General features: G+C 43.8%; 1 protein-coding gene across 1 annotated transcript; it reads right to left on the bottom strand.

Moving 5' to 3' along the window:
- Nucleotides 1–20,834: 20,834 nt before the first annotated feature.
- PTCHD1 (patched domain containing 1) lies at nt 20,835–55,171 on the bottom strand. The gene is made up of 3 exons (XM_039714397.1): nt 54,336–55,171; nt 41,634–42,294; nt 20,835–23,236 (listed from the first exon to the last, which is right to left on the bottom strand). The coding sequence occupies exons 1-3, from the start codon at nt 54,762–54,764 to the stop codon at nt 21,582–21,584; spliced, it is 2,745 nt and encodes a 914-aa protein (XP_039570331.1). The 5' UTR covers nt 54,765–55,171; the 3' UTR covers nt 20,835–21,581.
- Nucleotides 55,172–72,089: the final 16,918 nt, after the last annotated feature.

A 72,089-nucleotide genomic window follows, 5' to 3' on the forward strand; every position in this document is an offset into this window, starting at 1 on the left:
TGAGCCTTTCAGTCCGACTTGTTGAAATGAAATGAGGAATGCTTGGAGTTTCCAATGGAAACTGCATTGCTGTGGAGAAGCGTAGTGCAATAAAATGCCTGGTTCCCTAAGAAAGTCAAACTATAAACTTTTAAAGTGACTTAGCCCTGTTGACATTAATATGTCTGTGCCTCAAGCTTCTATTTGTAAAATGGATCTAAGGAAGTTTCCTCATTTCACAGGACATTTGGGAGAACAAAGTCATTGTTCTTGAGAAAATGCTCATATGCTGAGAAGTGGTAGGGAGGTGGATAATTCTGTTTTACAATGGAATTTGAGTGACTTGTAATAAGGGTGGCATTGGTGGAGAACTGAACAAAGATGGAAACAATACAGGGACTTAACAAGGTACTTTGTCATTCCCCCAGCGGGGAAGATCAGGCGAGCAGTGCTGCCCTGTCTGTTCTGTGTAGAAAGGACAGGAGCATGGTAGGGAGGGTGGTTTATGCAGTTTAAAGATCCCACAGCACAGGTGATGGACCTCAGCCAGGTTTGCAGGAGCACAGCCCTGCCTCAGCAGCTCCATGCTGGGCACTGTCCCTGGGCTCTGGATGTGCTGCACAGCCAGCACAGCACCCACTGAAAGGCACCAAAAGGAAGTGCAAAGAGGGTGACAGCAAAACTTCGTGTAGCAAAGCCAAGTGTCCCCACCCTGGGTGCTCTCTGCACTGAAATGCTCCTGCACAAAGGTGCTCTGCACTCAGAGCCTGTGGCTGTGGGAGATCAGGTACCAGTGCAGACACACACAAGGCAGGGCTGAGGTGCAGAATTAATTTGCAATTCAAATGTAGTTACTGAGGTAGATAAATTTAATTATTTAGAGACATTCAAGCCAGATTTCTGAGTGCCATACTCATGTGTATTTGTCAAAAACGATCATTTGCTTCATTTACTCTGCAATGATTTTCATATTTTGAATTGTCACCTCAGCTCTTAAAGTTGTGATGTATGGCTGGCACTGAAATATCTGAGGAACTCCAGACAAAGAGTAAGTGCTTGGGAACGTGGCCGAGGCTGTTCTTGCTCCGTGTGATGATGAGCAGGCTGCATTGCTGAGTGCTTGCTGTCAGGGCCAATACACACCACCATCTGCCAGGTGTACATGGGGAGAAAGCCACATCACCATCGTGCCTAGGTGCCTAACTGTGTGCAGGAGGCCAGGAACAATAGCCATACGTCACAGAAAATGAAGCCTCAGCAGATGAATTCCCTGTGAGGTAGTGGGAAACTCTTGCTCGCCTTATTTAATTCAGTGATTGCATTGAGGTGAACTTTCATGAGAAAGGCAGGAGGAAGCTCTGTTGGTCTGATGAAAGACGTAGAAGGAGCATGCTTTTGACAGAGATGGAAATTGCAACCCTTTGGTAGGGCAGAAATGGGAAGAAATTGGCAGTAGATGTGCAGCAAGTTTTCTGAGAGCATACATTTAATTTTACTCTTTTCAGATGCGTTGTTGTGAGCAGTACACAGTTTCAGCCCAGGCAGATCTGGCCCTAGCATATTTTAGGGGCTTTTCAAGTGGAGTGGCACACTGCAGCTTCAGGCCCTCTGTTCCTCATGATTAATGCATCCTGCTTTCTGTCTACGAGGAACCTCGAGCTGCACAGGTACATCACAGGCACATAAACGGCAAGAATTCAGAAAGGATTTTTCTCACATCTCTGGTGGCTGAAAAATTCAGAAAATATTCCTTCTTTTCACTTGACCTCATATCTTTGGTGAACTCCATTTGTCCCAAAATAAGAAACATTCTTGTTTTGCATTTTGATGGATGATTCTGCTTTACAACATGACATTTTACAACTAATAGTGAGTATTTCTGGAAAGGGTCTTATTATGCAAATCAAAAATATGCTTTTGCATCATAACCAAAAATATTGTGGGACACGGTCCTTAAAAATAATATTTGTTCCGTATTTTTATTTTATCAAATTTGTTTTCTACCTTCTGTACATAATTTTGACATATTCTCTTGTTAAAAGACCTCTAGAGGGAAGTTTTCTTTCCTTCTGTATTATGTGCTTAGATACCTTGACTTTTAAAAGGGAGACAAATCCTCTCTCGGTTTTTGGCCCTAGATATAGATATTTTTGATTATATAAGGCACTCAGGAATATATCTGAGTTCTGTTGCTTAGGTGTACAAAGCACGCAGTACATGGAACTGTAAGTCACTCCCTCTGGCTGATCAACCTGATTGTGTATTATCTGTCACCCCAGCCCAGATGAGACATACACAGAAACCTGCAAGGCTGACAGCTCCCTCTGGATCGTCATGGCTCTGCATCTACACTGGTCTCCAAATGAAGGATTATTAGGTTTTTGCACAGGCAAAATGGTCTTGGAGACCTGAGCCTGTTGGATTTTAGGATGTGCTTTTCAGCATTGGTGTTTCTGGCTCAGGCTGACGCACGGGGCCATGCGCTCCTCCCCGTGTCCCAGCAGGCAGGCAGGGAGGCTGGCAGCTGCTGGGAGCTGTGCCTGCAGTGTCCCTGCTGTCCCCTGCTCGGTGTGCAGCACCTGAGCTCACAGGGTGGGAATCACCTGTCTGCGGAGAAGGGGGGCTCCCCTGGGCAGCTGCACCCTGGGGTGGGACAGGGCAAGGACAGCCTGGCCACCTCCACCAGAGGGAATGAACTGGGCTCCCCAAGGGACCAGGGCAGGCTCTGGTGCTGTGCTGTGCCCCAGTTCCAGACCAAAGCCCTGTGAAAAATGTGTATTTTAGGATTGGCTTTTCACAAGTATTAAAATGAATATTGTATGTGTATGTTAGAAGGTTATGCTGTATTAATTTTTGTAAATGTAGTTTTAGGTCATAACACAATGTTAAAATAAAAATTATGCTATGCAAGATATTTGTTTAAGAAAAGACTTGCACCAGATAGGAGCCACAGGATGCCTAAATCTTTCAGAGAAAGGAAATTTATTGCTCCCTTATCAGCAGAAAACTAACTTCTTCCTACCTTGCTCAGACTGGAAGATGGCATAAGGATTAAGAGGAAGAAGTTGACAGTGACCAAACAGAATCCTGTGTTTGAATAGAATTTATGCATCATGTATGGGATGTATGAATATGCAACAGGTGATTGTTTTTAAGGGTTAATCCTCTGTTAATGGGTGTCCTTTTGCGGGCTTGTGTTGCCCTGAAAAAGGTACCTGGATGTCTGTATCTCTTTGTTTTTATTGTCTCATATTGTCCTAACCTCAAATGTTCAAATTTTATTATTTTAATTATGCTACTATTTTTATAACCATTTTATTACTATTAAATTTTTAAAATTTCAAAAACAAGTGATTGGTGTTTTTCACAGCCCCATCAGAGATAATATAAATTGGGAGATTTTGCATTGGTGCCTGTGAAATCGATGGAAATGGAGGAAAGAGGCATCCCCACAAATTGCAGAAACCCTCTGGCCATCTGCCACCCCTTCTGGATTGTCATGCCCCCACTGGCTCCCTGCCCCTCCTGGTGACACTGTGCCCCCGTGGGCTCATCCACAGCCCTTCACCACCGTGATCACCTGAGCTTCAGCTCTGAAAGGAGACCTATCACTCATTTCCTCCTGCGCTTACGACATTCAGGATTTGTCTAGACTGCCAAGAAATCTTTGAACTGCTTCCACTAGTGAAGCATTTATCTAACTCTTATGTGACACTATTACTTCCTTGTCTGGCCCCTGTTTGCAGGTGTCTCATCAGACCCATCGGGTGGATGGATGGAAGCAGCACTGGTCCAAGGAACGTGGCCCCCGTGTGATGATTCAAGCATTTGAGTACTCACTTTATGTGATACGTTGCAAGTCTGAGATTTTGAAATGATTGGGGAAGTTTGGGCTGCTCATAAATTTTTCAGTGTCGTTTGCAAAGGGTGGGGGAGAGGCCAGGCAGGCCTGAGCTGCAGTTAAAGGAAACAGGAAATACGACTATTAATAGGTAGTGGAGAGGTGCTGGTTTACTAATTTATTTGGTTTTCCTGTACCTCCAGTTTGCATTAGGTCCAATGAATTCATGAAATTTGAATGAGTTTACAATATTTTTCAGATAAGACCAGTCTTTGTGCAGAGAAAAAAAGAAATGTAAGATGTAGTATTCAATTATGCAAGAATAGGGAGAAAGAGCAGAGCAGCTGACTCAAGGCAAATAGACTGAGTGCTGGACAATGCTGTGGTGCTTCCAATCTATCCTTTAATGATTGTTTATTAAGAACAGACAATACGTGAACTCTCCCTCACTGGCTTCTCTTCAACTGGATGCCATCAATTTAGGAAGGCTAACAACAGTGGCTTTGGAATAGATGTGTTAGGAAGTGTGTTAGAGGCTGCAAAAAGATGGAGAAATGGTGCAGGTATGGAAGGAATATTGTATTTACCTTTTCTACAATAAAAACAGCATGGATTTGAATGCTGCTGTTGCTATTGATTCTTGTTGACTTCATTGAGAGATACATGCAGTCAGGGATGTGGAGTTTGATTTTGTGTGGCTAAACATTTAAGCAAAGCTGTCAGTGGCTTTTCAAGGCAAAAATTCAATTACTGGGATTTTGACATCACTATCTATTTTCTCAAAATTATTATAAGACCTGGTATCATCCCTGCCTTTTCCCAATACTCTTGTTTTTTTTTTTCACTCTTTCTTCCTTTCTACTGACAGCATCTCTATATTTTGCCTTCTTTTCTGCTTTTTTCCCATTCCACTTATTTATTTGACTTTCCCCCCCTCTTCTTTTAATCTCTTTTTTCTCCCTGCATGCTTTCTGTTCTTTCCTTGATCCCCTTTTATCTCCCCCATGCAAGCTCTCTCACTTTTACATTAATAGGCTAGCCACAAGCAGACAGCAGTTTAAACAGGCTTTTTGTGGCAGTAAAGAGAATGAGCCTTTCCATTTGTGAATAAAAGTATTCTTGATAACTTTGAATTACTTCTTCTAGCAGTCTGAGATGGTGAAAGTGGAAGTCTGAGGTGAGCTTCTGAGGAAGACGAATCTTCAAAGGCAAATGCTGCAGTGTAATTGGCATTCTGCATTCTGAAAATGTTAAATGGAATTTGAAGGAACTGGACACACTGAACTTCTAACATAGTGTGTTTCCTTCTCAAGTGCCTCTAGCAACACAAATATTTCATTGTGTTCAGTTACCAAACTCCTTAACTCTCTGCACTGAAGTCATGAGAAAATTTATAGAACTGCCTCTGTATAATGTGATTATCAAAAGATCTGACTGCATCTGGAAAAACAACTGCAGTTCAAGCTTTCCTTCCTATTCAAAATTTGCTTGCTGAAGGATTTGCCAGATCTCGGTCATCATTTGGCATTCTTAGTGTTTTACACATGAGCAACAGTGCCTGTTGTGTTAGCTGCTCTGCCTGGTATCCCTAAGCTTCAGGGCAGAAGTGAATTGAAAGTTCTCCACACAAGCATTTTATTCTCTGCTCCAAGGAGCAGAAGGAGTTCCATGGACTGTACCCAAAATGGTGAAGGCTTCAAGTATGGTGGCAATTTCCTTCATGTAGGAACTATTAAAATGAGATTCAAAACTAAGGTCATAATCCTTTGCCTACCTCTTGTGTGCAAACCAAGCACAAGAACACATCTAATACACAGTTGGACAGAATGACTCTAAAGTATTTTACAACTTAAAATATTCCATGATTCTATGATAATGTTGACTGAGAACAGCCAATGGAAGAGATAGGGAACATGAATGGAGAAATGGGATGTCTGGAGGAGTGCTGCTTCACTTTCCCTGGGTAATCTTGCTTCTCTTCAGCCAGTTAATTTGGAAAGTGGGAGCACAAGAGGGTCCTTAATTTAGCACTGGCAGTAGTTCCCACCAGCCAGCCTAATCCAGATGCCCACATCAGATCCAGGTGCTCAGATTAGGAGGTTAGCCCCCTCCATGGCATCAGTGGATAGAGAGATATCCTGCAGAGCCTGGTGGAAGTGGGACCTTAACTCTTAATCTTGAAGAAATCTTTGCCCTGAGGATGAGAGAAATTCGGTGGGACCCTTGCTACATGTAGGTGGTATGAAAACTGAATTGTGGAGCAAAGCAACTGCAGTGCAAACACACTCACTGAAGGCTGTATTAATATAATTTTGAATAATGAATATGTGAGAGGAATCCAATTTGCTTTTAGGTATCCCACAAACAGAAAAAATATCAGATAAATTATTCATTGTGAATTATTTGCATAGACCGATAGGAACTCATTAAGCACCAAAAGACTGATTTGCAAGAAAGAAATGGAGAAAGTATTTAATCTGGTATTTCTTGTCTCCTAAGCTTCCAATAATTGTCGATTGAGCAAATTAATTTGTCTCTTTCTTCCGCTGTTGTTCAGGATACTTCATGGACCCTTCTAACCGAATGTTTTACAGCAGAGATTTTCTGTGAGCTAAAGAGCTTGAATTTCACAGATACATATTAAAGTGCATCAGGAAACAGTAGAAGACATCACATTTTCTCCAGTTATTGTGGCTGAATTGCTACAAATTTTAAATTGCCGTACTTAAAAGTATTAGTTACAGACACATAAATCTCCCATTTTTTTGAACACATCCCAGCTTCTGCAGGCCAGGAATCCTGCTTTTATGCTAAGTAACATGACAAGCAATTCAAGGTGCCTCTGTTTCTGAATACATAATCTGAGCCAATTTAAAGGGACATAGCTTGGCACAACCTAAATTGCTATACCATACTTGAGTTGGAAGACACTATATTTTTGTTAAAAAAGGGGCTGAATCAGTATCTAGGTTGTTTCAAGCAATTTTTTGTGTAACCTCTTCTTTAAACCCTGCTAAACATGGTCCCTCAGCCAGCCTAGGCATATTCCCAGTGCATGCCTATTCTTGGAATTAGGATATACAAATTGACTTATATTTGCTGCAAATTAAAATGATTGTGTCTTGTCCCACCTTCAGGGGACACAAGAAACATTTGATACCAGTTCTTATATATCCTTTTCATACAGATAATTGTTACTGTGGTTCTCAAATTCATCTCTCACAGAATAAGCAGGCTTTCCTGAAGAAAGTGCATTTTCTGACTCCTCATTCTCATTTAATTCCGTATTCTTTCCAAGGGTCATGCCCACAGTGTTCAGTTGAAGATTCATTTCCTCTAAGGAGAACAGAAAAAAAATGTCTTCCATGTCTTCTGTATGTGATTCTTTTAATAAATTGGATGAGGATTAGATGTGGTGGCTTTGTAGAATTGCCACAGTTTTTATTCACTGTGAAGCAGTGACCAAGTGCAATCTCTGATACTCTTCTGCAAAACTGCTGCTTAATCAGTTTTTCCATGCTTTGTGTTTGCACCACTGATTTCTCTTTCCCTCATGGACTTGGCTTTTCTGAATTTCTTACTGTTGATTTCACATCATTCTTTCTTTCAATGGTCTGAGTGAGTTTTGACTCTGTTCTCAGCCTTTGGAATTCTGCAGTTCTTCCCAGCTTAGGCAGACAATGCTTTATTAATATATTTCTTTGTGCACTATCCATGCTGGTAGTAGTGAAAACATTGAAGGAAGCTGGCCCTGAATAGCCCATGTGGGATCTTCCCCTTGTGTGTCTGATAAGAGTACACTGAGCACACCAAATGTGAGCATGCACACACATGCAAAGATTTGAAATGTGACTTGATAATTCCTATTGTACCACAATTACTCTGGGATTTGAACACAATTAAATTTCAGAAACACTTCTCTCTTTTCAAAATAGTGCCATTTGACATTGTAATTGCTTTGTATTCAAAGCACAGACCAAAACTGCTACCACAAAATGATGATTCTGTAACCAGTTGTAAAAAATGATGATATGCCCTCTCCACTCATTGTGCTTACACTAAACTCACAGTACATGTTTTGTAAAAATTAGCAGCATGCTTCCTTTTGTTCCCTCTGCAGTATTTTGAATATCCATCATTAGATCATCTTTCTCTGTTTCTTGTGGTGTATTGAGGAAAGGAGAAAAATGAACATTTTGCCAAAACTGTGGATTGCTTTCCTTTGCCAATGAAAGTCGCGTTGGCTAAGGCCATAGGGGCATGGACTGAGATCAGTCTTTTGCATAGCAATCTCTTGTGTGTGTGTCTGTGAGATAAATGAGGATGAGAATGAGCAAGGAGAGAGAGGGAGGGTGGCATTGCAGGAGGGCAAGGTGCCAGAGAATCTTCCTCTGAAGAAAGACAGAGATCTTGAAATGTGTGTTGTCACTCCCAGAGGAGAGGGGCACAGTCCTGCTGGAGGTCTGCAAAGCAGAGCCTTTGTGTGTTACAGACTTGGATAAACCGTGGGTCCTTGGGCAAACTGGCAGGACCTGGCTCCCTGGAACTGTGTCACCTCCCTGCTTTGAGGGCATGCCGGGATTTATCAGTTCTCCAGCTGTAAGTGGAAGACCTTTTTCCCCTTTCCTTTTCCCCCCAGACTTTGTCAAAGGAGGAGTCCAGGGATTAGAAACCCTTTGGTGTTTCATTACTGGCACATTGCTGGAAAAATGCAAGTCCTTTAGGCAGTGACCTAGTTAAGGCTCCTACTTCTGCAGAAATTTGGTGTTCCCACCTAGGCATCTCCTAGCAAATGCCTGGTGAGCTGTTCCCTTTCTCTCCCACACTCTCTGGAAGGTTGTCTCCCTCTCTTTGCAGGTATAATTCAATTCAAACAAGAACTGCATATTCCTTGCTAGTCATTGCCCAGTTCCTCAGACACTGAGCAAGTCATTGCCTTCCCATCAGCTCAATGGAAGTGGCATAAGAGACACAATGGAGAAAGGGGTATTTTTTAAATGTGTGCTTTATTTTTATTTAAACCTGTATAAATAAATACAAAATGACAAAGAGGTTCATGTTTACTAAACATTGCATTTGATTGTATGACATTACACAGTGTGTGTCACAATAGTTCACTTTGTGATTGTGTCCTTTTAGCTGTTGGTGCATAATTCTACAATTCATAGGATACAATTAGTCCTGAAGCTGCATCCAGCCACCCCTTTAGTGGAACCCCTGAGTACTTACAATTGCAAGAGTGTATTAGGGGAGCATTTGAGCCAACTGGCCAAAATTGGGGAATTTCATAAGAGAGGTCTGGCATAGCAAAAGGAGAAGGTACTGGGAGGTGTAGGATACATTCTTGAGAAAGGAAATAGCAATAAAGATTTGGAGGATTTTTAGTTCTGTCTTTTGTCCCCTTAGTGGTTAACAGAAACATACTGGAATTAACCAAAGCCAGCAGAAACCACAGGCTCATTTAGGAATATGATTTTTTTCATGCTCACTGAGAGCAGGCAAATGGACAAACCTTGCATGATCAGTTTTTACCTGATGAGCTGGTTCATATTTGAAAAGGGTAAAAATATACTCAACCACTTGACGAAATGCTGATTCTCCAAACCACTTACCATCCTCACCCACTGAAGGTCAACTGCCAAGGTTTTATAGACATTCTCTGGTCATGATTTGCTTGCTTGCTTCTTTAAATTGCACTCCATGTGCTTTTTCACATTCATTCTCTCATTCATTCTCTTCAAAAGGCTTGAACAGAGCTACTTTACCTTCACATTTTGAGCTTTTAAAAGTATTTGCTGCAAACAACTTTTCAATTCAATTAAGCTTGTTTAAAGCAAATTGTTTCCAGGTAGGTTAGAATTTTGTATAGATTTTACCCATTATTCTGTGAAATACATGCACTCGATATGTATTTTAGGAGTGGGAGTAGCTGTAAAGGATGACCTTTGACTACTGAGATCTATGGCCACCTGAGTATGGTTTATATTTGGTCAATGGCTGAATGTATATTAATGATAACTATGTATAAAGAAACTGTTACAGATTTGAATGGAGTGTGAAAGCCACATACCTGGTGACCTAACAAATGAGCCAAAACAAGAAGTTAAAAACCATAGAAAGTTTTTTGACAATCTTTCCCTGACTTTGTTTTTCCTGCATCAGGAGATTTTTGGTAACATTCAGCCAATTAAACAAATCCGTGTTTCCATAGAAGTGCAATGTTTGCTATTGTTTGCATTCGCTACCGCCTTGATATATTTTCTCAGCTCACATCTGGACTCTCCTCTCCTGAACAGAAGGTTTTGTATTTGAATTTATGTGCTTTGAGTTTGTCAGACTTAAAGACTTCTCCTTTCAAAACAAAGGTAAAATTGTGAACTTTCTTTAAAAAAAGAAAACCCAGTCTTTTCTGCTGAAAATTTCAAATCCAGCAGCTCTATTCACCTCTCCTCTCCTTCCCAATGCTTCATTTCCACTGGGCAACATGGTTTCCATAGAGCAGTTATATTCTGCTTGGAGTATTCTGAAAATCCATAGTTCTCCCTGGCTGGGGAGTGGAATAGTGACCACCTTTTAAAAATTTGGTACTGGAAAATCAGGCTCACAAAATTCCTGGTAATTGAGGCTCACAAAACTAGCTGCCACTGAACTGAAATGATGGGACTTTTGCTTGCTTTCCAGTTCTCTCCTTCCCACTGTGGCCACCTCCATTTCCAGATGTACTAGCAAAGAATAGAGATGGCAGGTGTGGGAACCTGGGGCGAATAGAAGAGTTCATATTTTAAAAGATTTGTTTGTTGTGAACAAAGTCATTTCCACAAAAAAGTTATCTCAATGAAACTTGCAATATGAGTGTCAGAGGGACTGTGTGGCATGAAGCCAAAGGCTGAGGGCTGCTAAGATTTGGGAAAGCACAAGCATAAGGATGCCTGGACAGCATCCACAGCACATTTACTGCTTAGGGAAACCACAGTGCTCCACAGAGGCCAATTTTTCTTATAAGCTTTTAAAGTACATTAGAGATTGGAATGCCCTCTTTTGCACAGCTGTCTGATGAAGGAGGAACCATGCTTTGCCTTGCCATGGCTCAGGTATGGGTTTCCTGTGCTGGTCTGTGCTCACCTCTGTGTCTCAGGTCCTTTGTCACTCAGACACTGTCAGAGGCATCATCTGCCTTGAAAGCAGACTGACAAAATGAAACTCAGCCTTTGGCTTCCAGGGGAAGGGGAAAACAGTTGTCTGGAATGTGCTGGGTGGTGCTTTAAACAAATGCTATTAGCTGTAACTCCTGAGAAGTCTGTGGAGAGGTGCTGATGAACATGAGTAAGCACCTAGGTATTTTTCCCATAATTTTTCCATTTATCACCCAAGTTCCACACTTTAAATCTTTGTTGCTTGTAGTTGTCAATAATTTAAAACTCTTACCTTATTTTTGATCTGGTGCTGGAACAGACCACCTGAAGAGCTCTCCAGGGCTGTGAGTACATTTGGGAGGTTTTCTATCCAGGTTTTCATGGAGTGCTCTACAATAAATCTAGGCTTGTCTCATCTGAGTTGATTTTTTTTGTCTCCATTGACTTTACAGTTTCCAATATGTATTTGTCATTTCTACCTCTGAAATGTTCTCCATGAATTTATTATTTGCTTCTCACTTCAAATATTTTGTATTCTGAGATTCTGGCTTTGAAGAATATGTTGGGCAAAAACAAAAAAAAAAAAAAAAGGAACTCACTGATGTTAGCAGTCTTATCCATAATTCTAAACTCACGTATCACTGCTCCACATTTCCCCTTCCTAAGCCAAATTCTTTTAATCTTTTTCTGTAAATTAGATTCTTAAGGTTTGGTATCACCACTGACTGCGAGGCAAGAACTCTCCCTTTGATGGAGAGGTTTGGAAAGTGCTGAATGAGCAATTTAATTGATATTCTCTCTCTCCTCTCCCTATTTCTATAAATTCCGTGTAATAAATCTTCTGTATAAACATCCTCACAGGTGATGATATTAAATATCATATGATGTCCTGACAGTGAGCTTTGGGTGCTTCTCCTTGCTGGATCTAATAATGCCGTGTCACTTGTGTATATCAGAGGTCAGCAAATTGTTGTTGGTTGTCCTGTGACGCCGTTGTAGCCACCCTTCCAGTAAGATCCAAGATATTGACAGAAAGGCTCGCATGAGAGGGGCTAATGAGCAGGAATAATCCTGAAATTATAATATGGCCACTGCCTCTGGAGCCAGCATCAGGAGATGCTTGGCAGAACCCCACCTCTCTTGCAAAGAGGGGTACGATGTACTGATTGGTCTAACTCTCAATAGACGGGTTTGGAACTGCCTGCAATGGTATGCAGAGAGGAGAGAAAAGAGAAAGCCGATTGCAGATGGATGTCCTTGAATCAGGAATCACCTTAAGAGAGGAATTTCCCACTTCTTGCTGTGGGTTACGTGCCTGAGGGCTCACTTTGTCCAGAGAGAAAATTGATCGCGTCTTCAAAAGAAAAGAAAAGAAATCCTTCCAACACACAAGTATTTTGTCAGGAAGGCATGACTGTTTCAGAATATTAAAGTCAGCTGCTCTTCTCTAAATAAAAGCTGCAGTAAAATAGTGAGGGTCAATTTGTCATTTTTAAGTAAGTTATGAGCCAGAATCCATGACCAATCTCTTTTTCTGTATGATACTGTTTATAGATCATGTCAAATTCTTCAGCTCTGGGCCCCAGATTAGATTATGAATTATATCCTCCTTTTATTCCAAAACAATGAGGTACTGAATCTATATTTGAAATAATATAATTAGGCAGCTGTGATTTTTTATTTTCTTTGTATGGACAGATCCTGTCTTTTATTAAACAGCCTTAATATACATTACAGCTGCTAGTCTTACATATGTTCATATGATTTTTCTCAGCCTCATGCTAGCTTAGACCTTCCTTCCCTTTGCAACTCAGAGGATTTTATGTAATTTCTTTCTCATCCTCCTGACACAATAAAACCTGAGTTTTATTGACAGCTCTGCATTTCTGTAGCCAGTTTCTTTGTTCCTAAACTCCCCACCAAACTTCTCTGTTGCTCCTCCCCTGCTGATCCATTACTAATCTCAGTACAGATAAACTATTCTTCCTACCAGCTTTCAACTACTTTTCTAGGTTGGCTTTTCTTCCTCTTTATACAGAGCCAACTTGTGTTGGGCGTATAAGAAATTCATAATTGCTATGGGGGTGGATGCACTATATATACATTAGTGGGGCATCTCATTTTCCTCAATATAGCTGACAAATAAAAAATCAGTTTTTACTTGTAGCATCAGGGAACAGATTGCTTATTATGAAATATAATCAGTATGTGAAGGCATAATTTTTACAAATTGTGTTTTCGGGCATCAGTTTGTTTGTATACATTTAAAGTTTTGTTTCCAGCAAACTTCACCTGTGCAAATTGGTAATTTCTAAGAAGATAAATGTCAGTTTTGCTCAAAAGTATGCCTCCTCACAGAGCAGATCATATTTCAGAGGATTCAATGTGGCCAAAAATAATGGAATACTCTGCATTCATATATAACATATATAGTATATATGTATAGTCTGGATATCCAGCTAAGGCCTTTAACATGATTCTTACATTTCTCATATGTATACATTTTCAAGTGGACTTTTTTCTCTGCTGATGGACTGTTGGATGTCTTATTCCCTGGTCTTTCTAGCTAGTGCTTGGCATATAATTCAGTTATATTCTGCCAGTAAACCGAAGACAGCAAAAAAATCCTGTTTTTTCTCAATGAGTTCTACATAGCCACTAACCTTTAAGAGTTTAAGTGATATTTATAGGATGAATATAAACATAAGCACACTTCACTCTTTTGCGTCCATAATTCTGCCTAGTTTCTGTGTGCAAATTATTTGTATAAATAAGAAAATGTGGTATTTGGGAGTGAAAATGTTCTGACTTGTATGCAACAGTGTAAGAATTGCATGTGGAATCCAGACATGCTGATCATGAACATTTGTTGGGCTGAACTGTATTCTTTGATAAGCTAAAAATCAGATTTAACATGCCTTTATTTTGAAGGTATATGTACAGATGAACTTTCAAAATGAAACCTGCTGATTACATACTTGGAAAGCCTGAATTTTGTAAATTAGATGGGTGGGGATTTGCATGAAGGAACTCTTGCTAACACAACTGAAGAACACCAGCCTGGTATGGGGGTTTTGCTTTTTGAGTTCCTGTGTGATGCTTAGACATAGCCTCTCTTACATTACACTAGCAATTAGAAAAATTGTTACCATTTGTGTTTCAGTTTCAGACAGAATTTTTGGCAACGGTGCTTCTGGATTCTGAATTTAAGGCAATGAGAGAAAGAATGACTGAAAGGGACAAGGCCCAGAGCTGTAACAGGTGACAGGAATCACCTTTAAATTGCAGACCCAAACTTCCCATTAAACTAAAGTGGCTGAAAGCCCTTGGTAGCCAAAAACCCTAAACCCTTGCTATTTGTTGCAGTCACTTGGGATTGGATCTGTCTCACCTGCTTTTTACAATAAAGTGATGCATATCTCATTTCTGCAGTTGTGTGACAGCACTGGTGGCTGTCACCCACATCCCCTGGTGGAGTGGTTTGCTTCTGCTTTGATGCAGTTGGTCCAAATGGACCTTAGGGATGCTATTCCCCTTCTCCAAAACATTAGGAAAGAAGTGTAAATGGGTTATCTGCTTGGGCAGGGGAAGAAGATCATTGAGCACATTCATCAGAAGATCCTGGAGCAGCAGCTGTGGTTCTGCTGGTGAGAGAGGTGGGTCTCTCAGTGATGATGGGGCTCCTGAGTTTGTGAAAGGTAAGGTCTTGGTAAAGAAAATTTTTAATAGTAATAAGTCTGTTCAACTGCAATACTGCTGTTCAACAGTAATACTATCTACCTAGTTCTACCTACCTACTACATTTCAGAAGGTCTGGGTCTTGTTTGAGGGAAAAAAAATGTAGTTTTTGATCAAATCACTTTCAGATTTTTGCCTTAGCTGTTGGTTTGCCAGCTGAGGCTGGAGTTCTGCTGCTGGATTATCTAGAACACCCCCAAAAAGCACTTAGATCCCAATAGCATGGAAATGAATAATGTGGTTTTCCCTGTGCTTGCTGCTGAGCAGTGTGCAGCCTGGAACAAGAGGGGCTCCTGCAGAAGCAGCATGCCCATCATCTTGGGGACATTGCTGGCTCTGTGCTGAGCAGGTGCCCCTGAACTACTCCACCACCCCTCTCTGTGGGGACTTGGAGACCAAGCTCATCCTGATTATTTGGGTTAGACCAGGAAAATCAGTTTGTTGCATTGGCGATGGCATGGGATTTCTGTAGCAGTTTGGGAGCACAGGAAGCAAAGAGAGAGACAGCCATTTTATTTTTAGGCTTATGCTATACATTGAGATTCATTATACAATTTTTCCCCTAAAAAAAAGGCTTTTGCCAGCTGAGGCTGGAGTTCTGCTGCTGGATTATCTAGAACACCCCCAAAAAGCACTTAGATCCCAATAGCATGGAAATGAATAGATGTGGTTTTCCCTGTGCTTGCTGCTGAGCAGTGTGCAGCCTGGAACAAGAGGGGCTCCTGCAGAAGCAGCATGCCCATCATCTTGGGGACATTGCTGGCTCTGTGCTGAGCAGGTGCCCCTGAACTACTCCACCACCCCTCTCTGTGGGGACTTGGAGACCAAGCTCACCCTGATTATTTGGGTTAGACCAGGAAAATCAGTTTGTTGCATTGGCGATGGCATGGGATTTCTGTAGCAGTTTGGGAGCACAGGAAGCAAAGAGAGAGACAGCCATTTTATTTTTAGGCTTATGCTATACATTGAGATTCATTATACAATTTTTCCCCTAAATTAATACAAAAATAGTAAAAATAGGTTAAAAAAAGCCTAAATGAAAACCCCTGACATCTTGCAAGCCATTTATTTGATGCACAGATTAAGACTTCTTGGAGCTTTAATAATCTAGAATTGTTTCTGCCGACCTTTTTTGTTTTGTTTTTCCCAAAAATTAAAAAAAAGGTAATGACTTGCAGAATGCCAACGACATCAGAACGATTTGTGCCTGAGAAGCGGCTGCCCCAGGCAGGCGCACGTGATGCTGAGGTGCCCTCTCTCCAGGCAGGAAGCTGTGCCAGGACAACAGGGCAAGGGGTGGCATGGCAGGGCATGCCATTCTGCTCCAACCCACGCACCATGGAGAGGAATTTGTGTTCAAATGCCCTCCTGGGATACTTTTGCCATCTCTTTCTCAAAAAAAACCCAACCAAACAAGAAGTGCCACTGCGCTTTCCTGGCAGTGAGTGGGTTTCACAAGGGCTTCCTGGGGGCTCATCTCCCCCCACAGCTTGGAGTTAAAGCTTCTCCCTGCTCTCTAATAAGGTTGGGGAGGGGGAATAAGGTTGCCCTCCCCACTGCACTGAGCTGGGGTTACTAGGGGTGCCCTGCAGCTATGGTGTAGTGCCTTGCCATGGGTGGAAGATGCTTCTTACCTTTGGGAAAGGGAGGGGGCTCTGCCCACCTCCTTCTCATCAGACTTGTGTGTACCCCAGAAAGGCTTACTTATTTCACAATGTTTATAAGAAAACGAATTACAGGTACTTTTAGTGATAAATGTAGGGATAAAGCCATGGAAGAAATACACTTTGTCCCTACATAGGTAAATTGTACAATCTGATTTTTATGGATCAGGATTTTAACATGTGCAAAGGCAGGGGAGGAAAAGGCTCTGGGTAATTCTTCCTAAGCAAGAGCTTCCAGAAAGTGGTTTCCTACGGGGCTTGTGCCTCACCATGAAAGCACTGGTTCAGCAAAACCCACCAGCAGTGCTGCCACAGTGTGAGAATCGTGAGGAACTGTTCCTGCACGGCAGCTGATGCTCTCTGCAGGCTGCACACCCTGGGAACCCTGGGCAGGGCTGTGGGATGGGGACAAGGGAAATGGCACCACCACAGTCCCTGGTCTGGCATCCCCAGTGCCCACACAGCAGTGTCAGCCCTGCCCCTCCCAATTCCCATCCTGCTGACAATTCCCAACCATGCCAGAGGAGCGACTGTAACTGGAGTGCACAGCAAACCCACAGCTGACTCCTGCTTACTCAGCTTCCCTTCCCCGTGGCTCCCTGAACACACTATTTGCATTCTGAGTTAACAAAGTAGGAAAAAACACCATTTTGCTAAGTTTTGAAGTCACCAGGTCTTCTCCCACAACCCACTTGCTTTGCTGGCTCTCTCTGGCTTTCAGAGAAGCCAGTCTTCCTTCTGGACTCCCCTGATCTCTGCCCAGTCGTGCCATCACTTAGTTTTGTTTTCCCTTTGAATAAAAATAAAGGTGTTGGCTGATGTGGGATTTCATGGCTCACAGGAGGACAGTCAGCCTAGAAAGAAACATTTAAAAGTACACCTTTCAATTTACAGTACATGTTTTACCTGAATTCAGCGCTGGCTCAGAAGGCTTCTGAGAGCAGATGTGAATCCTCTCGTGACTCAACATAACCTCAGGCCACTTTGGTACTGTATTCCCTCCAGGTTGATGAAGTTGACCATAATAAGTGTATTTGCTTGTCTTTGGAAAAGAAGTTATTTTTCTTTGACAGATAGGTTTTTCTCAACAATTCCAGCTCTAATTTTAATCTAACTAGAACACTTCCACAAGCAGAAAATTCTGTCTTCATCAATTAATGTTTATGGCATAGTTATTCCAGCTATAACAAATTTTATTTTTTTTCTCCAGTTAGAGTAATTGTAAATTGAAAGTGGACTTGTGCTAGCACAATATCAGCAGTTATATTACAAGAAAACTGGATTGATCTTGAGGGCCATATGCCATATGAGGGCCATATGCATAGGTTGGCTCTTTTTCCCCATGCTTACCATGTAATAAAAATATACTGTACACCATACCTTACTGTATGGGAATTTTAATGTTTGTAGAAGATATATGTGCTCAGTGAGCCATAGTCCTACATAGTCTTGTTAGCCTTAGCTAAAATTTTCACTGTTAGATTTTAGTCAGTGCCTGACAGTGTATAATACTCTGTTCTACTCACTGCCTTTATAAAAAATTGGATCATCTATATTGCAAACAAAACCACAGTGATACCTGGGCTAAAAAGCCACATAAAAGTATGACAAAAATCTGCTTAAGCCTAGGTAGTCTTCCAAACTGGAGGTTCACCAGTAAAGGTAAAATCTCACGCACAGTTAGCCACTGGGAGTGCTTTGGACTGAGAACAGAGCGCTGCATCTGCACCTACTAATCAATCAGTGCAGGGAGGTCCATTGACTTTGGTGGAGATAATTGCTCCAGAGGAAAAAGTTGAAGGGGAGGAAGGCCAAAGTGGCTTAGCATAGTCTGAAACCTTGAGAACGTGGTTCATGTTGAGGTATTCAAGCTACCTGCAGAGAAGGAGCATTTGGTGCATCCCTCAGACCCATCAGGCCGAAGTCTCATGGACCTGGGCTGAGTGCACCTTGGACACTTCCATGGCTCTACCTTGCCAGTGCTGGGGAACAGAATGGCAGCTTGATGTGAAACACAGTGAAAAATGTATGTAAGTTGGTTTTGGCTCTATTCTGGGTTTTGTCTCTTTTGGGGATGCTCCAGTCTCCTGCCTGTCCTATTCCTGTGTAGACAGGGGCACAGCTCCTCTTCTCCATCCCAGTCTTGGACGGCTAGCAGGAGTTACTGGTTACTAGAGAGGGTAACATGGCATTGGGGGGGAATTACTGGGAAAGGAATCTGCCCTTAAAAAGACTTTTAGGAATGGGCTGGACAAACATCTTTCAGAAATTATTTAATTGTTGTCGATTCTGCCCTGGGGGCAAGGGTGTGCACTGCATGACTTCTCACCCTGCCTTCTGTGGACACTCAAACCTCTTCTGCAGCACTTTGTCACAGGAATGCCTCCATATCCTCTTTCTGACAGGTTTGGAGATACAGAAGTAATTTTATCTCTGGTTTCATCACCTTTCTTGAAGATCTCTGAAGGCCTCACATGGTGAGATTTAATAAGAGATCTGTGAAACTGCAAGCTCGTCTTTGGACATCTCTTTAAAGATGCTCCTGTCTATGCACTGCAATTAGATGTGAGGAGGTTTATGGTAACTATCTTGGCGCCTGGTGTTTGCAAGTGAATAGCATGAGGGAGAGCAGAGGTGTAAAATCAGTGTTTGCCATGTATTCCTCTCGGCAGTGTACAAACAACCTCTTTGACACATGGCCCATTTCCAAGTGTCGCACAAGTCAGCAGACCACTGCAGAGGAATTGCAGCTCCTCTGTAACTCTCAGCTAGTTTGCTAATGCCCTCAGAAGTTTAAAAGCCACTGCAGCTGCCTGTTGAACAGCCAGGGGACAGGGGGACTGGTATTTAAACAACATACTGACGATTACAGAAAATCTACAATGAAGTATATTTAAGGAATATTTTTTTGGCTGGAAAACATAGCCCCAAGCCTGAGTCTAAAAAAACAGGGGAAACAGATCTTTTTCCTAGCCTTACATTCATTTGGCTGCCTTCAAGGTGTCTGCCTGTGTTCTGCCAAGGCTGAAGTTGTTGTTACAGCTTCCCAGCTGCTACTGAAGCAACTGTTGTTTACTTAAGCAAAGAGCCTGTGCATTCCTGGACACAGCTTCCTTTCTTCTGGTCAGGGAAGGGACTTATCCAGGGGAAAGTAAATGTTGCCAGCTGCTCTGCTGATTTCTTTTGCTAGTGAGAAAGTAATACTTTGCTTCAGGGCAAAATATCTGGTTATCTTATTTTCTGCTAGGAAGGTTGCTTCAGAAATATCTTTTTGCTGGAAAATTAATATTCAGTAGGTGGCATTTGCAGGTTTTGTACAGGGCATTTGAGGGTCGCTGGGATTTGGATGGTATAGAGACATTTCATGTAAAGAAGCACATCCTGGTTTGTGAGCACAGACATCCTAGTGACTGTTCAGTACCACAGGCAGCCTCCCGAGCCACGGTGCTCCCAGTGCTCCAAGCCCCATGGCTCTTGCAATACCCCTTCCCCTCCAGATACTGTCATTGAAGCAAACTTTGTGCCAGATGCTGAAAACTTTTCAAGTACTCTTAGTTTCCAGATGAGCTGCAAAAGGGAGCCTGGTTGGAATACATTCATGTTGCACCACACGGCAACAGTCCGTACGAAACCACCCGACACACACCAGCCAGCTTCCTGCTGCTGGGCTTTCACAGGCAATGTATGGTCAGAATACTCAGCAAAACCTACAGAATTGGCTTACATATCCCCACTGGGGTTCAACCACATGATAAAACCTTACAGTAATGAGCCTGTTGCTCTCAAGGGTGGAGGGGGCGGAGGAGGGAAGAGATGCTGCTTTATCTGTTTTACTCCACATCACAGATGCTGACAGAATTATTGATTTAGAACTCATGGCTCCAAAAAGACTCGGTAGTGTAATCTTTTTAAGTTTTTTTTTTTTTGGTTTTTTTTTTTTTTTTTTGGGGTTGGGTTTTTTTTTCCCTCTCACATGTGATATTTTTAATAGGCCCCTTAGATATGGGCTCTTTGGGGACACTGTTAAACCTGCTGCTGCTAAACCAGTCCCAACCTTCAGTTTGTTCCACACAACTCTTACTGTCTACTGTCTCCTGGAAGAGCCCATAGCTGCAAGGTCTATTGCTTTACAGGTACTCTAGGAAGATTGAGGGATTAAGTTATACATTATGTAAAACTGCCCACTAATCCTCTTAGTGTGCATTACCAGTGAATGGCCTGAAATAGGCTCTCACTAAAAGAGCCCTAACATTCACTTTCTTGATGACATTTTAGTATTTGAGGTTTGTATCATGGATTGTGGTGCTGAAATATTCAGTACACCATCTTCTGTCTGCTGCTAGATCCACTCACATGTCTTAGTAGAGTGCTAACAAAATTACAGTTGGTAAAGCAGATTACATGTTTAACTAGTAGCGAGACATGTATAAAATAGAATTATATATTTTCTAGAGTGACAGAGTCACATGGATTTTTTTGTTCCTTTTTTTGTTCTTTTTTGTTTTTATAAGAAAAAGAAACAGCTATAAAACCATGATTAAAAATGTTACAAGGGATGATTTTCAATTTTAAAATAATGATACTTTTAGAAAAAAAAAAGATTCATAACATAAAGGTGTTTGGAAAGCACTTGGTTGCTGTGTACTGCCTTCTTTCCCAGTACAGTTTGCTATCTTTAATATAGTCTTGCATAAATGTTTAGATTAGGGGAGAAAAGAAATATTAAATGTGATGGCAAAGACTTATAAGAGCTGACTCACTGACTTGAGTTATTGCTGTGCAGAAAGTTTGTAAAGCCTTTACATCCAGCGAACATTTAGTGCTACTTCAGCCTTGACAGTTGACCTTTCAACATGATTTGGTTTAGCCACAATAATTGCAGCATCTGCAGTACAGGCGATGCAGACGACTGCTTAAGAACCCAACTTCTTCCATTAGATCTTACTTCATGCATCTAAAATTTAACCTCTCTTTGCATGGGTGTGCAAATTCTCCCATATTACCTGTTACAGGAACTGAGCAAGGTACAATACCCCAGCTCTTTTTATTTTTTTAAAATTTATTTTTAATTTCTCCCATAATTTTGAATATTCCTGGATTTAGCTTAGAGGAGGGAGGGGAAAACCTCCAATCTTCCTGTCCCCACACATTTAGTCAGTACTGGTTTCTTTTTTTTTTTTTTTTTCTCAGTAAGACCTAGTGTAAAAAAGCAACCAACAAATCAAGTTAGACTGTTGTAATTTGGTCAACCACTCGGGTGCTATCCATATCCACCATTTCAACACACTCTATTTCCTCACGGTTTTCAGGATTCTTCTTCTCTTTCCTCTTCTTCTTGGAGGGTGGCAGGAAAGTCAGTATCACAGGTAAAATGGCAAAGCAGTGAAAGAAGGTGACTAATGCTATTAAAAACAAGCACCTGAACAGTGTACGGGTCAGATTTGAAGGCACAGCTGCAAGAGGAATCAGACCAACAATATAGCAGAGGTAGCTCTGCAAAATAGCTACCCCATGCACTTCCAGGGCATTTTTCACCCATTTAGTTCTTGTGAACTCTTTGCCCAGGACAAAGGTTGATAACAGTGGAGCACAGTTGTCAATTGTATAATTAATTCCATAAATTAAGCACAACACAGAAATACAATCTAGTTCCACTTTCCACAAGGTCATAAAACCTATAACTCCAAATTCAACCGAGGCAACAGTTAGAGTGAGCCAGACATTGATCAGAGAGTCTGCCACCAGGAATGCAGAGAAGAAGAGCAGAAATAAAGCACTAATGCAGGAGTTTTGTAAGGGGGCTCCCACTGAAGAGGCATAACGATCCATGTACACAAATGATGGATTGAAAACGATGAATTTCACCTTGGAGGTGAGAGAGAGCTTCCTCAGGGTCTCCAGGAGGTCATAAAGTTCTTCCCTCTTGGTTTCCATTGTCTTGGCCACCAAGAACATCCTGGAGGCCACAACATCAACTTCATTGTTGTATTTCTTGGAAAAGATGATATCCTCTGAAAAATGGGCAAACTGAGGGGTCTTCAGGAAGGAGTTCCTCAACATATCAGTGAAATTCTTCTTCGGCAATCCAGTAGATATGTTGAGTTTCCTAAGGTAATTTAAGTAGCTTTCGAACCAAGATATCCTCACAAAGCCCTTGGTATACTCCAGCACGTCCTCCTGGACACTGGTGTTCCAGTACTCGATTGACTCGTAGATGTAGAACCCAATGACCGGGCTGTAGTTACTGAAATACTTCTGCTGGGCAGTTGTGTACTCGATGGTCCGAGTCGCAGTCGCTACGATGTTGCTCAGGTCTGACCCCTCACTGACCTGCAGGTAGCCCATTAAGGCAAAGGAAATATAAACAAGGTAAAAGAGAACTACAAAAGGCTTGACGTAAGTGTTTGTTATCCAGTCACAATAATAGCGTTTCAGGAACCACACCAAAAGATGACTCTCGTAAGTGTTCGTTTCCTCTGAATCATCCGTGTCCTCACTGAATCTGGCTGTCAGAAGAAACCTATACCATGCAGGCTTCTCTTGCAATACCTCTGGCTTTGGTACCTTTCTGCAGAAGATACTATGCTGGTAGTTGTTTTCTATGTAGCCAGTAAACACCAGGCTGGAACCATAAAAGGAGAGTACATAGAGGTAGTTGAAGAAAATTGCAATACAGGAATTGCAGCAGAAAATCCTGGCTGCTTCAATGTTAGTGAAGGGACTGGCACCTATTCCAAAAGTGACCAGGTACATGGCAGTGGTGAGAGAAAACGAGAGCATGGAGTCTGCAAATACAGCTGCAGTCCTCTCTTTAACGTGTTGGTCTTCTCTAGTTTTTCTCCAGGAGGACAACATTTCAAAAGTCCCATACAACCCATGACCTACAATAGAGAACAAAGGCAGTGTTTAATGTATTCAAATCCCGAATTACACAGAAGAAAGTAACGTTCACATGCTAAAAGGCTCCAAGGAGACACAGCTGGATGCTACCAGTGCTTGAAGGAAATGTCCTGTAGAAGAGAGAAATGATTATGGAGGTGTAAACCACAGGAGTGCATTTCCTACCTGCCTAGCAAGCCTTACTGCCAGAGCTTGAGGAGAGTTCTGCACTGCTGGCACAGGATTCAAGGGTTAAAGAAACAGGGTTTTTTTACTCTGCTTGGCTGTTTTGTTTCATTATTTCCGAATGCCTGTGATGGAAGATGCTTTCAAATTAGTTTTTCCTGGTGATGATATCTGACCTGTGGTGAAAAACAAAGAAATACGACCTTGAAGTGCCTATGCTGGAAGCACAGCATTAGTTGGCTGCATTGTAGAAAATCTGTAAAAAATGAAAATTCCACATAAACTGAAAATGATCAATTAAACCCGTTCCTGATTTCTCCACTTCCTGTACAAATTTTCCATCAGGAAAAAGAAATCCTAGAAATGAAACAAACCAATAAAAGAACAAATAAATTTTAGAGAAGGAGAATAGTAAAACTGATATGGAGCTGCTTAAGGCATTAGTCTTCTTTATATATCTGAGAGCTTATAAAACCAAATACAGCCCTATATTTCTTGGCAATGCCTACATTTTGTAATGTATTTAACTGACTCTTAAAATGGATATACCATTCACAAAAGGAATGGTATAAAATCCTGTCTTTAACCCCCAAGTGCAGGTGAATCAGGAAAAGTGCATGCTTTTATTTTAATCCCTGGTTGGTCATCTTCCTCTTACAGTTGTTATGTTGTGAAGATGCATTTGGAGGACACAGACCTCTGCTCTCTGGTAGTGATCTTGAGCTGGGAATGCAGCCATTCACCATCTACCAGGTGAGAGGAGCTAAAGTAAATGTAGTTTGATGATTTACACAGAGATAAACAGAATATAGTCTTTGTATCACACTTAAATATGAGATGGTAATATTTTCTCATAATAATTTATTATAACGTTCATCTTTACTTAAGATATCTTTTCCATATAATCCCAGCCTCTTTGCTGCATTTTAATTCCTCCTCCTCCTTATTCTTTTGCTGATTTTGCTGTCACTTGTCTGCTTCTCTGGTCTGCTCTTGGATTATCTCCAGAAATTCCCAAAAGTCAGTCCACTGTGTTTTGCTCTTACCCATCTTTTCTGATAGTAGTAGATAAAATGATCAGTGCTAAATTAGTTGCTGATAACACTGAAGTGCAATCACTGAACTTTTGAAGCTGATGCTCCAGTCAGGAAGGTCAAGGTAATTCACAGGTCTCTCTTAGAATTTCAGGCTGTCTGCAGAGTACCAAACTTGCTGTATCAGCTCTGTTCTCTTCCCCTGTAGACAATTATCACTTTTGCTACCAGGGATATAAATACCAGTCCATAAACGCCAAGCAAATGAGGTATTTTAAAGAACTGGAACACCACAAGATATATTAGGGATGTTGGAACTAGATGATCATGAAGGTCCCTTCCAGCCCAAACCATTCGGTGATGCTGTGAGTCTATAACCATGTTTATTCTTAAATGCCTCATACAGGCTAAATATTTGATTAACTTCACAAAATAACCCTTTTGTGGTCAGCACCTTTTACTGTAGGGGCAGTTGTTGCTGATTCACTCCACCCTTCTTGAAATCTGTATTTTGACAGATGGCAGACTGGTCACTCTGTTATTCTGAAAAGAATAGGTATGGAGTATTTTATAAAGAAGTCACAATACAGAGCTCATAAGATGAGACAATAGGACAGCTGGTGTACCTCCTTATCACCTGGTGTTTAGTGTAATGAAGTCCATCCATACTCTCATGTATATCAGATATTTTGCCTATTTTGTTATTTAGAGTAGTGGCATGGACCTCAAATGTCCAATTTGTAGCAGTATTACAGACCTGGCTTTGGCATTCATCTTAATTTTCCCCAACAGTGTTTTACAGCTGCTTTCAGAGGCCAGGTCAAGACTGTCAATTTGATAACTAGCACTGTGCCCCCTCTTAAAGCTAATGGGGAATACTGGAACTCCCCAGACATAAAATCAAGCAAAAAGCACAATCAGTGACTGGCACCCCATTGCTAATTATGCTTCAAATAGTTATGTTCTAGGCCCAGTAGGGAAAGCTATTAAGCTTGCTTTCAGTGTGTTCTTTGTAAAGACAGACTGACCTTTATTTAAATGTAACTGATCACTTGCCAAAGTAGGGAGTGAGAGGTTTAATCCATTTATGGCTCCCATGAGTCCTGCAGACAGGCTTGTCTGCGAATTTCACATGGCATCATACGCATTAGCATTGAGTGAGCAAAACAGAATAAAATGAGGTCATTGAATATTACAAATTACTTCCATCATGAGCTTTAGTTATAGCATGTTTTTGTAAAAAAACCCTCCAGCATTAATAGGTTCTTCCCTAAAAATACTCAAATGGCCATATTAATTTGGGGAACCTCTGACTGTGCAATGAGAGAAGATAATTAGAGCTAGTTAAATATGATGCTGAACATGACGTTTTAACAGGTATAAGGCTTTGGATAATGCCTGATAACATGACTCCTGATACCACATTCCTTCTTTAAGCAGGAAAGATAAAACCACAATTTGCTCTTACATAATCCTCAAGACTACCCTAAAATGGAATCTGATTTAGAGAACTGCTCAAGTAAATGCATGAAGAGGCGTCACCACATGTGCTCCACAATGTCAAGAGAAAAAAATATTTGGATACTTTCCTATTTTAGGATAGGTTCCTTTTGTTGTTTGCTACACAATCTGTGTACTAGGAGCTGGTATTTCCCTTCAATTGTACAGTTTGTGATTTCTCTGTCCATTTATACGATAGCTACAGAATTATCATTTACATTGAGAAGGACATGCCTAAAGCTGCAGACTTTTGCACCAGTGGCACTCCTTACCTGATCCAGTTTCCTCAGAAAAAAATTAGGCCCAAACTCAAGCACATATTAGGCTTGACAGTCAAAAGATCAGCTGTATTTAGCTAGGATGGGATTCACCTAACCTAATTTACCTCTAAATACTGACTGTAAACACAACTTGGGTAAAAATCTCCAACACTGTAAGTCGCTGATGTTCATATAAGTCTAACCCACAAAGACTAGGGCAGATATCTCCATGGAAGCATTTGGAAAGAATTTCTTTCACTTCTCTGTAATTTCAGAGTTTTCATTTTTTGCATCCCTAATCAATTTGCACCAATTACCTCTATTTCTCTCACTGTTGCAACATCTATTCCATGTAATATTAATGAGACAAAGGGAATTTTTTCCTTGTAAATAAATTCTGTAATTGCTTCAACTGATTTTCCCTTTTTAATAGAGATTCAGCCACAAATCTGTAATCATTTAGAGCAACTTGTTCATTATTCACGGTCATTCAGTAAATAATAAAGATGAACTCAAACAGCTAATGGGCTGCTGGAGATCTTTCGCTGCTGACATTTGCTGTTATGATTCACCGGTCGTGCCCTACAGTCAGGCTACAACCACGAGCTAACAAGAAGTACACGGAAAGATGGGAGTTTTTTTAAGAAAAAGAGGTTCAGGGTCAAAGGAAAATGTTAAAGGGATAGGAGAAAGGTATTGGACAAAATGGGAATCAAGCTTTTTTTTCTTATTCTCTTTTTCTGCTGCTTTGCATTTAGGAGATACTCCTACCTTATGTTGGAGGACTGAGAACAGACATTCTGAGTTCTGTAGTCAAAGAAAATTAAGAAGAAAATTACTGTTAAAGCTGAGGATCTCCACAGGTTTTTCAGCCTGAGATGGGATACCTTTAATTTTAGAACCTTATAACAATAGCAATACTACCAATAAACCCAATAAATTAGGCCTAGCTTAAATACAGTACTTTTATGAGTAGCTTGAAAATGCTATAAAAAGTTTCATTTTCCTCCTTCAGAAACAAGTCTTGCAATTACACATCCTCTGCAAAATCAATGCAGAGCATACATCAGAAAAAAAGCATTTGTAGGAAGTTGTGAAAACGAAAGAAAAATTTTATCTTCCTTAAAATTATAGAATAATTTACCTCATTTTAAAATACTACTTATGTGCAGGCACTGAAACAGTTCCTTTTAGTACGATTTTCAAACCTCAAAAAAGAAATGCATCCTTTCCCTGGTTAAGTGGTTGCTCGAGCAAGGGGCCCTGATGAATTGGCACGGGCAGCCCGGGCTCAGTGTTGGCTGTGCTCCTGACTGCAAAGGGTGACACCAAAGCGGAGGGAGGAGAAGGGATTTAAGCAGCCCTAGAGCCTGGGAGAGGGCAGCAAAGTGACCTGCTGGTCACTGGAGTGAAACCAGTTCTCTATTTGCTCGGCTTAATTGCTCACCTGAAACAAGGCATGCTGCTTGCTTTTGTAAAACAAGTGAGGGGTATGTTCAATTTTGCACTGAAATCACGTGAAGTTTTGATCTTATTGTGGTAATATGAGGCTTGGATATCCAAACAGACTTCTTCCATCAGAGAAATTGAGGGGAATGACTGAGAGAGAGGTTTTTGGTTCTTCTTTTTGCACTTTTACCCATCTATGAAAGTAGAGAACAATAGCACACTGTGGGTCTCATCTTTTTTGTCCTTATTGTTTTGAAGCTTGTATGTCTCTGTGTGTGTTTGATACTTGAGTAAAATTTCTCTGAGTAAAATGCCACTTACAGGTTGTGAAGTTCCAGACTTCTGTGTGGAAGGCGGCATTTCAGGGCTAATAGATTTTATTAATGCAAAGGCACACAAAAGACCAATAACAACAGATCTGCCCCTCAGGGAGGCTGAGAACTGCACCAGGATATATGGTGCCCTTAATTCCCACAATTAACACTAATAAAGCATTAAACTGGCTTCCAGAGGAAGCAGACTTCCTTAGTGGCAAAGCTGGGCTATGGGGTGTTTCTCCCTTCTTAGGCATTACTTCCCCTCTCCTGAAGTTTTCTGAGTTTTCTGCTCCCACTGATGGCTACTGATTCACCTGTTTTAGTCTACATTGGACTAAAGGAATGGTGGGGATCAGAAAGTAGCTACTTTTGAAACAAATATTTTTCCTGATGCTGATGGCACAAAAGACTGTCTGAAATGGGTAATGACTCATGGTAGGATACATGGGAGCCTTGTAAACTGGGTGGCTGAAAATTTGAAGTGGAAGCATGCTCTGATGGAATTTCTGAGGTTAAGTGTGGATTTTGATTTATGGTTTCTGCTTGCACTGTAATGGCTGCATCCCTGTAACACTATCAGTTCAGTGTTGTCCCACTCAGGCTGATTTAAGCCTGAAATCACCCCACTGCATTGGAGCACTTGTCTGCAAGAGGAATTTAGTGTCCTGTGAAAAAGGGTGTGAATGTACAGAGGGCAAACTACGTTGCACCAGCTTTCTTTGTGGCTATCTGTGAAGCACAGCTTGATTTACATTCAAAGTGGAGTGAAATATCATCCGCAGAGACAAACACCAGATGAATTAACATGAAATAACTAGGATGCTGTAAATTCATATCCCAGCTTGCTGCCAATGCAGGCAAGGTCTCAGGAACTTCTCTTGTGCAAAAATAGTACACAGGAGATCAGAATCATATCACAGGAATTGCCCTTTCCACAGTGGTACCTGCAATAACATATGATATAATGAAGGTGCAATGAATTTTCCTAGCTGACAGTATTAAAAATAACAATGTACACTGCTCAACTCTAGAACTGCTTTCTACAGTAATGTCAACAAAGAGGCTGAGATAATTTCCCCCTGCTGACTTATTTTTTTCCAGCTAGATCAGTGATCTCATCAGCTCCCATCTTCTGACAAGCCAAGTGAAACCACTAATCCAGACTCCCTTTGTCACAGGAGTTGCAATCAACCAGTTGTTGACTAAAGACTTGGCCTGCTTCATGTGGCCTCTCCCAGCAGGCACGATTTCAGCCCAGAACATATAACAGGCTCAAACTGCTACTGAAGGTGACAGGCAGAGCAAGAATATTTGCATCCAGCTGAAGCAAACATCTGGCTCCATAGCCTGTTCTCACGAAAATAATACAATACTACAGATAAACAAGATCCTTCAGCATGCAGACAGAATCAGCACCAAGCCTAATTTATACAACACTTTTCACTGAGTGGATAACAATTTACTGGCAAGGGTGGAACTGACCAGCTATACCACCATTAGCATGCTGTTATAACAAACCCTAAGCAATGTCCAGCTTTGTGGTCCATAAATGGTGCAATACTCCAGTTTTGCTGCATGAATGCCAGTCGTGAAGGAGGGTGTGTATTGCTGAACATCCCACAGTGCAGACTTGTCTGTCCCAAACATTTGTGCTGAGCTGAGAAATGCACTGTGAATCCTGCTTGCTTTTCCTACACTTGCCTGTTTGTGGGAGCCCAGTTCACAGTGTAGAGTAAAATCCTGGAGGATACTAACATCCTGTAAGGTACTCATCTAAACAACTGTGTTTCCAGGCAGCAGTGTTTGTCTCGGGGAAATTGTGACTAGGGGATTGCAGACTGTGGACAGCTGAGTAGCTTTAAATGCATCCTTTTTGGCAAAGTGATTGAAGTCCCAGCCACACAAGCTCAGCCTGACCTCGTTTCATACCTCCAAGCACAGGTTCAAAGGCCAAGTAAGCCTGAATGCTGTGTGCAGGCATGGTACAGGGATTCAGGACACATGAAGAGCAACATGGGATGGGATGTACTGGTATAAGCATAGGCTGTACTTATTGCAGTGCTTTATTCACCTCCTGTCACACAGACTCTACCTGTCAGTACTGTAACTGCATTACAGGTATGACAACACACCTCAGAAGCATGGTAACAGTGCTGTTGGGCAGATTCAGTGTTTGCAATTGTTGTTTTAAAGACTACTACATTTTACACACACTATCACCTAAGATGCACTATGACTGGTACTAACATCTGACTTGGGATCTTCCCAAGAGAGAAACATACTGAAATTAGGTAGGTGAGCCTGTTAGGTATCTAGGCATGAAACCATTTGATCAATCTCTGGTTTTGCTTTGCATTTGATTATTAGCCATTCACCCTCAAGTGTCAGGCTGATCTCTCCAATTGTGTTTACAACAGCACTGGCCATCCCAGCCAGAAAGCCCCATGCATGCCCAAGTATTCCTTAGCTTACTCCTAGCATCAAAACCACAGCATCTTGGTGCATGCACACCAGATAAAAATCTGCCTCAGTCTCTGGAGAGAGAGCTGTGTTTTGTGCTGTATCTACTTGGCAACAAAGTAAGAGAAACCAAAATGTTTAATAATATGCTCTCAGAATCTGCTGTGTTTCACAGCTGTGGGTGGCTGTGCCCACAGAAATGCACTGTGAAGAGAAAGTGTCCCCGTGCAGCACACGCTGGCTTGGTTGGAGCGTGCAGAGATGTCTTCAGCTGGTGCTCAGTGCTTCACACTGGGAGACCACAATGACATTTTCAGTCGTAGATCCTGCTGAAAGACTCTCCGGGCCATTAAGCCTGCACTGAAATTGCTTAATGCACAGTCAGGAAAATGGAGTGTGTCTGGAAATCCAGCACAAGGTTGAGGCCTCATTTAGGTCTTGTGCAGCACTCCCAATCACAAAAGGGGAGTAGGTTCCTCCTAAGACTCATATGGATCTGCTGCACCAGAGGAATTTAGATCCCAACCTTCTGGCAATGGACGTATCCTACATTTTTAAACTGAGCTTTTGGAAACGGAGCGTCCAGTCAGCTCTCTGCTGTCCTGTGAAACAGTCTGTTTTGGTCAGGTGTAGCCCTTTCTGACCTGTACTAAAAAGTACACATTTGCACAGAGCAGGCACGGACAGAATGAAATCACCCCCTTGGTGTCACCCTGAACTGTGGGGACACAGTCAGCAATGCTTGGGGTACACTATAAACTCCCCAGTACTATTCTTTATCATGGCAAACAAACTAAAATGAGCCAATATTTAAGAAAATGGTACAAGTCACAAGCTAATTTTAAAACTGTGATCACATATTACGATATATATAAGTCATGATGACATATAACTATTGAAATGAAAGTCATTCTACGTATAAATCTCTATCTTTGAAGAAATACAGTATGAATCTGCTGCACCACAGCAATTTAGATCCCAACCTTCTGGCAATGGATGTCTGCCATAATATCCTACATTTTTAAACTGAGCTTTTGGAAACGGAGCGCCCAGTCAGCTCTCTGCTGTCCTGTGAAACAGTCTGTTTTGGTCAGGTGTAGCCCTTTCTGACCTGTACTAAAAAGTACACATTTGCACAGAGCAGGCACGGACAGAATGAAATCACCCCCTTGGTGTCACCCTGAACTGTGGGGACACAGTCAGCAATGCTTGGGGTACACTATAAACTCCCCAGTACTATTCTTTATCATGGCAAACAAACTAAAATGAGCCAATATTTAAGAAAATGGTACAAGTCACAAGCTAATTTTAAAACTGTGATCACATATTACGATATATATAAGTCATGATGACATATAACTATTGAAATGAAAGTCATTCTACGTATAAATCTCTATCTTTGAAGAAATACATGCACATACACAAGACACACATAGACATTCTGTAATTCTTCTATCTATTTAAGGGGAAAAGAAACAAAGAGAATGAGAAGTATTTTAATTAAGTAGAATTGAACCGTGCCTTGATATTCATAGTCCTAGACTTCACCACAATCCCTAATCAGCAATGGTGGCAACATGGTTCACTGCTTTTTATTTTTGGAATTTAATTTTTGACATTTAATTTGAGCCATTTACTAACAAAAAAATCTTACTATTTAATAATGCATTTTAAAATTATTTTTTTAAAGTATACCAAATTCTGTTTAAATTAACAGTGTCCTACTATAATGATTATACATGCAATTCAGCACTTACATGGTAAATCCTGAACAGACCCTATGATTTCAATTAAGTAAAACTATTGATTTAGGTTTTGGGAGAATGAGGGATGTTTTTCTTGTATTTTTTACTTTTGAAACAATGTAATATTGGAGGTCTTTTTGTTACAGCGATAGCAAGAATGTCATATGAACACATTTTAAAAAAGAGATACATTTGAGAGAAACCTTGAGTGGCTCTTGTATTTTGATAAGCAAACTAAGAGTTCAAAATCTACTTTTATATATAGGGAGAACATTTATTCCACTTGAAAATCAGTAAAGGGTTGTTTTGGCATTTAAATAGCAGGCTGTCAGCTGTGTTTAAAAGTGTCACTTGCTTTCTCCTGTTTTCACAAAAGACCTGGCAAAAGTTAAAAGTCATATTTCTTTCAGTGCAACAGAAGGAGATGTGTGTTAGCAAAATTTGGTTTTATCTGCTGGAACATTTGTGTCTGCATGGCTTGCTCATCTACTGACCCCCCAGACCTGCTGCAGGTCTGAACTGAAAGCATTTGAGCCAAACCTGTGCTGTACGTGCAAGTCTGTGCTTCTGGAGCAAACCCCAGGGGAGCACCTGACTCTGTCTGGCCTCCAAAGGGTCTCCCTGCTCCAAAGTCCTCCCAGGAACGCCTCTTCATCCTCTTTAGCTCAGAAACACCAGAAAATCTCCCAGGAAGCAGAGTGCCCTGGGTAGGCTGTGTTTTAAAGTGAGGGATAAAGCTGCAGGGAGGATGACAAGAGGAGGAGGGCAGGGGTCTGCTGGCCACTGCTGCTGGCATGGAGCACAGACCCCAGCCTGTGTGGGGAGCCAGGAGCACCCTGTGCACCAGGGGAGCTGTACAGGATGGGAGGGTGCCATGCCAGGACAGCAAAGGAATGACAGGAATAGCTGGTAAGATGAATTTCCCCCAGTGCACATAGCCCAAGCCTCCCCAGCTGAGGAGTGGTCACGTGTGGAGTTAGTCTGTTAAGAAACCCGGGCTCATCTCACTTATGGCATGCTATGACTCACATCAGCAGACAAAATTGAAAACTGATTGTCATCACTAAGTGATTTTTGGATAGATTTTATGCATGCTGTGGAAAAGAAGCACTTAAAAGCGAGAGCCTCCAGCAATCACCCGTGCTAGGTTAATGTTTACCATGCTACAGAACAGCCAAGTGACACACAGAAACCTCCTGAAGATGGAGTAAGGCATAGTGGGTGCATTTGGGGCAAACATGTTTTAAATCTGCTTTAAATTTCTAAGGCTACAAGATAAAATATCATTTGCTTCTAGGAGTGCTGTCCCAATGGAACATGGGCCAGTGGAATATGGATTTGTTTACCACTCTTCAAGTTTCTCCTTTTCTGGCGAGAAAGCTACAACTGCAACATCTCAGGCATTTAAATTCTCCTGTTTTAGTGATGTTTGTCACTACTCTTACTCATAATATATAGATCAACCATATGTGAAACACAATGTTCAGAAAGTTGCAAAAATTCAGTTAAAGCACATCCAACCTACTATTTTTACTGATTAAAAAAAGAAGTTTGGAACTCAGCTTGGGCTTTTCACAAAGCATCCAGACTCCAATTTATTTAATCCACCTCTGGATTCTATGCCAGAGGTTTCATGACCTGAAAATAACTGGTCCCCTCTCTGCACACCTCTAGACTATTGCCTATTTGGGGGGATATCATTTATATGAAGCTCACAACATGCACCATCTCTCTCACAGCCAGACCTAAAATGAAGTCACATCAGTTCCTGGTGATGTTTCCCATGTCTTCAGTGACCACTCAGGCCCAGCAGATAAAGTGTACCACAAACATACATATATATATATATATACACACACACACACATTCTACATGTAGATATAGAGATAGAAACAAGTTTTTCTTGAGGGATTTCACTACTTGAAGAAAATCAGGATGTCAGTGCCAAACTCCTGGTACCATTTGGGATACCTCTGACAAAGCCCTCCACTGAGCCCTTGCATGCACCGAGTTCCTCACAGTTAAAAGAATGCAGACAGCAAAAGTGTAACAGCTTTCTGTTACTCTTTGCATTTGCATAAATTAATGTTCACTGAACACGCTGCATCACCTGTAACATACTTTTCACAAGTGCATATTGGAGCACCAAAAATGAAGAGGAAATGGCTGTACAGCATTTGATTTCAATATTAAGATGTTCTCTGGACTGACTTCCTATGGATACAGGTAGTCTCTTCCAAAAAACATTGTAAATTATCTGAGTCATCAGCACTCTTCTGAAGCCAAGAAGCATGTACGTGTGCAGGGATTTCAGTGGGCTCTGTGGTGGTGAAGGGGGAGCTTGGACACCATGTTGTGTGTGATGTGTGTGATGTGTGCCAGCTGCAAGCTCTACCTGCTGCTTTTGAACTGCTCAGGCAAGGGCTGGTCTCTAAAACAGTCTGCCACCACTTGTTTTTCAAGTCTATTTCTTTTCCATACAATAGTGGCTTCTGTGTTTGGGTTCCTTACAGGGCTTGAAACATCATCCTTCAGGAGGACAGCTGGAGTGAGGAAGACCAGCAGGTGAAGGAGCTGAATAATAAGCTCCATTTTGGGTGGAAACTGCTGACTACTGAGAGATGAGAGGACTAATTGGTATACTAAATGAGGAGGGGTGGCCTGGGAACCTACTTCTGTTCTTAATCCCTCTTCCACATGAGGAACAGAAATGCCAGGTGATTCTTGAAGGACTGCAGAAGATGCATGGCTGCTTAGAGATATCATAAAAGACTGAGGGACTGAGAAGAGAAAAGGGAGAAGAAAAAAGCATGATGAGGAAAGTGACACGCCTGGGATTCCGTCTGTTCAGGGTAGATAAAACCAGATAATTTTATTCATTTCTTAGAAGAGGGATGAAAGGAACAAACCACAAAATGCTTTAGGACTGTAACTGAGCTGTGCAGGGTTGAACTGGGAAAGATGAGCAGATGGAGTGACAAAAAACCAAGTGTACTTCCAGGGCACTCTTGGAGTGCTTTGGCAGCATGAAAAAAGGAGAGGATGAATGGTGGAAACCACAAGCAGCTGAGATACAACTGCAGAGCATAGTGGGGACCTATCTGAGTGCCAAGGAAGTTGTGAGGAATATAGGGAAAATGGTGGGAGCAATGGGCCCAGCTGTGGGTGAGGAGAAGGGAGGATGACAGAGCAGAAATTTAAAGAAAACCCAACCAAAATGGCACAGGGGACATACTGACAGGAATGTGAAAAAGAGCAGAAAATATGAAGGAAGCTTGAGGAGACCAAAAGATGCTGAGAGTTGTGCAAGCATTAGGAAGGAGATGCCACGGCCTGGAGCAGGAAGATGGGTGACACCTGCAAGAGGAGGCTGCCAGATATTGCAAAAGAGATGGATGAGATGGGAGAAAGGGATGTGGGGGCAGCCAGCTGAGCCAGCTGAAGGAGAACATGCTTCTTCTCAGCATAAAAAGCCAGTAGAGGGACAGTTGGACAGATAGAGTGAGAAAGCTTAGCTGGGGAATAAAAAAACAGACTCAGTAATCTTCACACTTTTATTAACTGACAGCTAGAAATTTGGTGGGAAAATACTATACAAAATCAAATATTTGGGGGTGTGTGTTACTTCTGTGTGTGAACTGAAGGGCACTGGGGAGATCTGTGGAGGGGCTGCTTCAATGTCTTTGAAAATCTCTGTATGTAACCAATGTTGACTCTTCAGCTTTATTGAACATAGCAAACGCTTGATAGGGAGGATAATGGATGCTTTTTTGGGTATATAAATTTGGCATATGTTGCAACTCCCTACCAGCAAGTTCTTCCAGAGGACTAAGCAGCAGCCAGGCCAGGTGCCTTACTGGCAGCGAGGCACACACCAGTGAGCCCCACGTACTGCTGTGTGCTGGCCTGAACACCCTTGGGGTTTTGTGCTGGTTGCCAGCTGCCCTGCTTGGTTTAGTTGCCTGCTGCCTTCATGATCTCAAACCTTCAGTAGTCCTCTCTCACTTGCCCTCCTGTGCTTTTCACTCCTATCGCCAAACACATTGACCTCCCCTCTCCTTCTGTTGCCTTTTTCCTTTCAGCCTTCTTTCCCAACTGTTCCTGATCTCAGATCCCATCTATGGTGCTCCAACTTTTCGCATTTGTAAAGGCCCTGTTTAGGTATCTCAGCTCACTTTTCCACTAGCACATCCCTCCCCCAGGCAAGCCACATGGAAGGTGTGTGTCCAACAAATTTGTGTTTCTAAGAAGTGACTGGAACTTCTCTGCATCTGTAAGGTGCCACTATGAGCCCTGGTTCCTCCAGGTACCTCCCAAAATGCTCCATAGCTCACCTGCTCCTGTGCTTCCTCCGCAGCCCTGTAAGGGCATCCTTCTCCCCCTGACTTTCCTCCACTTGAGGCTGAGCCTCAGGAGAACCCTGCCTGGGTCCTGCCTGACATTTCCAGCTGCTCCTTCCCACTCATCCCTCCCTGGATCTCTCTGTTGACTGCTTTTCCTTTCTCTCATCCCAGAAGGGGCATGCTGCAGGGTGGCATGCGATGGGCGTTGTAAGAAGGGATTTTCATTTGCCTCTTTTTTTGCTGAGTTTCACACATGGCTGGCTATCATTTCCTTTTACAGTGTGCTACAAGTTCAAGCCACTCTCATAACTTCTACCTGCTTTTCCCCTGCCAGCACTGGAGGCTAAATATAAGCTCTGGGAGCTGGCCCCGCGTCCCTGCCCATATCTGGCAGCGCCCGGCGTTCCAGCGCGGTTCCACACAGCCGATGCTTTTCACGAACTTGGCAGCTGGAGACAGCCACTTCTCCCCGAGTAAGCTGCATTCATTTCTGAAGGAACAGCAAACACATTGCTAGTTTGCAGTGCAGAGGGCTATGTTGCAATTTTCTTTTGAGTGCCTAGGTTCCACTCTGCCTCTGGGAAGGAGAAAAAGTCACGCCAAAAACTTGTTCAGACAGCGTGCTGGTTGTTGTCCAATGATTTGTTTGGTAACACTGTGATATTTTGAGGAAAACATTATTTTTAAAGGTTTGGCAGTTTTTAAACAGCATTTAATATGTAAGGGAAACTTATGATGGATATATTAGCATCTGTGCCAGACCAAACATCTGCAGTTTTTAATGAAGAAGGCAATAGGAAGTCAGATTTTTAATTCTGTTTTTCAGCTGACACTATAAATCAGCTATTTTAAACCCAACCTAGTTGTAGAATTAATTTTTTTTTTGTTCCTATGGTCAAAAATGAACATCCCTAATTCAGCAAAGTATTCACAAGATCTAGACATGCCAGCAAACTTGTCCCTAAATTAATTGTTTGCACACTGTGGATGTGGATGGCAGTTTGAAAAAAACACAGGGACATAAGCTAATTCATACTATGTCCAGATGAATGGTGGGAGCCTCCTAATTTCCCCAGGTTTTAGGCTTGACTTTCAAGTCAGAAGTACCTGTCTTAATCTATAACTGGAGAGGAGCAGTTCCCAGTTTGATTTGACAAGATATCCCAGAGAAAAGAGTGGCTGCAGCCAGCCTGGACTCTGCTGCCTCAGTGGGGTTCAGGCCAGCCCCAGCCCCAGCTCACAGCTGGACCTCCAGGCACCAAAGGGAATCTTCAATCTTTTAGTATCTGCTGGAGAACTGGCAACATTCCTCCTGGCTTCAGTTTTTGCCATTGAGTTAGAAATCAAGGACAGCAAAAAAGAAAACCTGCCTCACCATAAAAATCATCACAGTAGTGACATACTCAGACTATGTAGAGTCATCTTTTGTAAGATGGGTTACAGTAATCTGGCTTAATTAAAAGTAAAATAAATTAAAATAAACTACCATGATTAAAACCGAAGTATGAAGTGTTTAAACTGGCATGTCATATTTAACAGGTGGAGTAGGAGTAAAAGATATTCCTGCCTACAGTTACACAGCCTGAGCTTAAGACTGTAATTTGGTAAGTCATGGTAATTTAGTAACTTTTAAAATTCCCTGTTGATGCAAAAGCTGAGGATTCAACATCCACAGAGGCTGGTACCCTTGTATGTTTTTGGAAATGGCTGATGAATAAGGGATGTCAAAGAAAACAGGATGAATGGAAGAAGTATTACAAAGCACTTTGATCAGACTATTTTCCAGACATAGTGCCTATATTTTTACAATGGGCTTGTGACTGGACAACCTATTCAGAAAGTAATTCTTGAAAATATGAAAAGGCTGATAATTGCAAGACATTGCTGACCAGCTAATACATCTTGGAGACAGTGATGGTCTCCAGACAAACTTATTGAGGAGAAATGGTGTGAGACAAACAAGCTATAATTCAGCAAGGACAGGGGCAAACTTCTACATGTAGTTTGGAATAAATGACTGTGAAAACAGGGTAGAAAATGACATGGAGGATCTGTGAATTACCATGTACCACCAACCAAATGCCAGCCATTTCATACTGCTGAGGAAAAAATGAATGACATATGGCGATGTATGAACAGCAGTGCCATATGCAAGATGTGAAAAATCATCCTCCTACTCTACGTGCTGCTGAAAGCCTCAGTCTGAATCCTGTGCCTGGATTTAGGCACCACACATGGAAGATGTGGAATGGTCAAAAGTAAGAAGATTGCTGGAAGTCTGATAAACACAGTCTGAGGAAAGCTGGGAAGAAAAGAAAGAAGACCAGTCTTCTGTGAGAGTGAGAGTGGTACCAAATATGCAAAGAAAAAGAAAATAATTTATTTTCCAGATGCAATGGATAAATAAGGAGGACAGCTAAGTTGCAAAAGGGGAACTCAGGTTAGACATGATGCAAATGCTGCAGTGGTTGTGCGGTGAAACACAGGAGGAAGTGGTCCAAGGAGGAGACAAAGTGCATGATGAAAACTATTTGTTATGAAAGATGTAATCTCATCCTGTGTCAAATGATGTCTGGAGAGTGTCCCCCCGCCTCCGCAACGCTGATGAAAAGTTAAAAATCCTCAGCTGCTACAAACCAGGGAAACTTCATTAATGATGTATACCAGGAAAGGGGCTGTGCCTGAAATGTGTCCGGTGTAATCATTTTTTCTATCTCATTTCTGCTTTTAGCCATGAGATTATGAGTAATAGATACAGGGCTACATCGTTAGCCAGAAATCCTTTAGCTTTCTAAAGGTCAGTTAATCTATGATCTAATCTGATGGTCACTGAAATTAAGTGGAAGCAGTTCAGTGGGCTGTAATGGAGGGTTCTTGCTGTCTGTAGCCTTCAGTTGCCTTGACTTAAAACATCCTTTATGAGTAAAACAACATCTAGGTATGAAATATATTTCAAAATGCATGAATCTTTACTTTGTACTTCAGGAAGAAAAAAAAGGGCCAACCTGCCTTTCTAGCTATCTGCCAGTTTAAAACAGTAAAACGGTTCTGCCAGTTTAAAACAGTAAAACAGTTCTCATTTAAAACTCCAAAATGCTGTCAGTGCCTTCTGTTCACCTGTTGATATTCCCATCCCTTGGGAGGTTTTATGCAGCTGGGGAAGCGGGCAAGATTTACAGGAACTTGGCTGCTCTATCTTCACTTGCTCACAGTGGGAGCTCAGCTGCCCTTTTAAGAGTGGAATACTTCAACCAAGAAATCGCAAAAAAAAAAAATCAGGAAAAAGAAAAAAAAATGAAAGAAAAGCAGAGTTGACTATACAGCTTGGCACTTAAAGGAGCACTAAAATAGACATGTGAAACTTTTCATAGTTATCTGTAAATCTTTGAGGATTTCAAGTGTCAGCATTGTCACTACTAGTAAATTAAAGATCTGAAAGGTTGTCCCAGCGAGCAGATATTTGATTCCTGAACAAAGCTAGTATTTCATATTTTTGAATCACCTTTCCCACGTACTTTCACTTCATAAGTCTGGACTTTAGACTGCTTTTCTGCTACTCCTGTAACACGTCTGAAAATCCCCTCCTATCTAAAGTTACACTTAATATACACTACTTAGTTTGAAGAATTGAATTTTATAATACATGAACAGGCATAAAAACCCACCAAAGAAACCAGAGACTCAGGTCAGAAAGATACCCTGCTTTTGACTCTGACTTTTTTGTGCTGCATTTCCTCTAGATTACAATGTAGTTTAATTTTCATGGATGTCATCTGAAAATGACAGCCGATGTAATGTAGCTGGATTCTGTTTGTCACAGAATATATTCTGTATGTTAACTGGTAGTGTGATGCACTGAACCATAGTCTTTAATTAAAGTGCAACAATACCACAGTGCAGCAGCACTACAGTACCAGCACAGCCCAGGAACCTGGTGCTGGATATAAAAATAGCTGTGCTCAAAACGTGTCATATCACTACATGATGTGACTAAGTCAGTGGAGACACTCTTACACTTGAAACCTGAAGTATTACTGAACACTGATTTTCAGCTGGGGAAGCTGTGATAAAATCAATGCATGTATTATTCTCCACAAATGAATGATGGCGTGAACAAGGACATATTAAACACCTACAGTGCACAAAGCTTTTCACACTGGTTATGAACCAAAAACAAACAAAGAGGCTGTGAACTCTCCAGAGCTCTTGTTTTGTCTCCCGTGAAGTCCTCCTGCCTCTTTGGGTATAATATGCAGAATTCCCACAAATGCCCTGGTGCCAGCAGGAGAGGGCTCTGACTTTGGTTTGGGAGCAAGATGACCAGACTTCTGTCCTCCCTTTTCCTACCCTCGACGAAAACAAAACAAAACTGAAACCACTCCACACTCCACAGTGAGTGAAGGTGGTACAAAACCCAGGGAGATAAAGATGTCTCTGCTGGCACAGGAGCCAGGGAGCAGCCAGTGCTGCTTCCCTTCACAACCCTCTGCCATGGGATGTGCTGGTGCTGAGCCTGCTGGTCCATCCCTGACCAGGGGTACCAAAGTTCTCTCCCCCAGGGCTGTGAAACTCTCCCTGTGCTTCCTCAGCCAACATAGGGACTTCTGGAGAAGTGCAACCCAGAACAACCACCGCTCTTATCCCACAGGATAAGCCAGGACAGCATCGCTCTGGTCTCCAGAGGAGCCAGCACTCCCTAAATGCCCAACATGGGCAGCCCTTTGATTTGCCAGCACAGCTGATGCTGTCAGTGTTGTATAGGGACCACTGCAAAGGTCTCCCTCCAAAGCCAGAATCAAACATCCACAGAGAAGCAGCAGCTGGGCTCCCTCTCTGCAAAACGCACAGCATTTGCACATCTTTGTTCCTTGCTGCTGCACAGGCCCCACATCCCACAGCATTGTGCTATGCCATACTGGAGCCCCACGCATGATTTTAACATCCAGGCACCGTAAAAACAGTTTAGGAAAAGAGGCAGTGTGCATTTGGCATGGGGCAGTGCTGCAGGAATGAGAAAACAGGAACCATGCAGTGATGCTTGTCTGCTTGCTGGGAAATGCGTCAGGAAGGCACAAACACACAAAAGAGAGAGAGGAGATAGTTACCTAACATGACGAAGGGGATTCCCAGGAAGGTGGAATTGTATTTCCCACCAGTGAGATTGATGATCCCAGCAGCAGTCAGGGTGGCAAGGGTCACTGTCAGCAATCCCAGCAGGCCAAGCCAGGGTTTGCTGCGGACACAATCCTGCATGGAGCAGCAGAGAATGGCCAAGGTGACCACAAGGACCAAGCTTGTGATCAGGTAGCGTTCTGACACCCTGCTCGTCTTCTGGAAATCCTCCTTCAGCGAAGAGGAAGTGAAAGGATACATTTTGACTTTCCTGTTGGATTTCTGGAAAAGTTCAACAGTGTCACAAAAAATGGACTCCCACTTCTCTGCCACCATGTCATTCAAGGAGTTGATTGCCTGCAAGTAGTAGGTGAGCTGAATGGCTTCTGCAGACTTCACCCGGTCCTTGCTGTGCACAGTAACCCCACCGAGCTGATGCCCATTGTACACTTCCCTGCCATCCTTTAAGTGAGTAATCGGATAAGTGATTGCAAAATTAGTTCGATTAGAAGAACGAGCAGCCTTTAATTCCTCCAGTACATGCACTATGTCGTCCACTATGCATGTCTTGTCATTGTTCAGGATACATATATGGGCAAACGTGTAATTGAAACCAGGTCTTTGAACTTGGATCCTGGTCACTGCAGAGTGCAACTACAAGGGAAAGAGAAATCACACACGTTATTCATCAGTTCATCTCGCACAGCAGCAGCCAGAACGACAGCAGCTCCTCACCGCCGTCCCTTTTCTATTTCACCTAAGCAACACCAACAAAAGTTCTGGTGACTGCAGTATTAACAGCACACTCATTGCAAAAAAAAGAAAAAAATAGGAAACATGCATTAAATCAGCAGTATTATTCCCCTGTGTCCTTTGCTGGTAACTCTGGCATAACGTGACGTGTGTATGTGCCACGTGCAGCTGCTGTTTGGCCTCTCTAAATAAGTAAACTCAACAGGTCCAGCTAAAGCCCAGCCACGTCCAGGGACACTGTTGTGCTCAGGATTGCCCAATTACCCTCTCAAGAGATCAGCTCGAAGTGCAGAAGGCAGAAGAGCACCGTGACCAGGTGTGCCAGCTGTGCAGGATGCGCTGGCAGTGCAGGGACCAGCACAGGCCACAGCTGCATGTCCTACGAATAGAGACCATTGGCACAGCAGGGAAAAGAGGTCTGGCAATAAGTAATTTGTCCTCTTTTCTCCTCCCTTTTACCCCCATCAAATCCTCAGCAGTCTGAGAGCAGGAAGCAATGGCACAGACAGACACTGGTTTTCATTTGCTCTCTCTGAGAGGTTCTGTTAATTAGTGAGGTCCCCTAACTTTAGGGTTTGTAGGTTATTTTTGGGTCCAGCAGCTCTTAGTGGACCTTCCCTTTTGTTTCTCATCCTTCTGAAATTTGCCATGCCTGAGCTCTGATCCCAAAACGATTCAGTTATTTTTGAGCATCAGAAAGGCAGAAAAAAATAACATCTCTTCTTGAAAAGTATAGAAAACTCTTGCAACGTTTTCTGAATCTATTTTAGTCAACATAGAAGAAACCAGAAATTCAAAATATGGCAAAAGAATGGCCCAAATATGCTACGGTTACAATGTTTTCAAAAATAAAATATTGAATTTGCTTCTGTGTATCACTCTGTCTGAAGATAAACCCTTTAAAAAATAGAAGATAGTGTACAGGAGAGCAGTAGAGCTTATACACTCTTCTGGGGGCAATGGAAAAATGTCTAATAATCCTGGCTAACCTCCTGTATCTGTTGCAACTAAACAGTTATAGAGACTTTTGTGTGGTATTTGAGACTTATTTGCGGCACCCCACCCAGCCACCCTTCCCCCTCCTAATTTATATGGTACCTAATTTATATGGTACTATCAATCTGATTGTTTTGTGATTACATTGCACACTCTGTGATGTGTATAAATTTAGTTATGTTGTCTCCATTCCTCAGGACAATGTGACATCATATAGACAAAGGTTACAACATTCCTATATTCTCATCTTGTTTCTCTAGCAGCTTGGGGGTGTGTTTTTCCACCTTTGAGTAGTTTTAATTTTTTCAGAAACAACAGTTCAATACTTATGTTAGGAAGATAAGTTTGAGAAATGAACTGAACTAACAAATCTTGTCACAGTACTGTGAGAACATGATACCTGGCCATGGTGAGAAGCAAAATTTTCCATTGTGGTGGGAGAAAAAAATGTAACTGTCTGTGCAACAGATTAGGGTCTTTTGCACAACTTTCTTATAAAACAAAATGAAATAAAGTATTTGCAGGGACATGGCAAAGAAATTAACCTCTACGGGGAATACTTCCTATGTTTTTCAGATTGGACTTGCAAAGTTCTGCTGTTTTGGGGTACAAATTCTATTGTACGTGACCACAGTTTGGGGAAAATGCCCTGATTTACCAGATCAAAGACAGATATCTGATTTTAATTTTTTTGCAATGGGAGCTACTGAATGGTTTTCATTGACAACAGCTATAAAATAAGACGTCACATAAAGAAGCCCAGCTGAGGGAAACCAGGAGGAATAGAAAGAATTTCCTGCCTTTATTAGATTCACAATACAACTGCTTCAGAGAGGATCTATGGAGTGACACAATGCAGAAGAAACTAAACTGACATGCAACTTTTATCAAACAGTGTGTGTTGCTATTTACCCACCCTGCCTCACTGCAGCATTTGCTTCCTTCCACATCTGAAGCACTTTGTTTTAATATTTAGGTTATAAAATAACCTTATCTATTACAGCTACTACTTCATCTTTAGTGAAGGGCTAGAAGCTAAATGTCATACCTACAATACTCCTTTCCTCTTGGAAATGATAATTTCAGGCTGAGGAGCTTGTTCTGCAGCAGTGGCCTGGTGCTGGGCTGGACCAAGCGCTGCGTGGAGAGGACCTGCCCATCCCACCTCGCAGCAATGGGGCTTTGGGGAAGAGAGGGAAGCAGGCAGACAGCTCTGTGTCCTGGCACATCCTGGCAGCTGAGCAGCCCCAGAGCTGGCTGCAAGCTTGTGCAGTTTAGAGCAGCTATGAGCTTTGCCAGTGGCCACAATGTTTGGTCTCAAATTGGAGGCAAACAGCCAAAGAAGAGGAAAGATTGCCATTCCCTCCATCCCAACAAAGTATGCTGAGAACTGCACCAGCATGCTCAAGGGTTCAGCACCAGGAATTCTGACCCAGACTTTCCTTCTCAAGACAAACACAACACTTTATCTGCAGTTTTTTCAGCCCTCTGCTGCCTCAGTGCAGGGCAGGGGTGTGCTGCAGCATGGCTGCAGGCTCTCTCTCCTTTCTCCCTTTGCTTGCCTGTGGCAACCTGTGAGCCACAGGATGCTGCCTCCTCCCTGGTGAGAGCTGCAGTCCCAGGGCACTCTCCTTTCTGCTGCCATGCTGGGAATTCAGCTGTGGCCACACAGATTTTTCCACCCATCCAGAGCCCACAGTCATAACCATGAGTGACTGACTTCCACAGAAAACAGAAGCTCCAAGAGCTTACAAGGGCACATCCTGTGAGTTCAAAGGATTGCACAGTCTGCAATTTGGCTTGCCTATGGTACACCAGGAGGTTCCCCAGGAAACTTTAGTCTGATGGTAAAGGCTGTTGTGTGATGGGGACAACATTAGCAATATGCTAATGAATAATGCATATTGCACTCCTCAGTGCAGAGGATTCTAATAGCAAGTAACCATTGAATAAACCTGGCACCTAGTCCTGGGACAAATGACTGACTACCAGATCCTCATTTATCCAGCTGTTCTTATCCTTACTCATCCTATTAGAAGAAAGGGAAATTTAAAGGAATAACAAAATCTGAATAAATGCTTCTTCTTGAAGGGAGACACGCATTGCTTGCTCATCACTCCCAGCTTTTTTAGCTAGCTAACAGTGCAAGGAACCAAAAAGCAGCTCACTGCTGAGATGCCAGAGCACTGCAGCATGAGAACTGCACAGCACCACCTAAGCTCCCTCACCACAGTGGCACATGGTCCCTGAAAGTGTTCAGACATGAAATAATAACATCCACTTCTTCCTTCTGCCATTATTTAAACAGTGATCATTTCTTGGACTTCCCCTCTCCCTTCCGAAAATGGTATTTATGTGTCCTGCACCACCTTAGAGATTTCTAGAACAGTGTTTTCCTTAAGTCTTTAGTAATTTCCATTTGCTAACATCTTGGTCTTGGTCTTTGCTTACTTTAAGTCCCATGCTCACTTGGTTATTTATTTTAGACAGAGAGGAATGATGGCTTCAACACGGAGACAAATCCCTTTCAGCAAATATCTCCAGGTGAGGGCTGTACTGGTCTCACACCTCCCCACCAAGCCATGTTTAAACCTGTGGCACAGCTGACAGATGAGAAGTGGTGAAATTGCACTTCCCTGCCAGCTGGTTCTGTCCATGGGCCCAGGAGGGGATGCCAGGAAGCAAAAATCCTTCCACTTATCCTGGGCTATGGCATTTGCACCAGGGCCTCACAGAGCCATGGCTGGAAGTTCTTCAAACTGTTTTATTTTTGCTGGTTCTCCTATCTCTGCCACCAGCACAGGAAGACAGGTGCTGGGAACCAGAGCCCCTCAGTTTGGGTGCCCTGGGATGGCCAAGCCCCACGCTGGGCTCTATGAGCCAGCTCTCCACTGTACACAACTTTCAGCAGTGCCATCAAAGCTGAGCCTGAAGGCAAAAGGGTTGTACTTGGAGATGTATGGTCAGGACAGAAAGGAAAGCTTGTTTTTATTCTTAAGTCCCTGCAAAAGATGCAGGAAGCTACAAGAAGGAGTGAGAAAAAAGTGCTTTGTCGAAAAATCCTTTAATTCGAAAGTGAGAAGGTATTGCCAGAATTTTGTTAATTTAATCAGGTAACAAAGAAGTCTGCAGCCTCCCTGTGAGGGAAACAGATCCCTTCCCAGCAGGGATGGGTTAGAATCTGCTGATTCATCTGCAAAATGGTCCAATCCCAGAAATCCTTTAAGCTCACATTACATAATTTCCTACCCCAATCAAATCTATGGGCAAAGGGGATGAGGACCTAACCACCAGTGTCCCACTTGGATCTCACCTTGCTGGTGGCACAGCTTTGCTCCCAGGGAAACTCCACAGTGACAGCCACAGCAAAATGCAATGGGACCATTCAGTCTTTAACAAGCTCCCATGCCCAGCTCATGAAAACACATCCTGACTCTCTTGGAAGCTGGGTCAGTCACAGACACCATTTTAAATCATAAGGATGTGTAAACTACCTCCTGCTTATCATATATACCTCAAAAATATGTTTGGTTTTGCTGCTGAGCAGTGATATGTGGTATTTATAGAGGACATAACTCACTGTAAGGACTCGACTATACTTTGTACTTGACATACAGTCAATGAATGGCCAATGAGACAAAACTAGCTAGATATATGGATGTCCTCCTGCACTGCCAATGATCTGGCAGGCAGATGTGTTTTACTCTCAGGAGCATCATCTTTGCAAAGCCGTATTACTTTGTTGTTGCTGCTATTATTTGACTTATTTAGTCTTGCAGTCTCCATCTGATGGTTCAAATCCGATATTAGCTTTGCTCTTCAGTGTTACCACTCTTAGAATATTTATGCTGTCATTTTCACCAAGTCTGTTTTTTCTGAGTCCTGGAGCCTGAAGTATTGCATTTTTTTTTTAAATCACAGCTTTCATTAAAAAAAAATCAAAAAAGAAAAAAAAATCCTAAACTCATGGTTATGGAGGAAAGACTGAGAAGTCTCTGAACTCATTACCTATTACTATTTAAAATTTTATCACTGTTTTGGGTTCAAGACTGAAAAACTAGAAAGCAGGATGAAGACAATAATTTTAAATATACACATCATTTTTATGAGAAGCTGGTTTACTCTTTTAGTAATTTTTACAGGTAACTTGTGCCAAGGAAAATGAAGAGGAGAAAATGCCTTTAATGGATAGCTATAAATTTCTCCACTTTTTCTATGATCTCAGTAATCTCTGGCATTTCATACCTTTGCAGTGTACTTTTTTATTCACGTCAAGAGGTGGCCTCAGTCAAAACGTAAAAAGGTTATGAAAGGGAAAAACTTGCACAGCTTCCAGCTTAATTTACAAAAAATCCCCACTGTGGGTTCTGCAGATACAGGCAGAATTAAACTTTGAAGAGTGCATTTTCATCAGAAGGTGCAGAGAGGGAGGGCAAGGGAGCCCCTGGCCAGGGCTGTGCCCTGTCAGTGCGAGACCAGGGTCCAGGGTAGGGGTTCAAGGAGGGTGGTGGGCAGTGGCCTCCTGACCATGCCAGCCTAGCAAGGGATGAAGAGTGTGCACACAGCACAGAGGAAGGCAAGAGATCCTAATAGCTGGGGGTAAACATTAGAAGTCACAGCTGGAGAGCAAGCAGCAAGGATCGCTATGAGTAGTTTGGCTCTTTTTCTCAGTCCTACAATCAGGTTTCCTGAAGAGACGCTAAGATACTAATTATGCACGGGATTTATTTTTGCAACTAATTTTTTCAGCTGTCCAAAACACAAGGATTTATCTTTTCTCCAAACATTTTTCAGAAAAATAAAATCTAAAAATTGCTCAAACTACAAGCCATCAACTGAGGGACAACTATTAGTGCTGGAAGCGGCAGATGTGCGTACATTTACATTTCCATCTGTCTTCTTGGTAGCTACAGAAAATCGCTAGATATGATTTCTCTTTTCTAATCTGAAGTGGAGAAGCTTTTCTAATCAATACCATCTTAATTCTGACACCTTGTAAATCTGCCTGAATTTGTTCCACCGAGAGAAGCCCACTCTGTTTTTTGGGCTGACTGCTGCTGGATGACAGGACACCTGGGCAGCAGAAACCTGTCCGCGCAGCCCGGTGTGCAGCAACAAGATCAATTCTTCATGACGGAAAAAAAAAGAATAAAACTTCGCTCCTGTGTCTGATCTTGCATCAGTTCCACCACGGGTGGCTTTCTCCATGCACTTCAGATGTCTCCATGAACACCCTTCCATCTTTATTCTGCTTCCCAGGGGGCTCTTGCCAAGCAGAAGCCTGAGGAACAGCCCCTTCTGCGCCGCAGGGAAACCTCAATAGCTGCAGGTTCACAACCCACGGTCTCAGTCAACAACTCGGCTCCTCCTTCTGTCTCTCAACAAGAAAGAGGGGGTTCTCTGGCTGTAACCCCCAATTTAAAGGCAGGGCCTTGTCACAGATTTTAGGAAGTACAAATGTGGTCAACGGGGAGGCCTGGCAGCTCTCCCTCAGCCTTGTGACACTGCCTGGGGGTGGCCTGAGGGTGGCACAGATGTCCCTGGCCTCTGATGCCTGCCCTGCCCACCCGTGTGCTCTCCCTGAGGGGCGATGCCCCCAGCACACACAACACATCCAGCCACCTTCTGAAAACACCTGTCCTCCATGTGTTCTGTTTGCCAGAGGGGAAGCAAAGTTTGACCTTCCAAGGCAGGAAAGGCAAGGCACACGGGATGCTGGGCATTCTGAGCACGGGCTGCTGGGCCGGCAGCAGCGCGGGGTGGTGGGGAGCATCACACCATGGAGTGAAGCAGGAGGGAGAGCGGAGGGGCTCCATCCTGAATGGTGCTGCTGGAGCATGGCCGGGGGCTGGTGGGCACCAGGGGGATGTGATCGTCCTCCCAGGCACAGGCAACTTTAGGACTTCTGCTCCAGGCGCTGACCAGTGCCTGCGGGAGAGACCAAACCCTCTTGCCTGCTGGAATGACTGTGAGGAGCTGCTGCTGCTGACACCGGGAGCTCAGGGGGGTTTCTGCACACACTTCCACACTGTCCTTGCAACGTGCTATTTACCTTCCCTCTTCCTTGGCTGTGCCTGGATCTTACCTGCGTATCTTAATTCTCATCTGTTTTCGCATAAGATACATTTTAGCCCTGCAGCATTGTGCTGCTATGACAACAGGCTTGCACTTCTGCTGCTTTCACACCCTTGTTTTTCTTGTATTAGGACTCTTCCCCTCATCTTACAGCCTTGCTCTAAAGACATGACTTCATCCTTTATTTTGTTTTCAGCAGAATGCACTGTATGTTCTATTGACTGTTTCCCAAGAAGTGTTTTTAGTGCTCAAGCTACCCTGAGAAGGTGGAGACCTACTACATCCATTGCTAGATCCACAGCTGACTTCCTGTGTCCAGGCATTCAGGAGTAGCCAAAAGTTTCTAAAAAAAGGGTACCTTGCGTTACTCAGGATTGCAACAGACCCAGCTTTCAACCACTTCCACTGACTTTGGAAATAATGGTTTAAGCGTGCCATGTTTGTACAGCAAAGCAATTGGGAATACCACAGACAAGGGAACGTGGTTATTTCTAAACATGGTTGTTTCCTCCACGAATTTCCTCACATGTACAAAGTAAGTGAGGAAATCCGTGAGGACCGCAGACAGAGCGTGCCAACACACACGTTAACAGGAACAGCATCATTAGAGAGCAGAGAGAGGAAACAAAACCCCAACAACTATGAGGTCTGCAAGATTTTTAAGTTTTCGTTCTGCAGCAATCAGAAGTTATGAAGTTCTTAAATAAATGTGTCCTTAAACAGAAATACCTGACTTTACTTTATTTGTGTGTACAAATACTTAGTCAGTTACCTAGATCAAATAATGGCCAGTTTATAAGAGAAGCAATCTATAAGCACTACAAATCTGTAGTTAGTAAAGGTTTCTTTAAGAAAAAAAAACCCTGTCATCTACAGATTTTTATAGAAGGAAACTGCAAATACAATCCCCTTCAGTAAGGCGTGTTACATTTCAATCCCTTCTCATCTTTATGTCTTGACATCTTAAGTGGAGTTTTTGCCCAAAAAATATTAGTACTGTGTTATTGTTATAAACACAGTAATGGAAAAGGAAGAGAGAATATTTTTCTGAAAAAAAAAGATAAATCTTTATATTAAAAAAGTCTTTGGTATGGTGCAGTTAACTCACTGTAACAATACAGAAATAAACAGAATCGGAAGGATCGGTGTCTCAAATTCTGTCTAAGTTAGAACATATTTTCTGAGGTTCAAAAATCTGTCTAGGTCTGTATTCCCACGAGTTTGTGTAACTTTAACCTAACAAGTCTCTCGCTGCAAGTGAAAATATCACCATGAAATGATAGGGGGCCTATTCTAACACTATTTTTAGGTGGGATTCTAGGTTTTCTTAGAGAATTTCTAAAGACTTTATATAATCATCTGAACCTCTGCATGATGGTCCACACCAAGTATCCCAATTATTTTTGCTTTTCTAAGCACTCATGGGAAATACAGGGGTAAAAACACACTTTCTTCAATTAGGTGTTTCTACCTCCTACCTCTCTCTCTCAGAAGACAAATCTTGAGGAAGAAACGTCCTGTACAACAACAGCACAGGATGCCAGTTCCCTATGCTCAGCTATAGAGCAGGTACTGCAGCAAGTAAAATTTCATTATTGTCCTCCCACGATATCTCAGTCTCAGGATGCATCTCTTCCATATCTGAGATTCTACCAAGGCTTTTTATTGGAACACCTATTCAAGACCAGAGACTGAGGATATGTTCAGATTTCTCCCTTCTGCAAATGACTATGGCAGCTGGAAATGCAACGTTGGGATGGCAGGCCTAGAATGGTGTAAGCACTTACAGGGAGCTATGAGAACGATGGATAGAGATTTACACAAAAATAAGGGAAAAAAGAGTACTTGGCATCGTCTCAAAAGCAAAACTATTCCATAAGGGAGCCACACACCTCTCTGCTAAGGAGGGGGGACCCTGTGTGGAGCAGCGTGTGCGTCCTGCAGGAGCTGGGGCTGTGCTGGGGGCAGTGTGGCGCTGGCAATGTGCGCTGGCAGCGGCAGAATCCAGCAGCTCCTGCTCTGGGAGCGCTGCCTGGCCCTGGGCTGAGACAGTCCCGAGGCTGAGCCCTGCCCAGGATCCCTTCCCAGCCAGCAACAAGGCATCGTGCAGCACTGGCAGTGGTGGCTTGCGCAGCCGGGTAACGCGCCCACCAGAACTGCACTAAGCTAACCAGAGTGTTTTAGAGATGTCACCATAAGAGTCATTTCATTGAATAATGAACTCACTTGGATGTTAGACTGATTAACTTTTGACAGGACCGTCTATGTTTCAGTTTCAACTGCTTGGAGTCCAAAACTTTGTATCCCTTTACTAAGGAACAGTAACAGAAGCCTGACTTCTTCCTCTGCCTAATCAGGGAAAATCCCCTTTCTTTGATTCATGACTAAGGAAACTGTAGCTGCTCAAAGCTCATTCTTTTCCCTCTTTGGCAGATGAAGCGGGATATGGCAGGTAAGGAAACCAACAAGACGTGCTGCAAGAGCATCCAGCATCTGCCTGGGGCAGCCATCCTCCTGTGTCTCCCATCCTCCTGCTTGTGGGTGGAGATGCAGCAACAGCCATGTGGGAGGAGCCAGCATCCAACCTGACATTTATTCCAAAGCAAAACCTCTCCCTTGGGGAGGTCATCCTCCAGAAAAGGAAAGATAAGCAAGAGCTGCCGTGTAGGTTCTGTGCTTACATGGCAGCTTCAGAAATGTGAGTGGGATTTACTCTGTGGTTTCACCCAGGACACTTATTCACAAGCACAGTCCTTTGAGCTGGTTGGCTCTGGACTGCAGCTGGGGTTGCCTTTGCTCCCTTCTCCCTTTCATGCAACTGAATGTGTACAGAAATGCCTTGATGGTCACCTTTTTCCTCCTCCTTCCCTTGGTGGGCCCTGTTAGCACCAGGTGATGTAGGCCTGCACCACCACAGATGTACCAATACTGGGAGCTAGGAGCCCTCCCTCCTGTTTTGCCGTTCTGTGGCCCATGGGACGGGCTATCCACAAGGCTGGACAGGCTGAGCCTGCCTCTGCCCACAGACAGAAGCATCACCAGGACAAGGAACCGAATTCATTCTACACAAAACATACTGGAATTAACTAGATAAGTAAAGAGTTGGAAATAATGCATCAGACATGTCTGACAACATCTAAACAATCAAATGGCAATGGTATTCCTTATCTCACTAAAAGAAAAAGAATAATTTTTTAGTGAATTCTGCCTATTAATAATGAGGCCATGTTAAATACTGACAGAACTTTTTAAGTTATACCTCTTTTGCTGATGTGATAAATTTTATGCAGAAGTTTGCCTGCAGAAAGATTCTGAGTACCATTTATTTGTGTGTCACTCTGCTATTGATAAAACTACAGATCTCCAGAGAAAGCAGTACAGAGAAAAAAAATCCATTATCATTATTATCCTATGACTGAATAAATGTGCACATATTGGATGCAAATGCAATTCACAGTGCAAGGAAATGAAGGAATGAAAATGATTTCTCTGGAGTTTTCTCATTCGCCAGTAACATTGCTGTTACTGTACTTAGTGAGTTGACACTCATTAAATGTTTGCTCATTACTGTTGGGTAATATGTCAAAAAGAAAACAAAAAATACTGTGTGGCTCTGTACCACAGTTCTGTATGTGCCTACAGTGGAAGTAAAACATAAATAAATTCACTGTAACAGTTATTTCATTGTTTAGTAAAGAGAGAGGTCTCCCTGAAGTCTCTTACAATAGGTGTTTGCATCTGTTTTCTCATTTTAGAAGAGACACTCCTTGAAGCAATAAAGAAGAATTAACATTGGCTTTTATATGGGCTGACAGTTTGACATTCAGAGGGAAGAAAAACAAACCAATCCTGAAATCTTTTGGGCTTCCACAAGGCAACAGCAAAAATGTGCAGGACTGAGCTAGCCACACCTCTGCTTATTTCCAAATCTTCCTTTCCTTTTTCTTGAGTGAACTTGACCCTCTTAACACTCAAGTTTTTGCATCTATCATCCCTGTTTTTCTTTCCAGGATTGTTCAAAACTACTGGGGCATAAACTAGAGTACCAGCTTCAAGCAAGGCAGGTTTCTGACATGTTGTGATATATAGCACAGCGAGATGTCCTGTCAGATTGTGACTCGCACACTCTGTGCTGCTCAAGTGGGAAGATGCTGCCCGCTCTAACTTGAACCAGCAGCACAGGCTGCACCATGCCTGCAGTCTATAGCTGGGCTGGATTTTCTCTTCATCTATGAAACCGGTGGTGGTGGGCTGGGAGTGGAGGGGAAAAAAACACTACCCACTAAAAATAAGCTGCTGAGTTATGTCATTTGCCTTGATGAGCAGTGAGAAGAAGGTTTTGCGCTACCCCTCTCCATGCAGAAGTGCAGTCCACACACAGCAGCAGCCCCCCAAACCATTCTCGGCAGCCTGATAGACTGGTACCTAACTGTTATTGAAGTTTGAGTTTATGAAAGCCCGAGATGCCCTAACTCGGGAGCACAACAGAGACACAAAAAAAATTATTTAAGCAAGCCAGACTGCCCTTCTCGCTCACCCAAGGCAAATAAAAGCAAACTGGGAGAAAAAAAAATATGGGGGGGGGGGGGGAAGAAGAAAAAAACAAAGAAAAACAAAAAAGGGAGAGAGAGCGCGGAGCCCGCGGCGCGGGCGGGGAGCGCGGTGCCGGCTCCCCGCGGCGGGCTGGCGTCCCAACTGTTGCAGGGAGGTGACCGGGGAGCTGCGGTGGCAGCGCCCGTGCCGGGCGGGCAGAGCACGGCATGCGCGGGTGGGTCCGTGCCGGCGGGCAGGTGCGGGGAGCGGGGCGGGATGCGGAGCGCCGGGCCAGGTGGGGGAGCGATGCTCGGGGCCGGGGGACCCGCCGGGGTTACCTTGAGGATGAGATCGGTGTGGTGCTGGTCCAGCATGTTGGCCTTGCGGAAGGAGGTGATGATCACCCGGCCGTACCTCCCAGGCGTCTGCAGGTCGGAGTAGAGCCGGTGCTTGGAGCGGTTCACCGGGAAGAGGCTGTCCACCAGGTTCCTCTCGATCTTGGCCAGGCTGTGCGTGGGGGCCAGGAGGTGCTCCACGCTCTCCTCCACCTGGTAGCGGCTGAAGCTGGCGCCCAGCAGGATGGAGATGAGCACGGGTGCCGAGGCGAAGAACACCGGGTGGCTGGCGACGAAGTGGCCGAGCCGGGAGAAGGACGTCCCCAGCCCCCTGTGCAAGACCTGCCGCAACATCCTAGTGCGGAGGGCGCGCAGGAGAGCGAGCGCCGCGCCGGGGCCCCCGCAGCTCCCCCACGGCCCCCTCAAGACCATGGGGCAGCCCCGCCGGGCGCCGCCTCCCCGCCGGCCGCGGCTGCGGGGGGNNNCCGGGGGCCGCCGCCGCGCGTGTGCGTGTGTGTGCGGGCTGTGTGCGCGCCCGCCGCCCGCCTGCGTGCGCGGGGCGGCTCGGGCGCTCGTCCTCCCGCAACGCCGCCGTGCCCGAGAGGAGTTTCCCAGCCCCTCGGTGCCTGACTTCCCAACCCGCCGCCCCTGGCCGCGGAGCGGCGGCGCGGACCGCCGGGGGGGTGTGTGTGTGGGGGGGCAGCCCCGCCGCCGCCCCGCCGCGGGAAGGGGAAGGGGCAAGCGCCGCTCCCCGCCCCCGCCGCGGAGTTTGCGCGGGAGCGGGGCTGCCCGCAGACTGCTGACTAATCCCCCGGCCGCGGCAGGCGAGGCGAGGCGGGGCGGGCGCGCACAGCCCTCCGCGGCGCCCCCCGGCCCGAGTGGGCATGTGCGAGCGCCGCACATGCCCATTAGGGAAAGCGGGTGCCGGCGGCGGGGCTGTCCCTGCCCGTCTCACCGTCCCCGGCCACCCGGCATCGCCTCCGGGGCCGCCCCGGGCTGTCCCGGCCGTGCCCCGTGCCGGGAGCCCGGCACCGCGCCGTGCCCCGGGAGCGCTGCCGCTCCCCTCAGCGCGGACCGGCAGCCCCGGCGGTGTGTGGGTGAGCGCGCTGCCCACCTGTGTGTGGGTACAGAGCGGATGCGATTGGGGGGCACGGCCTCGTTTTTAAACGCAAGTTGTATCTAAATAGCAGAAACGAGCACAGATGCTCTAGCTGTTGGCATATTTGGGCACGCTGATTCCTAGCGCTGTTGTCTGGCCCAGGCTGCTACTTCCCAATCCAAAGGTGTTGGTAATGGGAGTCCAGTTACTACCCAGGCCAGTGGTTTTACAAACCGTAGAAAAGGAAGTTTCTGTTTGACAGGTGTTACATGTATTGCTGCATAAAACGGCAGTGGCTCCCTGTTTTGGCTGTTGATAGGCTGACAGACATCCTCCCTCTCACATTTCAGTAGCATCTGACCTAAGATAATGTTTTGTCATGGACGCTTCATGCACAAATCCTTGACATCATTCCTGTCTCCTCTCAGCTAGGTCACACAGCTTGAATGCTAAACTCTTTCCATGTTTCACTTGTAATGTGGTGAGCAAGTGAGTGGCTTGATTGAGCATGGCCAAGGTCAGAACCAACATCTTGTGGTTCTTCTGGGTTTCATGCCCGAGACCAGGAATCACTCCAAGAGTGATCTGCCTGTGAGGTCAGTGCAGCTGCATCTACAGAGCCCAGTCTAGGAATGCTGGGGCTTGTAACATGATCGTGCCACTGCTCAGTTCCACTCCCACAGAGGTGGGTCCTCACTGCTTTTATCAGTCCTATGTAAGTTTAAGAAAGAAAATCTAATTTGAATGTATTTTAAAGAACATTTCAAAGGTGAACATAGAAATAGAAGTACAGACACCTAAACTCGGGTCCAGTCCTCCAGGAGAGGACTGGACCCGAGTTTAGGTGACCATTCACTATTAGGTCAGGCTCAGAGCCCAGGTCTGTTGTCTCCCAATCCAGCACTTTCCCCGTCAAAGGTGAACAGAAGTGCAGACATAGGAGAGGACTGGACCTGAGTTTAGGTGACTGTTCACTATTAGGTCAGGCTCAGAGCCCAGGTCTGTTGTCTCCCAATCCAGCACTTTCCCCTCACTGCCATGACTGTACACAGATCTGAACACAGGCTCTGTGCTGGGGGAACGTCAGGATGTGCCTAGTGCTCTACATCATTAGCAACAAGTAAAGAACTTTTGTCATTGCTGCAGGCAGTATCATCCGTGCTGGTTTTTTTTGGGTCTCCATTAAAGATATTTTATCATTATTAAAAAGGAAGGGAGATTATTAATTGTTTCAGTAACCATCCAGTGGCCAATTCACAGTTCTCCAGGGTATCTCAGGAAAACTAGTTTGAGGATGTGACATCTAGCCCAGTTCCCAGCGCATTAACTTTGGTAAGCTATAGGTGACCCCAGGGAGACTCAAAGAATCATTTGACATCATTGAACCCAACCATTTACAATACATATGCATTTTTGCAGGGGCATAGAGGAAAACTGATGCATCAGCAATTCTGCTGGATGTTCCTCTGTCTTCCCAGAGCAGTGTCAGTTCTACTGCCTGTTGTAACCAGCATCAGGCTGCACTGTTAGCCGCAGTGGAAATGTCTTTCCAAAGAGAGCCATAGGATTTTCCTCCACAAAATTCTTCTTCCCTTTGGCCCAAGGAATTGCCCTGCCTTTGACTGTGGGGTTATCTGTAGGGGAGGAACATACGGAGGAATGTTGACATGTGCTACTGGAGCTCAGCTGTGTGTGCCTGAGCTGCACTGAGTGCATTACAATGCTGCAAGCACCCTGTGGATGTTCCCAAACCAGCGGGGAAACCTGCCTACTCCTGACTTTGCAGGTGGTGAAATCACCTTGCTACTGAGCATCATTGCTCTGGCACTCCAGAAACTGCCATCAAAATGTGTTCTGTGGGACTGTGGTTGTCAGGAGTGTAGCAGCTGGACGCCTCCCACAGCACTCTGTGAAGACCAAAGCCTGGTGAGCTCTCTCCTGTGCTGCAGGGAGAGCTGGCAGCACGTGCTGCACAGCAAGCTCTGAGTGCTAACCCGCTCTGCATTTCTTCTGGAGCAAAATGGGAGGGGAGGATTTCTGTCACGTATGTGTGCCACTCTGCCACGGCTCTGAATGGCGCTTTACAAAATAGATAATGATGTCTCATTGCTCCAGAGAGTTTCCAAACTAAATTAAGAGAGAATGATGGGAAGAGATGACTGTACAATGAGGTGCAGATGCTGGGAATAGGGATAATGAGGGGGGACCAATATGATTATGTCCTTTCAAAGCAAATGCCTCAGGGTAGCTACTTTTGGGGACAGAGTATAAAAGGGAGATGGGGAAGATGTGACTCAAAGGCAGCATCTCCACAGGGTTCCAGTCTGCTCTCAAGAGCAGATTTGTCTGCTGGGGAGCATTTGCTGACTCTCACATCCCAGCAAAAAGGCTGCCTAGACCCATGCTCAGAAGCTCTCAAGACCAAACAGGTCATGTGGATTAGCATGAGGCCATGGTGTCATGGTCAACACACAGCCCAGGCCAGAGGGCTTTGGGATGACTTGAACATCCAGAAATGAGCATTTATGCATCTGCTCAAATCTTGTTATGATGATAAGTTTTAAAACTAATGTGAAAGGAAGAAGTTGTCAAGGTTTTATTTAAAATAACTTCTTTCTCCTCATTCCCCAAAAGTGGTCCAATGAAAGAAAAAAACTCAGAGAAGTGATGGAGGAGGGGATTCCTGATGAGTAACTTCAGATGAGTGAAGAGGGCCTAGGGGAAAGCAAAGGTGTCAGGAGCAGCTGGGATGGCTGTGGGAGGTATGCAGAGAATCAGGATTTTGCATTGTTTAGTTAGGCATGAGGAACCACAGAAGATATTTTAGGAGCATGTGCAGGGGATTTAGTGCTGCGAATGGGGAATGTTTTTTGCAACAGGGCACTGAGCAAAGTGTAATGCAGGTTCCAGCTGGAGCTTGGAGAGAATGAGGTTACCCACAGTGAGGAGATGGGTAACAAATACTTTTTTAAAAAGGGAACTAAAAAGAAAAATTTCAAGGAGAATTTGATAATTATGGTTAGACTCTTAAGGGTTGCAAACCCTTTTTATTGACATTGGTTATGTTATGCTTATTTATACTGGCTGAAAGCCTTGCTGGAGACATGGAAAGACGCTGTGCTTTGTGCCAAGGGATCAAGACAACACGTAGCCAGTCCAGGATGGCTGGGAAGAGAAGTAACTCTCATTGCATCACCTGACCAAACTCTGCTCTGTATTTCTTGGCCTCGGGTCTGGGACCTGGGCCAATGCCAATTAAATTGGTGAGGGCACAGACAAGGTTAATGATAAAGTTAATCTCCCATTGCTGATTGGTGAGGGATCCTCTCAACTTGCAACTTTTGTCCATTTGCAGTTATCAGAAGAGTGAAGCAGAAGGAGGCATCCTCCTTATTTCCAGCTGGGTTCCATCACAGTAGGAATATTACACAAAAGTATCACTCTTTTTGCTCTTATGTGCTGCATTTCTCCCAGAACGATGACAATTTTCTTACACTTAAAATGGCTTTCTAGAAGTAACCTTGGGAAATTGAAAGCTGGACTCAGTGCAGTTAGTAGTTTATATTTAATCAGTGAAACTTCACTTGCCTCTTTTCCTCTCCTCAGTCCCACCTTCTTTTGGATGGGACCAAGGACTGGGGCATCATGGGCTCAAGCATGATCAGAGCTTAAGAACCCCAGAACTAAGGTGACTTTTTAAACTGTGCAACCAGAGAAAGAAGAAATTAAATAGAGGAACCAAGCAGCATCACAGCCTGAGTAATCCCTCTCTACACCAGTCCTTTGGGTCGTGAAGGATGGGGCTGTCTCCAGAACAGCTGCCTTCTTAACCCAGCGTACAAACCAGGACGCAGCACCCTGCTGGGGGGTGGCCACACGTTTTGCAATCTGCATCCACAGGTTTCATTGCTGGAATTAAAGATGGCTGATTTCTTACTTCCCTCAAACAGGTTACTGACAAAATCAGTCATGTTGGAAGTTTTCTTGAGTGTGTGTAAGCCCCTAATGTTCACCAAATGGAAGGGAAGAGGGGGACAAAGACGAGGAGGAGCTATGGATGTGCACGTCCTTTGCACTGCCTGGTGCCCACCTGTGACAGGACACACACTCCACACACTGGGCTTGCTAATGCAGATCTTGGGAGAAATCACAGGAACTGAACTATCTTTTTGCATCTGCTGATGGGAAAGAAATCTTGCCTCCTCCTGCATGACAACACCTCTTCTTTGCAGTCTGTCCTGTAAAATGCAAATATGTAAATGCTCCTCTCTGGCCTGTTCCTCCAAGTGGCTAGAGAGATATAGGAAAATGAAGTAAATCACCAAGAAATACTTTGACAGCTGGCACCTGATTCTTTCCCAAGTGCCCTGGTGGTCACTCTTCGGCAGCTCTTTGCTGATTCATGAGGACTGCTAAAGGAAAGCATGTGTGACATCTTCTACAGATTGTAATAAAAGGAGCACAGTGCCCTGTGTGGCTGGAACTGTGGTCTGTCTCTGAGATGCTCCATTAGCCTGCTCCTGGCAGTGATGATACAAAAACTGGAAATCCCCAGTTGTACCATTAATATGAATAGATTGAAAAAAAAACCCTGGAATGTAACAGAGAGACAGTGAGCCTGTGTTTTTTTCTTTTATTTTTGCTTTCTCTTTTCTTTTTTTTTCTCCCCCTCTGCATGTATGAAAGATCAGTAGAGGGGAAGGATGAATCTGTTACCTTGCATATTGGCATAGCCTGCACAAATCCACAGCTCTGCTTTTATTTGAGCTCCCTATATTTTGTTAGATCCAGATTTGCTTCTTAAGCTGGAGCAAATCTGGATCTGACAGAGACCCAAACCTTTGGGTCTCTCTCTGGCTGTGTTTTTGACTCCACTGTCTGATATTTGTGATTGACCAGACTATTAATCATGGCCTCTCCTTTGTTTATTTTAAAAGAGTGTCTGCTGACACTTCTGCCAGACCTAGGGAAAGGTCCTTCCTTCACCATAAATAATAATGGCTTGATAAAAAAAGAGTCCTTCCCTGCAGAAAGATGGATTAAGTTCTTGTTTTGAAATGCAGTCTGAATGGTCCTCATGCACTGAAATGTTACAGCTAATATAAGCAGACGAGTCAATTTACAGCTTTCATACTACATTTTGGGAAACAAAACAAGCAGACGACAACACAATAAATCTGTTTGGTGTCTTGGTCTGGTTGATGTTAACTGAATGCAGTTATATTAGATAACTGGATGATGCAGCGTTCTAAAAAAATAAGAAATGCACAAATTTTATCAAGAACATGAATTTGTCTAAAGGAGAGGACAGACTTAAACTATATATACTTTGGGAAAAATGTCTGTGAGCCAATGAAGAAGCATTGCTGTGTATGTGTTATCCTGGGTGCACAATTCAAAGTTCTTATTGGAATAACCCTGATTATTCTGATATTGGAATACTGCTAGAAAAGGAATTATAATACTCAGGGTTCAAGGGACCAAAATCGAAAAGAAGCTTCATTTGTGGATAAATTATTTTTAAAGAATAGGTATTTTTATTTTAACTATCACAGTTAAGTGTATAAAATCTCTAAAGGTAAGGCACTGCTTTAAGAGACAAGTTTTTGTATAAAACAAAACATTAACTGGGAGTTTAGTAAATATGTCTGGAGATACTGGGATTTTTGGCAGAGTGTAACTCCTAGAATAGTGTGAATGTTTTTCTTTTGTTTATATGCTTTCATACAAAAATGGGCAAAAGAAGTAGGTTGCAAGTGAAAGCAGAAGAAAACACACAGAGCTATTAAAATAGGTTAGCATCTGATTTCAGATTTAGGAATGAATACCTACATATGCACACATAAATGCACATGTATATGTGAACATATACACATACACTGTATTTATGCAATATATGTAAATGCTTATTTATATGTATTTTATATGTATTTACATAGGCTGAAATAAAACCAGGAGATGTTTGAGTTGGATACCAAAAATGCTTTTTGATGGTGACATTTTTCTAATAGTGATGTGGAGAAGGGTGCAGGCTTTCCAGTACTAGTGGGTTTTAAAAGCAAGCTGGATAAATGTAAAAGGCGTGACGTAAGTCTTGCTAATCCCACTTTGGTGTAGAAGAATGGACTGGGAATCTTTGAGGACTCTGTCAGACAGCATTATTTTCTGTGACTCCAAGATATGGGCAAAGAGTAGGTTAGATGTCACACTTCCACATCTGATGAAGTACAAGAAAAATAGCCTGTGATTTGTGGATGCAAGGAGACTCATTTCTGAGCACAGTGAACAGCTCCTACTTAGCTCATCTACTCTCTCTTTCAGGAGAAAATGTGGGTTTGATGGAAGTCCCTGGCAGAGCAGCCAAGTTGTGTAGACAGGCCTGATCAACCTATTTCTCCCCTGCTTTACTTCTTTATATTCTGACATACATCCCCTTTACAGCCTTTGGCTAGGCTTTGTGTCTCTCAAGCTGTGAGTAAAAACAATTATCTAAGTATATATTACAGATGTACAGCTTTGGGGCGGCACACTGACTCAGAATTGTCTTCATACTGCTCTGTCACATTATTCCACCTGCATCTAGATTGCATATTGAGTCATATTGACAGTGTTGTTGGCTATAAAGTAAGAGACCTTCAGTAAAGGACATTTTAAAAAAACCCTAATTTTTCTCCAGTCTTTCAGAATGTCTTTATGGACTGGTGTCAGATTGAGTAGATTTTAGACAATATCACAGGGGTTTTGCATCATTTATAGGATGCAGCACAGATGACAGACCAAGGACTGAAAGTCAGGCTCTACAACTGCTGTGTTGCTGTAGGCAATTCACTTTTATTCTCTCTTTGCCTCAGTTTCCCCATCTTTAAAACTGGGATGATAAAGTTTGTGTGCTTCTTACAGGGAGTGGAATGACCATAAACAGCAATTTAACAGTATTTAGGAAACACAGTATGATAAACCAGCGCAGAGTTTTATTCAGAACCCTCACTGTGAGATCGTTCTTAACATTACACTTTGTTATGTTTTGTCAACTGCTTTTAAATTTTGTAATGAGCCAAGTAATAGAAATAATTGTAAAGGGAAAGTGAGTTTTACTTACTCTTTACCCAGTCTATTTTCAACTTCCCACAAACATGGATCCCAGATGGCCATTGTTGCAGCCCTGCACCAGTGCTTTCTCAAGAAACACCAGAAAAATGCACCAGGGATGTGTTTGTCAGCAGTTTGGATGTACCTCTGTGCTGCTGTCCTTTCTGTCTGTCACAAACACATCTTTCCCCTGCACTGCTGTAAGTACCCATGCATGAAGACAGGAACTGGCTATAATCAGGAGAAAAATAGAAGAGGAGCTTCTTAGGACCTTTAAGAAGCAAAACAACAAACAAAACAGCCACATTATCATGATGCAAGGGATTTGCCATTCTTACACCCCTTCTATTAACACATGTTCAATAAAAACATACCACAACCATATTACAATAGCTCCTAAAATGTCCCATTACTTGCTTACCCCACACTGCCATGTAAAGAATAGGCAGGACAGTAGGAGGAGGTTTCTCAGAGTACTCCATTTAGGGTAAGATAAGAGTCTGCCTGTTTTTAGTTTTAAGCACTAAAAGTCTCTCATGACAAAGCATGATTGTACAGTGCTGGAAGGAACCCACATCAGCCAGTCACAGGTGTACCTTTTATGAGCAGGTGAAATGCATACAGTCTTTGAGAGCGGTCAGTTATTCTTAAGGAATACATTTTCAGTTCAGAACCATCAGGTAATTAAGCAGATGTGTATTGAAAATAAGAAAACATTGGATTTCTTTGTCTCTTATATGCTTTTCATAAGACTGGCTTGATTTTCCAATTATTCCTGATGTTTCTGGGATAAAAAGAGAAGCAGAGAATTATCCTACTGTATGAGGCACATTTGATCTTTATAGGATTTTTGGGCTTGCTTTCTATGAAAGCTGCATTCCAAGCAGCTCTTTCTGCTCATGAATATAGAATTACATTACTGTAAATGTTATATGTTGCTTTACATTTTAATTGAGGAGCTGGTGTTCTACCTGGGTAAGTGCCCATCAGCATTAGATGACACACAATTAAAGCAGAGTGTCTAAACCTAATTTTCTAAGGCAAATGTTTAAAATCACATCTGTGCCTATTTTTGGATCAAAACCCCTTATCAAGCTGTACGCTGGCTTTCCTTGCAAATCCGAATGTGCAGACCATGGCAGTATGAATCATCAGCCTGCCTCTGATCAGCATTCAGGGTATATTCTGGTTTGTGTATAATACTAATTGAGTTTGGCTTTGCACCTGAGAGCACACACTTTATTTTGACTGCATGGGAATATCATACAAGGGAAGAGTGTTCTATATTTCAATGAAATTTACTGTACATTTGAGGAAATCATTAAGAGTATTTTTTTTTCCCTCAAGGCTGCTGCAAGCTTACATTTCGGTTCATGGGCGATGAATTCTATTCCTAAAACTAAAATCAGTGTTTCGTTATTCTGTAATACTTATGTCACAGTAGTACTTAGAGCCTTCTCTTGCTGTTCCTGTAAAATCCTTCCAAAATTCAGTAAATCATAATAATCTCCAAAGTCACTATTTGCACATGCTAAGCAGATGGTTCCTAAGAGATGGCTGCTTAAACCACACTGTATTTAGCATGCTCAGTTTGGGGCTTTGCAATTGCTTTTTTTGGAAGCCAGGGGCTGCTCTGGTCCCTGGCAATTCTGCAAAGTTCAGGGAGATTGTTTTCGTGGGTTTCTTTTTCTTTTTCTTTTAATGCATCCTTCTCTGATATGATGGAAGGTGAATTAGCCTGACTGAAATGGAGAGGAAGAGAGGTGCATGAACATACAGAAATCTTAGGCAGCTGATGGAGAATAATGGTGCAGAGGGGAGCTGGGACCAGCAGGTGGGATAAAACAGTGAGAGGATGAATCCTGGTCTTGAGGAACACATTACTTACAGGAGTGGAAAATGAACAGGGAGAAGTGTCTTTCACCATCGCCATGCATCACCCCTCTTTGTGTTCCTGTGTCTCTTCTGTGCCAGAGAAGGCTGGTGACAATCACAGTAAAGGGAGTGTTTTATTCTCCCTTGAAAAGTTTCCTTCTCAGCGTGTGAGGTCAAAGCCTGCATATTAAGTCTTCAGATCTCTCACTGGGTCCTCTGGTAATAATGTGTGGGGGGTGGGAAGCCATTTGCTTTGGAGACATTTGCCCCCACCCCCAGCCCCATTCCAGAGTTTATATGCAGATGTGTATTAAAGAGCATTCATGTTGCAGAGTCAGGCACTGAAATGTTCAGTTTGGGACCTAAATTCAGGTCTCAAAACGACACTAATTTGGCCTCACTGTAAATATACATTTTACTTGCATGCTGACACATTAGCTTTTTTTTTAGGATTAAGCCATTCCTTTTTAGGTGTCCAGGGTCAATTAAGGAAGGAATCAGAGCTGCATATGGAATGAGTCTGTTCCCTGGAGGCCAGACCCTGTGTCTTTTGCTGTGGGTGCTGGAATGTTGCTGTGACTGGAATGAGAGGAAAGATGATTTAAAGAAAAGACTCAAGAGTTACATAGCTCTACACCCTCTTGCCCATCAGACTTTGTCCTTGCCTCTCACTGCTGTGTCTAACTGCCTGAAGACTCATATTTGAGAGCAAGGAAGCAGAGTTTTGTCTGGGTAAAAGTAGGGGAGAAAAGGGCTTGAGTGGAGAACAGCTGCAGTGAGGTGGGTGAACTCAGCTTTGGCTTCTGAAATTTGTTATCTGTCTTCTTGTCAGGGCTGGGAGATCCTCTGAGTGAAAGAGAAAATCAAGATAAGTGACACTAATGCTTGGGTCACTAATCTGTAGCCAGAGGTCCAGGTGGCACGGAATGACCTGGACAAAGGTGAAACCGGCTGCAGCTTGACAGAGCAAAGGGAGTAGAATATGAAGAGTGGCCAGGCTTTGGCACAATGAAACTCACACAGATGCGAGAAAAAAGGTAATGGAAAAGGGAAACCTTCATTAAGGTGTTGTTCAGGGTCGAGAGTGACTGCTAAGCTCCAGCGTCTCTTGGTAGAGCTTTGTGATTTCTTCCCATTTGCCGCTGCTGAGTCTCTGCTGCTTGCAGCGTTCTTCGGGGATGCCACCAGCGCGCTGATGCATCAGCCACAGACTGTAAACAGAGGATTACCTGGGAAAAAAAGGACTCGATTAGTTCTTATTAGGAAAACAGCGCCTTCCATTTACACGGACTGCGGTGTTGTGGGGGTCCCCTTGCCTCCAGTTCTTGGAAAGAGCCTCCCAAGGGGCTCGCTGGCTCTCTGGGGACGCGCTCGGCCAAACGCTGGCCACATCCGCGCCTCTGCCGGGCAGCTGCGCAAGGCGCACTTGTGTCCTACGTCCATATCAGATCCCGAATATTCCGCTCTTCCTTGCTCTCCGTTCCTATTTCCCTTTTCCCTTCGCCTCAGCCCCTCTGTAGGCTCCTCTGCCGCCTTCCCCGCGGCCCCGCGCGTTCGCCCGCGGGACGAGAGGGGAAGGCGGGACGGGGAGCGGGAAAGGAGGCGAGGGAAGCTCCCGGCGCTCCGGGCACTCCGGGCACTCCGGGCACTCCGGGCACTCCGGGCACTCCGGGCACTCCGGGCACTCCGGGCACTCCGGGCACTCCGGGCACTCCGGGCACTCCGGGCACTCCGGGCACTCCGAGCACTCCGGGCACACCGGGCACTCCGGGCACTCCGGGCACTCCGAGCACTCCGGGCACACCGGGCACTCCGGGCACTCCGGGCACTCCGAGCACTCCGGGCACACCGGGCACTCCGGGCACTCCGGGCACTCCGAGCACTCCGGGCACACCGGGCACTCCGGGCACTCCGGGCACTCCGAGCACTCCGGGCACACCGGGCACTCCGGGCACTCCGGGCACTCCTGGCTCTGCGGGCACACCGGGCACACCGGGCACTCCGGGCACTCCGGGCACTCCGGACACACCGGGCACTCCGAGCACACTGGGCACTCCGGGCACTCCGGGCACTCCTGGCTCTGCGGGCACTCCGAGCACACTGGGCACTCCGGGCACTCCGGGCACACCGGGCACACCGGGCAGCTCTGGGCACACCGGGCACTCCGGGCACTCCGGGCAGTTCCCGGCTCTGCGGGCACACCGGGCACTCCGGGCAGCTCCCGGCACACCGGGCACACCGGGCACTCCGGGCACTCCGGGCACTCCCGGCTCTGCGGGCACACCGGGCACCCCGGGCAGCTCCCGGCACTCCGGGCACACCGGGCAGCTCCCGGCACTCCGGGCACACCGGGCACACCGGGCACTCCGGGCACTCCGGGCAGCTCCCGGCACTCCGGGCACACCGGGCACTCCCGGCTGTGCGGGCACTCCGGGAGGCCGCGGGGCCGCGGGGCGGCGGTGTCGGGCAGCGCTGCCGGGCGCTCCCGCCTCGCCCCGCCGGGACACGGCACCGCGCCGGACTCGGGCAGCGACCTGGAGCACTGGTGTGGGACTTTGGGAAAACCGGCCAAAAATCCCTGAAAAAGCAGCTGGTGATGCTGGCGCGAGGCTGCGTTAAGTATGTGGGTGTTACCCTGCCAGCACAGCGAGCATGAACTAGTGCAGCATTTCTGCCCCAAAGAAATGGCCCGGTTCTGCTCTTTGGGGTTTTGTTAACCTTCCACAGATGGAAAAGCAAGGAGAAGGTGCAAGCAGCCGGGGGGTGCCCAGGTGCGGCACTGGAGTGCAGGGAGTCCGAGGATTCCTGAGCAGCAGCGGCAGCAGCACAGTGTCTCTGAGCAAGTGTCAGAGTGTCTTGGCAACAGTACAAGATGTCTGCAACTTTCCTTCACTTATGCAGAAAACACGTCGTGTAGGCAGTGCAGTGGTGCGTGAACGCAGCAGTGTAGGCTTGGGGTTGAAATATTTGCGTTGAAAGCAAAGGCTTGTTTGGTCGGTGTAGGGAGACTGAAAATTTTGTGACAGAGGCTATGGCATTTCTCTCCCTGGCCATTAATTGGTTGTTACAAATCTGCAGTGCAGTAATTCTCTCTCTCTCACTCTCTCACTCTCTCTCTTTTTTTTTGTTCCCCTTTCCCTCTCCTTTCCTCTCCTTCCAATTATTTATTCTGATAGTAATATTAGTTTTCAGTGGTGTAGAACATGAACTAGTTTCTTTGGTAACCAAGTCGGTTACACACCCACACAAAGTTAGAATCTGCTAGGTGCAGACATTTTCTCTTTCAGAAAAGATGTGGGTTTTGAAAAGCACAGCAGTAGGGCAGCAATATATGTCTCAGGGAGTTGTTTCAGAAGTCCCATATACCATATGCAGATTTATATACAAGTCCTGGACTTTTGTTTACACACACATATGGAACTTGAATATACTACCAATGTATTGATTTCTCCAGTGACTTCAGGATTACATACTTCTTGTCCCAATATTTCATTCTTCCCACTTTCTCCCACTCCTACCCACTTGTGGAGAATAGGTGGCTGTGAAAGAGCATGCAGCACGGAATAAGCCTGCAAATACATGCTGCATTTCTTCTTAATTTACTTGATGCAAGTGAAAATTTGCCCAATTTCTTAATCTGCACCCTGAAATTACAGAGATGAAATTCAGCAGCTTTGTAGATAACTTATTTTTAGTGATTTAAGTAAAAAATTGACCTTTCTGTTTTATTGGATTTTGAAAGCAAATAGCTACATGCAGGATTAAAACCAATTTGTGAGTATGAATTGTAACAATTAATGTGACTAATAATCCCTGTCATATTGTCTTGATCATGATCAGTAGTTTAGTCTATAGCAGAAACTTGTAGAATTTTGTTGTGTTTTCTCTAGTGACACATCAAATCCTGACAAAATTAAAACATGTACATTTTTAAACATACTTCCCTTGCTCTTGTATATGAGGCAAGAAGGCACTAGTACCTGAGTACTGAAAGGTAGCTATAAACAGAGACTGAGCCTGGCAAGGCCATTTCACTGCTCTTGTCTGAATGAAGTGTTAAAAAGGAAACAATAAATACGCAAGAGTGAATTAGAAGTCTTACTTTCTTTCCTTTCCTTTCCTGTTCTGAATCATCAGTTATAATAGTAGCTACCTTTTTAGTTAAATATGGTTTTTATGCTAATGTAATGCTTTTTAACTGCAGTTCTTCCAAAGAGGGAAAAGCCTGACACAAATACAAAAAGCACCTGAAAGTACTCTTATGCAGCACTTGTTATTTCAAAATAACCCTTCCTGTGCCACAGCAAAGTACATAACAGGCAGTGCAGTTCTGCACTAGAAAGCTGGAAAGGTTACATTTCACAGTTTTCAGGAGCCTGATGGAGATTGAGCCGGGTGGTGTGCAGTAAGCACTTTTTACAGTACTGCTTGTTTAAAATTTAATCCATTATAAATAAAAGGTAATGAAAACATTAATGGTAAGGAAAATCTGACTTGAAGCAAACTGACACTTATTGCTATTTTCCTTTATTGTCATCCCGTGGCCACATCACTTTCCTAAGCCTGCAGGGAATGTTTCTCTCTGGTCTCCTGCACATTCTGCTGTCTCCTCCTGGTGCCAGACAGTCCTTTCTGCAGCATCTTTCCCAGGCTCTTCCTGTCTCTCATTGCCATAGAGACAGTGTGTGCCTGTTAGAGTCACTGCAGAGATGTGCTCATTCGAGCCCAGGGATGGCTGGAGAAGGCAGGCCATGGGCAGACCTGGAGGCTTAGGGTGCCATGGAGGGAATTTTGTGCCCAGGTCCTGATCTGTGTAGCTGTTTCAGTATAGAAGGGCAACAGACTCCAGAAATGCTCCATAACTGAAGTGAGCTCGTGGGGTCCAGCCAAAAGGCTTAAGGAACTCATTCCCAATGCCCTGGATCATCTGAGGCATTTCTGTTAAAGATGGTGCACAACCTTAGTTCATATTCTCAGTGGTAACTAAAAGGATGCTTAGAGCAGGAAGGTTGGGATTGAAATAAAAGAAGTGGCTTTGATTCCTGTCTCTGGCCCAGCAATTCTGTGTGGTTCCAATTTGGAAACCAAATTGTTTCCCTTATTTTCTTCTCTTCAGATTAAGGATATTGTTTTGTTTTCTCCATTTGTAGGGTGAGAGCCTAAAGTCATCATCTGACCTAATCTCCACGCACAGACACATTCCACATTTGCTCCAGAACTGGGCGCTTGCAGCCCCTGAGCAATCCACGAGTCTGAGCACCTCTGGTGCCTTGCCATGGACGTGCAGCCTCCTACACCCTGTGTGGAGAGGCAGGCTCAGGCCAAGGTGCCCCAAGGCATGGTCCATCACCAGGTACCCTCAGTCCTGCTTGTAGCAACATTGGCACTTTGGGCCTAAAGTGCAGTTGGAGCAGCAGGAGTGCCAAATACCTGGTGACAGTGTTTATTGAGAATGAGCATCAGCTCAGTTCCAAATTGCTGTCCCAGAAGTGCATGTGGTTGGTGCTGTGGTGGGCAGCAGCTGTAGGGCAGAATGCTGTTTCTGCTGCACTGGTGCAGGCCCTCTGCAATGTTTGCATGTGGGAGAAGAAGTAGTGGGAAAGAAATGGGGAGCAGGGTGAATCACGGCCCCACTTTCCCCACCTGGCCAAGGCGCTGGAGATGCTGGGGCAGAGCACTGCACCAGGGACAGACCCAGAACATGCGGCGTGCCTGTGTGCACGCGCCTGGTGCAAAGACCCTTGTCCTGTGCTGGCCAAGTGCTGTCCCTGATGGTGAGACAAGGTTAACAAACATGCACTGAGGCTAATAAAGCTTGACTCTCAGTGGGGCTAATTAGCTTCTCTACAGCAACATGGCAAAATGAGTGGCAGCTCTGCAGCTAAATCACTGGGCACAGTCCCATGCAGAGCTGCTCTGCCTTTCTTGTCTGCTTAGAGAGCATCTCCAATTCATGCAGCAGCGGCAAAGTCGTGAGGACAAGTTGCCTTTGAGGAGCTGAGGACGAAGGTGGTGTCCATCATTATAGCTCTTTCTGAAATGATAGCTAAAAATAGCAAAGGCCATAATTTACAGATAGATTTTTGTATTGATATTCTAACACTTTCAGCCCTGGTTAGCCCCATTTTCTCCTATTTTCTCTATCTCTTCATGAAACATGTCTTAGCCCACAACAGCCCTTAAAAATGTATAAGGTTGGATTAGCATGTGGGCTGCAGTAAGCACTGCTGTTACTGGTGGTGAAGGGAAAAACCAGCTTGGAAGAAAACTTGATGTTAGATGAATAGAACCTGTACCTACAAGGTGGATGAGCCAAGGGGTGTCTAGGGAGGAAATCAGCTGTCAAAAAAAGGAAGGCATAGGGCTCAGTTCCCCAGTTTTATGCACCAAGCCTTCTCTTGTGAATTAGCAAATGAAATTCGTCATAGAGCCCTAATATGGAAAAGCTCCAATGTGACCATTTATCACTTTTTGGTTTGTGTCTACATGCTTATGTTTGCTTATTTACTGAAGCCAGAACTGTTGTCCTCACCCTCAAGGTAAGGGATGGAGGATGTGGCTCACCTCACTGTGTGAAATCCATCTGCATATCTGGTCCCTGGGTCAGGCCTGGGTTTCCTTTGTTTCTCATTGTTCAGGGTTGCCAAAGAGCACCTGCTCTGAAGTGAAAGTGCCTCATGTCACCAAGGCCTTATAAGAGCTTCATAGTGCTTTCATCAAAACTTGGATTAAGCTCATAATAATGTCCTTTATGTGCTGCAAGTACATTAACACACTTCTCTGAGACAGAGCCTGCTTCCATTACTCTGGTTCCTGTGGCACACAGGAATTATTGCCTCCCAGAGAAGTGTTAAGTGAAATGTCGCCAGGGGATTATCACCTCCCTTTCCTGCATGTTTTGCTAAACTGAGCAGGGGAAAAGGAGCTTGCACTGCCCTGCTAGGAAGCCTTGAGGAGGAACTCTGGTTTGCAGTTTCTTTTCAATAATGGGGGAAGAAACATTGTTTTGCTGTATGTTTTTCTGGTCTGAAGGGCTGTTCCACAGCTCACTTCTAACACTTCTAGCTGCCTTTGTGGAAAACAAGGCATGGCCCAGGAAGATTCACCTAATTAAAGCTTTCCCTCTCCCCATTTCCTCATATGCTTCAAACATGTCTCCAATGGAGTTTTACTGATGATACATTGCTTACAAGAACCAACGGTAAACTTAGTTGCTTGTACCTTTTGGGTTCATTGTACTTCTTATCTGCCAGCCTCTGCTGCCAGCACAAGCAAGATCTTTGATCTTGGAGTATTTTTCTCATCCTGATCACTCATTTTCCCTAAGATGAACGTGCTGTACTGTGAATTCTAGTTATTATTCACTGTGATTAGTGTCTAGTTGTGATTTATGCAAACCAGTGTTACCTCAAACAAGGTGTGTGTACTCCCTAGCTTGTGTACACAGGCCACTGACAGCATGAGGAAAATAGATGACTATTAAATTTTATGATAATAAATAAATTAATTAATTCTGGAATGTATCTCAGATGTACATGTATTTCAGATATGGATCTATTTCAGCTGTGGTGGCAGGTCATCATAAGATGTTTTCTACAGCAAATAATAATTGGAATGAAGATACATGGTTTTAGGCAGTGATATATTAAAAACTAATTGTGGTGCAATGCTGATGCCATTTAAAAAGGTTAAGC

This window comes from Passer montanus, unplaced genomic scaffold (genome assembly GCF_014805655.1).
Source record: "Passer montanus isolate IOZ18808 unplaced genomic scaffold, ASM1480565v1 scaffold3, whole genome shotgun sequence".
Taxonomy (NCBI): domain Eukaryota; kingdom Metazoa; phylum Chordata; class Aves; order Passeriformes; family Passeridae; genus Passer; species Passer montanus.

What these genes read in the sequence shown, in the direction of transcription:
- PTCHD1 (XM_039714397.1), bottom strand. Translation starts at nt 54,764, where the DNA reads ATGGTCTTGAGGGGGCCGTGGGGGAGCTGCGGGGGCCCCGGCGCGGCG. An exon ending in ACACCGATCTCATCCTCAAG is followed by an intron (nt 42,295 to 54,335) that starts GTAACCCCGGCG and finishes TTTCCCTTGTAG; the next exon opens with TTGCACTCTGCAGTGACCAG. An exon ending in AATCCCCTTCGTCATGTTAG is followed by an intron (nt 23,237 to 41,633) that starts GTAACTATCTCC and finishes TCTCTATTGTAG; the next exon opens with GTCATGGGTTGTATGGGACT.